The sequence below is a fragment of the Manihot esculenta genome, chromosome 2 (assembly GCF_001659605.2).
Source record: "Manihot esculenta cultivar AM560-2 chromosome 2, M.esculenta_v8, whole genome shotgun sequence".
Classification (NCBI taxonomy): Eukaryota; Viridiplantae; Streptophyta; class Magnoliopsida; order Malpighiales; family Euphorbiaceae; genus Manihot; species Manihot esculenta.
In genome coordinates, this window is record NC_035162.2 from 21879686 (window position 1) to 21951774 (window position 72089).

Genomic DNA, 72089 nt, shown 5'->3' on the forward strand with positions numbered 1-72089 from the left:
ATTATTTTGAAATTTTTATATATACAAATTAAAATTTAATTAGTAATTTATTTTTAAAACTAAATGAAACTCATTGTATTAACTACATAGCATGCAATCTTATATTATACTTAAGATTTATATTATTTTTAATTTTTAACTCTATGAATCTTTTTACAAGAATATAGTTCAATAAAAATCTTATAATTTGATTTTTTATATTATTATATGTAATTACCGAATATATGAAATTCGGTTATTTGGATAGGAATTCTTTTAGTGCTGGTTTTTTAATTAATTTTATAATATTTTAATTTTTTTAATTTTTTTTATTGATTTGATTAATTCTCAGTTGACAATTAACTATAAATTTATTGATAATATTTTATTTTATATATATAGTATTTAATTAATAAAACATATATTTTAATTTTATTATATTCTCATAATTTTAGTTTAATTTATGAAACATTTTAAAATTGGTTGAAAATTCGATTAGTAAAATTTATTTTATTAAAAAATATCTATTTCCACCCCTGACATGGATGAGTTGAGGTGGAAACAAAAGCTTTGGGTAGAAGAGATGGGGTGGACATCGAGGACGCAATTGACATACCCTAGCAAATTATAACCAATGAGGAGCGAGTGCAAATTTGCCATGGTTTGGGAACTTATTGCTCGGATTATGCCTTGATACATGAAACATATATAAAAAGCAAAAGTCAATAGATGTTTTTCCTTTTAATGATATTTTGATTTTTAAATTTTAACATAATTAATAGATCGATACTTATATTTTTAAAACTAAATACTTAAATCTATATATAATCAATTCATTCAAATTAGAGGTCCTCCATCCATTTTTTCCATTAAAAATGTAGAAATGTTTTTATTACCCTTTTTAAATGGATAAACTACACTTGAGTTTTTGAATTTTAACATAATTAATTGTAATAAAATAAAAATAATTAGGCAATTTTAATATATATCATCTATTAAAATAACTGTGTATATATATAGATTATAAGTACTTGTTAAAGCAACTCTTAAGAATCCTCTATCAATTAATTAACCTATGATTATGTAATCTCCTATGATTATATACAGATTATGTTCACACTCTAATACTCCCCTCAAGTAGGAGCATATATGTTTATCATGCCTAACTTATTAGAAATATATTTTATTCGAGATCCATTTAAAACTTTGGTGAGTAGATCATCCAGTTGCTCTCCTGTTTTTACATAACTGATGGAGATTAAATTTTCTTGAATCTTCTCATTGATAAAATGAAAATCAACTTCAATATGCTTAGTTCGTTCATGGTATATTGGGTTAGAAGTAATGAGAAGAGCAGCCTGATTATCACACCAAAGTTTCGCGGGTGACGCAACATCCATACCAACTTTCTTCAGCATATGATTTATCCATAGAATCTCACAAGTGAATTGAGCCATGGCCCTATATTCTGACTCGGCACTGGATCTAGATACCACATTTTACTTTTTACTTTTCCAAGACACTAGATTTCCTCCAACAAATACACAGTAGCTTGTAGTCGACCTTCTATAACTTTTAGATCCCGCCCAGTCAGCATCAGAAAAAAAACTCAAGTGCAGTATGCCCATGATCACTATAGAGTATACCGAGTTCAGGAGTCCCTTTTAGATAATATAGAATTTGTTCTAAAGCAGTCCAATGTTTTATCATAGGTGCAGACATGAACTGACTTACAACGCTTACTGCAAAAGCAATATCTGGCCGAGTCATCACCATAAGGGAGTTCAATTTTTCAACCAACCTTTTATACCTTTCTGAATCATCATAAGGGTCTTTGTCATCCTTTGTGAGACATATATTAGGAATCATTGGTGTGCTACATGGTTTAGCATCCATCTTTCCAGTTTCTGCAAGTAAGTCAATGATATACTTCCTTTGAGACAGGAAAATTTCCCTTTTACTCCTCAAGACTTCAACTCCTAAGAAATACTTAAGCTGACCCAAGTTTTTGGTATGAAAACTCTCATGCAAGTAATTTTTGAGAGAAGAGATTCCTGTACTATCATTTCCTATAATGACAATATCATCAACATACACAATAAGGAGAATAATACCAGTATCTCAATTTTTATAGAAGACTGAATGGTCACACTTGCTTTTTTTCAATCCAAATTTTTGAACAACTTCACTGTACTTGCCAAACATTTCTTCAAACAGCAGACTTTCCCATACTCTCCCTAAGCTACAAACCCTGATGGTTGCTCCATATACACCTCCTTCTGGAGGTCACCATGTAAAAATACATTCTTGATATCTAACTGGTGTAAAGGCCAATGCTGAGAAGCAGTTAGAAAGATGAACAAGCGTACTGAGGTCATTTTTGCCACAGGAGAAAAAGTGTCAGAATAGTCAACGCCATAGGTTTGGGCATAACCTTTGGTGACAAGACGGGCCTTAAGTGTAATACCCGGCTAGACTCCGGTATCGGAATCCCTACCGTCCGGTGGGACCTCGGATGTCGGAAACCTCTAGAAGGGTAGAAACATGTTTTCGTAAAATGTTTTAAGGTATTTCATGATTTTAAGTATGAAAATTAAATGAGTTTTTGCATGAAAACACTTTGGAGGAAAACCCAGGTTCGGCCGCCGAAAGTCAAGTTCGGCCGCCAAACATGCATGCGTTTTGGAGGCACGTTAGGCCCCCGAAAACATGAGTGAGGGAAGTCCAGGTTCGGCTGCCGAAACCCAAGTTCGGCCGCCGAACCTTGCATGCATGCGGAGGCACTTTCGGCCCCCGAACGTGGCCTGGCCAGCCACCTATAAAAGGGGCACTTAGCCGAAATGGGAGAGTTTTCTCCCATTTTCAGCCACAGCAAGCTTCCGACCTCCCTCTCCCAAATCTTGTGTTTTTCCTTCAATCCCCACCATTTTCTTTGAGTTTTAAGGTTCCACAAAAGTTTTTGAGTGTTGTTAAGCAAGTTTGGAGCTTGGAAGTCTTGGAGCTAAATCCCTCCATTTTCCGAGCTAGGGTCGTTCTTCCTCTCGATCTTCAAGAGGTAAGCTTCGATCTATGCTTCTTTTATGTTTTATGAAAGTTTTATGCAAGTTGATGGGGTAGAATGCATGTTTAGGCTTGTTGTTAGGTTTATGGGTTTATGTTGTGATTTGAACAATGTATGTTGGAAATGTGTTGTTTGAAGTGTTGTAGTTGGGGTATATTATAGTTTGAGACCCCTAGGTGTGATGTATGATGTGTATGCATGTGTAGAAACAAGTTTATGCATGTTTTGAGGCGTTTTGGAGGCTGAGGACACAAGGGAGCCAAGTTTCTGCCCTTTGGCAGAAACTCAGGTTCGGCCGCCGAAGTGACTTTCGGCCGCTGAACCCCCTTGTGGAGGCAGTTTCGGCTGCCGAAGCCTGCCCCCGAAACTCAAGTTTCGTCTCTGTCTGGGAGGTTCGGCCGCCGAAAGTGCCGCCGAACCTGCATGACTTTCGGCTGCAGAGGGACTTTCGGCCGCCGAACCTGCCGCCGAAAGTGCCCTGTTCAGCAATTTCTTGCATGTTTTCATGTGATGTTTTCAGGATGTTTTAGGGGGTTTTTGGGGAGTATTTTAGAGTCATATTCATGTATGTTTGGTCCCTCATTTGAGTCCACCTGTGTAGGTTCGGACCCGAGGAACCGAGACCCCCAGCAGTGAGCCAGCTGCTTCAGAGTCTCTTCAGAGCTAGCCAGAGGTGAGTGGAATAAACTTTAAGTTTTAAAGCAAATTAATGAAATGTTTTAGCATGATTCACGCATCATGAATGCCATGAGATATATTAGGTTGTTTGCATTAGAATTCACGAATATGTTGCATTGCATACTTTGTTGTTGATGTGGATGAACGTTGAATGATCCATTAGCCCTTGTATGTCATGATAGCCTATGTGAGTCCAGGTGTGCCTGCTACGGCTCTACGCCCCTGGCACTATGACAGATTATGGAAGTCCGGGTGTGCCTGCTACGGCTCTACGCCCCCGGCATGTATAAGTAAGAAAGATAGGGGCTAAATGGTGACAAGTTCATCCTTGTTGTGAAATGTTTGTGTTATGGCGCATACATGAAAGCATGATTTAAATTGATGTTTTATTATTCTGCTCACTGGGCTCTAGTAGCTCACCCCACTCCCTTTATCCCCAGAGTTGCAGGTACAGGATAGATCAGGAAGTCGGCTAGAGTGAAGTTAAGTCATGTATGTTGTAATAGATAGTAGTGGACATGAACATGATGTAATGAGTATTTATGACCATGTAATGTAATGAATGATTTGATGATGTATTGAGGATTATAATAGTGCTTGACCTAGAGGTGTGTGAATCCCCATTATGTACAGAGTGTTTAATGAGTAATGATGTTAATGACCATGATTATCCAAGCTGATATGTATGATGATAATACCCCATTGGAGTATTTGATGAGGACTCCAGTGTGGGGTTTATGTATGATTTTGTGCATGCACAGGTTTTGCTTGGATAAGAGAAAAGAAAAATTTTTACAGATCATGTATATGTTGTTATGTATGGGATTCCACAGGTTTATAGGAGGTATGTAGGCTTGCTACGGGTCCCGGCGGCCTTAAGCCGATCTGGATCCTAGCGCCGGTAACGGGTCGGATTTCCGGGTCGTTACAGAGTGGTATCAGAGCCCTAGGTTCATATGGTCGGACCTAGTGTGTCGGGCTCATAGATGTTCTAGAAGGTCAAGCACACTAGGAAAATCATGTCCACTAGGATAGGATGTAGAGTCCTGTTTATATGATGATATGATATGCCATGATGATATGCATGTGCATAAATGCTATGATATGATGCTATGTATGTGATGAGGGTTCATGTGTTTCCACATGAACCATATGATGCTAATGATTGCTTATACTATGTGTTGTTTTTCAGAAGATAGAATGAGAGGAACTCGTCGATCTGCACGATTGACTGGAGTGCCACCTCAGGACGAGGGCGCTGATGCCCGTCCTCCAGCATTGCCTAGGGCAATGTCCAGTAGGTCCAACAGAGACAGAGTAGCTAGAGACCCTAGAAGGTCTTTGGATCTGGGTAGAAGCAGATCAGTAAGGGGAACAGTGCAGGGAGGAATGTCTGAGGATATGGAAGTAGATCAGAGGAGGGATGGCAGTCTCGGTGTGAGCATGCCGGAAGAGGGCATGGGAGAATCAGAAGGAGGCACTCAGGCCTCAAGTTATGTCCAGCCACATCACTACCCACCCTATTCACACCATCCAGGGTATTCGATGGGAGGTACATCGGATTACCCCAGTTTTAGCCCTTATCCTCCACATATGCCATACCCACCTTACTACCCACCATACTCTCAGTACCCCATGTACCCACCTCCACCTCCCTATACCAGTACAGCAAACCCTACCCCAGGGGATGTTGCACCTCCACCACCACCAGTACCTACTGTCCCGGAAACACAAGTACCCAAACCTACCTCATCTGGAGGAAGCAAGGTCAAGATGACCGATTACATGAAGTTGGGCGCTCCTCAGTACAGAGCAGGCGATGACCCATTTGAGTATCTGAGCAGGGTCAAGACTATTACAGATGAGATAGGGGCTGATGACAGTAGAGCCATTCGGATGGCTGGGTTCACACTGGAGTGCAAGAAGGCACGTGGTTGGTTTAAGAACTATGTGGACCCGAGAGTGGACAGTATGTCCTGGGAGGAGTTCGCAAATGAGTTTGCAGGATGGGCTTTCCCTGAGAGCTCTAGAGAGCAGAAGATGATAGAATTCGAACAGTTGAGGCAGACTGAACAGATGAGTGTGGAGGAGTACACAGACAGGTTCCTGGAGTTGTTGCCATATGCTGGGCAGAACTTGGACACAGATCAAAAGAAGTCAAGGAGATATATTATGAGGCTGTACTCCAGGTATTCCTCTTTGATACAGTCAGCAGAGAGGGAGAGTTTCCATGCCATAGTGGATATGGCTAGGAGAATGGAGGCTAGTGCTATCGTTGAGGGGAAGGTAAAACAGTCAGTGGCACAGTCTTCTGGTTCCAAGACCCCAGGTGGGGAAAGGTTAGACTCTTCTTCTCTGAGTGCAGCAGTTGCAGGCAGTAAGAAGTGGGACAGAGGCCACAGAAAATCTAAGAAGAATAAGTTCTGGAACAAGATCAAGTTAGGTCTGGGTTTAGGCAGTGGCTCAAGCTCTGGCGCAGAGGTCACAGCATGTATGAGATGTGGGAGACCACACAAGGGAGTATGTCTGGCAGGGACAAACACATGTTTCAGATGCGGACAGGCGGGTCATTTGGCTCGAGATTGTCCTAGAGCAGCCTTTGCAGCACCGTCTCAACAGACAGCTTCCGGCAGTGTGGTGCAGCCAGTAGCTCCAGCCGCAACACAGGCCAGTGGCAGAGGCAGAGGGAGAGGGTCAGCCTCTTCATCAGCAGGATACAGAGGTGAAGGTCCATCAGCTCCGGCACGGATCTTCACTATGACTCAGCAGGAGGCCAACACATCCAACACTGTGGTGGCAGGTAATCTCATCATTGGTTGTTCTGATGTGTATGCCTTAATGGACCCGGGTGCATCTCATTCTTTTATTGCTCCGAGAGTCGTGGAGAGGGTAGGATTGATGGTCTCTGGGTTAGAGTGTCCCCTATGGGTCAGTGGACCCAAGTGTGACCCGTCAGTGGCAGAGGCAGTCTGCCAATGTAGTCCAGTTTTCATAGAGGGAAGATGCCTTTCCGCCGACCTCGTGGTTCTAGATTTGACAGATTTTGACGTCATTCTAGGGATGGATTGGTTATCGACCCATGGTGCTACCTTGGACTGTAGAGACAAGGTAGTCAGATTCAGAGATCAGGATGGGTCAGAGGTCGTCTTCAGAGGAGACAAGAGGGGTACACCTAGAGGTCTGATCTCAGCTCTTCAGGCTCGTAGGTTGCTTAAGAGGGGATGTCAGGGGTTTCTAGCTCATGTGAGGGAGTTAGATAGTCATGTCAGAGAGCCCGCCTCAGTGCCTGTGGTGAGTGAGTTCTTAGATGTTTTCCCAGACGAGCTGCCAGGGTTACCACCTGCTAGGGAGATAGAGTTCGAGATTGAGTTAATGCCTGGTACCAGACCGATCTCTATCCCTCCCTACAGGATGGCACCAGCTGAATTGAAAGAACTGAAGGAACAGTTGCAAGAGCTGGTAGATAAGGGTTTCATCCGACCGAGTACTTCACCTTGGGGTGCTCCGGTTTTGTTTGTGAGGAAGAAGGATGGATCCCTCAGACTTTGTATCGACTACAGACAGTTGAACAAGGTCACTACCAAGAACAAGTACCCTTTGCCGAGGATCGACGATCTATTCGACCAGCTAGCAGGAGCAGGTTGTTTCTCCAAAATAGATCTGAGATCAGGGTACCATCAGTTGAGGATAAGGAATGAAGATGTACCGAAGACGGCTTTCAGGACCAGGTATGGGCACTATGAGTTCCTTGTGATGCCGTTTGGGTTGACCAACGCCCCTGCAGCATTCATGGACCTCATGAACAGAGTATTCAGTCAGTATCTGGATCACTTCGTTATTGTCTTCATAGATGATATCTTAGTGTATTCCAGAACTGCAGAGGAGCATGCCCATCACCTGAGGACAGTTTTGCAGACCTTGAGAGGGCATGGCTTGTATGCCAAGTTCTCCAAATGTGAGTTTTGGCTTAGGAGCATTTCATTCTTGGGGCACATTGTATCAGAACAGGGTATTGAAGTAGACCCCAAGAAGGTAGAGGCTGTAGCTAACTGGCCTAGACCCACCACAGTGACCGAGATCAAGAGTTTTCTGGGTTTAGCAGGTTACTACAGGAGGTTCGTTCAGGACTTCTCAAAGATTGCTGCTCCTATGACCAAGTTGACAAAGAAGAATCAGAAGTTCATATGGACCGATCAGCGTGAGGAAAGCTTTGAGGAGCTTAAGAGGAGGTTGACTTCAGCACCGGTGTTAGCTCTGCTAAAAAGTGATGATGACTTCTCAGTATATTGTGATGCGTCCCGTGTGGGACTGGGTTGTGTGCTAATGCAAAATGAGAGGGTGATCGCTTATGCTTCTAGGCAGCTGAAGAAGCATGAGCTGAATTACCCCACACATGACCTAGAAATGGCAGCAGTGATCTTTGCACTCAAGATGTGGAGGCATTACCTTTATGGGGTAAAGTGTGAGATCTTCACAGATCATAAGAGCCTGCAGTACATCCTGAGTCAGAGAGAACTGAACTTGAGGCAGAGGAGATGGGTAGAGCTGTTGAGTGACTATGATTGCAAGATTCAGTACCATCCGGGTAAGGCGAATGTTGTGGCAGACGCCCTAAGCCGGAAATCACTCGGCAGTCTATCCCACATTTCAGCAGAGAGGAGGCCGGTGGTGAAGGAGTTCCACAGACTTATGAGTGAGGGATTACAGTTGGAGTTGTCTGGCACAGGTGCCTTAGTGGCTCAGATGAGAGTAACACCCGTGTTTCTGGAGCAGGTAGCTCAGAAACAGCATGAGGACCCAGAGTTGGTCAGGATAGCCAGAACGGTTCAGTCAGGCCAGAGTAATGAGTTCAAGTTTGATGATAAGGGGATCCTCCGCTACGGGAACAGATTATGTGTGCCAGGTGACATTGGTCTGAAGGGAGATATTATGGGGGAAGCCCATAATACCAGGTATAGTGTTCACCCTGGAGCCACCAAGATGTATCAGGATCTGAAGAGAGTGTATTGGTGGCCAGCTATGAAGAAGGACGTGGCACTGTTCGTGTCAGCCTGCGATGTGTGTCAGAGGGTGAAACTAGAGCATCAGAAGCCGGCTGGAATGTTGAATCCACTACCGATTCCAGAGTGGAAATGGGAGAATATAACTATGGACTTCGTAGTGGGGTTACCGGCGACGTCCAACAGATTGGACTCCATATGGGTGATTGTGGACAGACTCACCAAATCTGCTCACTTCATCCCTGTCAGGAGTGGTTACTCTGTGGACAAGTTGGCGCAGGTGTACGTAGATGAGATTGTCAGACTGCATGGGGTCCCGGTATCTATAGTGTCAGATAGAGGGCCCCAGTTCACCTCCAGGTTTTGGCGGAGTCTGCAGAACGCTATGGGTACCAGATTAGACTTCAGTACTGCCTTCCACCCACAGACAGACGGACAGTCAGAGAGGACCATCCAGACAATAGAGGATATGCTCAGAATGTGTGTGCTAGATTTTGGCGGTTCTTGGAGGCAGCATCTACCTTTGGTGGAGTTTGCCTACAATAACAGCTATCATGCTAGCATAGGGATGGCTCCATATGAAGCTTTGTATGGGAGGAAGTGCAGATCACCTATCTGCTGGGAGGAAGTAGGAGAGAGGACTCTTGTGGGTCCGGAGTTAGTAGAGCTTACCAGCAGGGTGGTACCCATAATCAGAGAGAGGATCAAGACTGCTGCTAGTCGGCAGAAGAGTTATGCAGATATCCGCAGAAGACAGCTAGAGTTTCAGGAGGGGGATTTGGTTTTGCTCAAGGTGTCTCCTATGAAAGGAGTGGTTCGGTTCGGGAAGAAGGGTAAGTTAGCTCCACGGTACATCGGTCCTTTCGAGGTGCTTCAGAGGGTCGGTAATGTGTCGTACAAGCTAGATTTGCCTGCTTCGATGGAGAGAATCCATCCGGTTTTCCATGTTTCTCTGTTACGGAAGTTCGTGTCGGATCCTGGAAAGGTTCTTAGTGAGCCTGATATGGAGATCCATGAGGATCTCACCTATGTAGAACAGCCAGTGCGGATCCTAGACACTCAGATCAGAAAGCTGAGGAACAAGGAAATCCCGATGGTGAAAGTCCTTTGGAACCACCACAATATTGAAGAATGCACCTGGGAGACACGGGAGTCCATGCTCCAGCAATACCCCCATCTGTTTTGAGGTGAGTGTTAGTTGTTCTATGTGTTGCATGTATGATATATTGTATGCTATGTTGTATGTTATGATTGATGCCATGCTTTGTATGTTAGTTGAGGAACATTCGGGGACGAATGTTCTTAAGGGGGGGAGAATGTAATACCCGGCTAGACTCCGGTATCGGAATCCCTACCGTCCGGTGGGACCTCGGATGTCGGAAACCTCTAGAAGGGTAAAACTATGATTTTATGAAATGTTTTCATGTATTTCATGTTTTTAAGTAAGAAATTAAATGAGTTTTTGCATGAAAAATCTTTGGAGGAAAACCCAGGTTCGGCCGCCGAACTCCGAAGTTCGGCCGCCGAACATGCATGCTTTCGGAGGGACTTTAGGCGCCCGAAAATTTTGAGTGAGGGAAATGCAGGTTCGGCCGCCGAACTCCAAGTTCGGCCGCCGAACCTTGCATGCATGCGGAGGCACTTTCGGCCCCCGAACGTGGCCTGGCCAGCCACCTATAAAAGGGGCACTTAGCCGAAATGGGAGAGTTTTCTCCCATTTTCAGCCACAGCAAGCTTCCGACCTCCCTCTCCCAAATCTTGTGTTTTTCCTTCAATCCCCACCATTTTCTTTGAGTTTTAAGGTTCCACAAAAGTTTTTGAGTGTTGTTAAGCAAGTTTGGAGCTTGGAAGTCTTGGAGCTAAATCCCTCCATTTTCCGAGCTAGGGTCGTTCTTCCTCTCGATCTTCAAGAGGTAAGCTTCGATCTATGCTTCTTTTATGTTTTATGAAAGTTTTATGCAAGTTGATGGGGTAGAATGCATGTTTAGGCTTGTTGTTAGGTTTATGGGTTTATGTTGTGATTTGAACAATGTATGTTGGAAATGTGTTGTTTGAAGTGTTGTAGTTGGGGTATATTATAGTTTGAGACCCCTAGGTGTGATGTATGATGTGTATGCATGTGTAGAAACAAGTTTATGCATGTTTTGAGGCGTTTTGGAGGCTGAGGACACAAGGGAGCCAAGTTTCTGCCCTTTGGCAGAAACTCAGGTTCGGCCGCCGAAGTGACTTTCGGCCGCCGAACCCCCTTGTGGAGGCAGTTTCGGCTGCCGAAGCCTGCCCCCGAAACTCAAGTTTCGTCTCTGTCTGGGAGGTTCGGCCGCCGAAAGTGCCGCCGAACCTGCATGACTTTCGGCTGCAGAGGGACTTTCGGCCGTCGAACCTGCTGCCGAAAGTGCCCTGTTCAGCCATTTCTTGCATGTTTTCATGTGATGTTTTCAGGATGTTTTAGGGGGTTTTTGGGGAGTATTTTAGAGTCATATTCATGTATGTTTGGTCCCTCATTTGAGTCCACCTGTGTAGGTTCGGACCCGAGGAACCGAGACCCCCAGCAGTGAGCCAGCTGCTTCAGAGTCTCTTCAGAGCTAGCCAGAGGTGAGTGGAATAAACTTTAAGTTTTAAAGCAAATTAATGAAATGTTTTAGTATGATTCACGCATCATGAATGCCATGAGATATATTAGGTTGTTTGCATTAGAATTCACGAATATGTTGCATTGCATACTTTGTTGTTGATGTGGATGAACGTTGAATGATCCATTAGCCCTTGTATGTCATGATAGCCTATGTGAGTCCAGGTGTGCCTGCTACGGCTCTACGCCCCTGGCACTATGACAGATTATGGAAGTCCGGGTGTGCCTGCTACGGCTCTACGCCCCCGGCATGTATAAGTAAGAAAGATAGGGGCTAAATGGTGACAAGTTCATCCTTGTTGTGAAATGTTTGTGTTATGGCGCATACATGAAAGCATGATTTAAATTGATGTTTTATTATTCTGCTCACTGGGCTCTAGTAGCTCACCCCACTCCCTTTATCCCCAGAGTTGCAGGTACAGGATAGATCAGGAAGTCGGCTAGAGTGAAGTTAAGTCATGTATGTTGTAATAGATAGTAGTGGACATGAACATGATGTAATGAGTATTTATGACCATGTAATGTAATGAATGATTTGATGATGTATTGAGGATTATAGTAGTGCTTGACCTAGAGGTGTGTGAATCCCCATTATGTACAGAGTGTTTAATGAGTAATGATGTTAATGACCATGATTATCCAAGCTGATATGTATGATGATAATACCCCATTGGAGTATTTGATGAGGACTCCAGTGTGGGGTTTATGTATGATTTTGTGCATGCACAGGTTTTGCTTGGATAAGAGAAAAGAAAAATTTTTACAGATCATGTATATGTTGTTATGTATGGGATTCCACAGGTTTACAGGAGGTATGTAGGCTTGCTACGGGTCCCGGCGGCCTTAAGCCGATCTGGATCCTAGTGCCGGTAACGGGTCGGATTTCCGGGTCATTACATTAAGCCTTGCGACGGGACCATCTGGATTGACTTTGATGGCAAAAGTCCATTTACAGACCATAGCCTTTTTGCCAAAGGGTAAATCAACTAGTTTCCAAGTATGATTTTCATCTAGAGCCTTGATCTCCTCAAACATTGCATCACGCCATCCAGAATGGGTCAGTGCCTCTTTAACTAACTTAGACAAAGAAATGGAATCTAGATAGACAATTTAAGGAGGTAGAAGAAGGAGACAGGTGATTATAAGACAAAAAGTTAGCAACAGAATAAACAGATTTACACTGTCGTTTACCTTGGTAGTGGATCCAATGGCGAAGAAGATTATGGTGCAGGATATATATCATCAGGTACTGGTCTCTGAGAGTAAACTTGAATAATTAACGGTTTAATAGGAGGCTGAGTACTAGAAGGAATGTTACCATCAGATTGTACAGTAGAAGACATACTCGAAGAGGTCCCACCATCAGATATGATTCTATAGATGAGCCACTCATCATCCTCCTCTTGATTAGAAGAGATTTGTGTAATAGGATAAAAAGGAATTTTTTTGAAAAAGGCTACATCTGTTGAGACCAGATATTTGTTGAGGTCTAGAGAGTAACATCGATACCCCTTCTAAAGGCAAAAATATCCCAAAAAACACACTTCAAAGCTTTAGGATCAAATTTAGTCACATGAGGTCTGACATTCCGAATATAGCAAGTGCTGCCAAAAAAGTCGTGGTTCTAGAGGAAATAATAGTTTCTTAGGAAAGAGGACATTATAAGGAGTATTACCATTTAGTGTTGTGGAGGGCATGCGATTAATGAGAAAGCATGCAATAGAGACAGCATTGGCCCAAAATTGCTTAGGAACTTGCATTTGAAACAACAGAGCTCGAGCAGTCTCAAGGAGATATCGATTCCTCCTTTCAGCTATCCCATTTTGAGCGGGTGTATCAATACATGACGATTAATGAAGAATACCATGTTGAATCATATAAGCCTAGACTGATTCTGACATATATTCTTTAGTATTGTCGCTTCGCAAAATTTGCACAGAAACATTAAATTAAGTCTTGATTTCAACAAAAAAGGCAGAAAAATGAGAAAATACTTCCGAACGATGTTTCATAGAATAAATCCAAGTCATTATAGAGTTATCATTCACAAAAGTGATAAAATATCTGAACCCAGTCTTAGATCCAACCGGACATGGGCCCTAAATATCTAAATGAACTAATTCAAAAGCAAACTCAGCTCGTTTATTGACTCTAGGACTTAAAAAGTTTCGATGATGTTTTGCAAAATGACATGATTCATATTCCAATGAAGATACCTCATGAAATTAAGGGCATGACTTCTTCAAAATCGGCAAAGAAGGATGTCCCAATCGACAATATGCTTCAAATGGAGACACGACAATGGAGCAAGCAACAGACCGAGGCACCCATGCATCCAAAATGTAGAGATCCCAGATACATGTCCTTTGCTAATAATCTACTTCATCACAAGATCCTAAATGAGACAATGATCAGGAAAAAAAGAAATACAACAATTTAGGTCTTTGGTAAGTTTACTCACAAAAATTAAATTAAAGGCAAGATTAGGTAAACTTAGCATAGATGATAGAGTAATAGAAGGAGTGAGTTTAACAGTCCCAGAACCCTCAACATTATAGGTTGGCCCTTTAGCTATAATAATAGGAGAAGGTACTTTATGAGATCGAAAGCTAGTAAAAATATGAGGATTATCTGTCATGTGATCTGTGGCACCAGAATCAATGCCCCATTTATACGAAGAGGAAATAAGACAAGTTTTACCTGTTTTAGTCGCTACTGAAGGCATTAGGATAATTTTAACAATATGAGTCTTATTATCAAAAACCATTTCAACCAAAACTCTATACTCTTATACTAGAATGCGATCCAAACCAAAAATACCTCCACTCAACACTCAAACGGTAAATGGACCATAGATCTGATAAGGGGACTTCGAGGTGAGTGAAAAATAAATAACCCTATATTTGTAACCTAAAAGAATAGGAGCCCTAATTCTCCAAATATAACAGAAAAGGAAAAATTCAAATCTCTACGGGAGAGACTCTGATACCATATAATAAAATAAGAAATAATTGGGCAATTTTAGTGTATATTCTAATTGAAGTAAGTGTGTATATATACAGATTACAAGGCCTTAATAATCCAACTCTTAAGAATTCTCTATCAATTAATTAACCTATGATTATATAATCTCCTATTATTATATATAGATTATGTTCACACTCTAACATTAATGAATCGGTCCTTGTATTTTAAAAATCGTACTCTTAAATCCCTTTATGGTCAGTCTATCCTCATTTATTATAATTTATACATTTTGATCCTTCATTTTTTATTTGAAAGAATACTTAAGTTTTTATTAACTTTTATCTATAATATCTCATTCAACTAATTTTTAATACTTTTTTATCTTCAATTTCCATTCATTAAAATACTTCAATACTTATAATTTTATAATTTTTATAAAATACTTACAATTTCAGTTATTTTTACGTGTTACCAACTTTTAAGTAAATTATAAATTTTTATAAAGAGTATTTTAGGAAAAAATTGTACTTTCTGGAAAAATTTGATCATACACTAGCTTTGAACTAATGCTTATAATGGATAAAATAACTGTAATTTTAAATTAATTAAATATAGAGGGATTTAAAGATTTAGTTTTAAAAATATAAAGAGTAATCTATCAATTATGCTAAAATTTAAGGATCAAAGTATAATTTATATAATATAAAATTCTCACTTATATTGAAAAGGATTTAAGTGTTTATGATGATATTTTAGTTATTTGAAATGTTTATTATCTTTTGAACATTTGACTAATGGAATTATGGAGAGAAAGTTCTCCAATTTAAACGGAATAATTATATAGGGATTTAAATATTTGATTTTAAGAATACAGAAATCAATTTATTAATTATGTTAAAATTTAGAGATTAAAATATAATTTACTTTTTTTATTCATAAACAGTAAAAATATTATCAGAATAGAAATTTAAAAATATAAAAAAACCGAACCAAACAATTTCACGCACTCTACAACTAACAACCACAAAATAATAAAATAAGACAAAGAAGTCACCTTACTGATGATAGACAATCCATATGAACTATGGATAAAGTTGTCTATCGTCCCATTGAAAAACTAAGGAAAAGAACTAAACATAGCATGACAATAACATGAACAAATCTTTCATATGTCTTTAATAACAGTAAAGTTATTTAACACCTGCCTTAGAATTTTAAGACTCATGAAATTTTGTTGATGAGAAATCATGAGAGAAGGAAATTGTTTATTTTTTTCAACTTCAAGACTCGAGAAAAAAAAAATCCTAAATATTCTATCTTCATTGAACACCTTGATCCCAATGCTATTCTCCATTAAAAGCAGCTTCATCACTTTCCTCTTCACGACTCAAACTCAGCTTCTCCTTCTTCCTGAAATTTGAAATAATCAAAATCACCATTGTCAGTGGCATCAAGTTCTTGTGTAACAAATAAATTATTTATCATATTTAATTATTTATAAGATATTCTTGAGATTATGCAAGTGTGGGTTATTCACCAATCAAAACTAAATTCACAATTTCAAAAGACATATGATAACTAAAGAAAAGCAATGCTTAATTTTTAATTCAAAATCAATTCTCACAAAAATTTTAAAAAATTCTTATATTCTTAATTTTTCTAAACACAAAAATTTAAAAAAAAAATTAATTCACTTGAATTCTCTAAAAATTTACCATTCTAAATAAAGGCATTAGGAAATGAATCATACCTCTTATTGATTCATCTTTAACAACTCACTCATTTTTGCATTAAGGTTTGGATCAGATCCCATTAATTGATGCAACCTTCTATTTATCATAACCTTCTCTAGCTTTGGCATGCTTAATGATCCATAGAAGAATGTCTCCATCCTTTTCCAGTTCAAAAACTTCAATGTTTCTAGAAATGGCAATTCAAGAGCATAAATCCTATTGCAGAAACTGTTGAGGTTGGGTAAATCCTCAAGTGTCAGAGACCTTAGTTGAGGGAACACAATTTTTTGCGTGCTAATTTCTTCATCCTCTTTTCCAATAATTTCCTCCATCCTGTTGCACCTTCTAATCTCTATTGATTGTAGATTTCCTACAAGTTTGGCCGAGCAAATTGAGAAAAGGTTTATTAAATTATCACAATCTATTACAATCAACTCTCGCAGGTTTTGGAAGGCTGTGACTTCTGGTGGAATCTTGAACCAAACGTGCTTCAAATTTGGTAAATTAACTAAGCATATCTCTTCCACTGAATTGAGCACTCCATTAATCAGCCCTTCAAATGAAAATATTACTTCCACTGAATCGCTGCCCTCAATCATAACCCTCTCTAGCTTTGGCATGCTTAATGATCCATAGGAGAATGTCTCCATCCTTTTACATTTCCGAAACTCCAATCTTTCTAGAAATGGAAATTCAAGAGCATAAATCCTATTGCAGAAACTGTTGAGGTTGGGTAAATCCTCAAATGTCAGAGACCTTAGTTGAGGGAACTCAATTTTTTGCGTGCTAATTTCTTCATCCTCTTTTCCAATAATTTCCTCCATCCTCTTGCACCTTCTAATCTCTATTGATTGTAGCTTTCGTAAAAGTTTGGCCGAGCAAATTGAGAAAAGGTTTATTAAATTATCACAATCTTGTATAATCAACTTTCGCAGGTTTTGGAAGGCTGTGATTTCTGGTGGAATCTTGAACCAAACGTGCTTCAAATTTGGTAAACTAACTAACCGTATGTCTTCCACTGAATTGAGCCCTCCATTAATCAGCCCTTCAAATGAAAATATTACTTCCACTGAATCAATACCCTCAATCTTAAGGTCTTTCACATTTTGCAACTGTTGAATCAATTTGGATGGAAATGCACAACTTTCATCAATATTGCTAACAGATGGATCCCCCTGATTCTTTATTAATGAAACCTGTCAAATTGTGGAGCAGAACCGAAATCTCTCAGATTTACTATGTACTTAATATCAGGTTAAATCTCTGAACAACATGTATATTTTATAGAAATACAAAACATTATTTAATAATACTATTCACTTTTATAAATCAGAAATGAGATTGATAAATTTTCTTTATAAAACAACATAAACACATATTTTTTTTAATAATAAAACTAAAATTTTAATATTAGTTACAGTTTTAACTAATAAACTAATTGAATTTAAAAAAATTAACGATAACTTATATTATAAAATTAAAATATGGACATTTGAAATAAATATTTTTATTTTGATAATATCATTTTTTGTCATTATTAAAGTCAATTGTGTACTTTTTCATCAATTATAATATTTTTCTCTTCAATAATTAAAACATTATAGAAAATAAGTTTTAAATTGAATTCCACACATTTTAAATTTTTATTAACTAATGCTAAAATAACAAAATAATATATTTAAAAAATTTTATTATTTTTTTTAATTCTTAAAAGTTACATGCATGATTTTCAATATTATTGAGTATCAATAAGTTAATCTATCAAAAGTTGTATTCAATATTTGTGCTCATATTCCATGCTTAATAATATTAAAAATTATGTACATAAGTTTTAAAAATTAAAAATAAAATACTGTTAAAATTAATTTAAAAACATCATTTTGTTATTTTAATATATGTTAATAAAAATTAAAATACATTAATTTGATTTGAAGTTATTTTTCACAAATTTTTAATTATTAAGAAGGAAAAATAATAAACTAATAAAAAATATGAATGAATTTAATAGACATGATTAAATAAAAATATTTATGTTCAGTACTAAATCTTAATATTTTACCTTTATTTTAAAAAAATATATATAAATATAAATTTGTGTAAATATTTTTATATCCAATATAGCAGAAAAATAATCATACTGATAGATATTGAATAAATTTTTATAAAATATAAATTTTGAAAATATATCATGTGTCGCATAAAATAGTTATAATATCATAGTATTCAGAAAATGTGATTTTTTTTATTTAACTATAAAAATATGAAATTTTTAAATAAAAATAAAATATATAACTAATTTGAAAATTTTAATAAATGAAAATTAAGAAATTAAATAAATACTAAATTTAAATTGACATTTATCCATTTCAAATAATTATAATTTATCTTAAAAGGCATACCTCTTTGCTGAAATTATTATCTTGCTTTTTCCTTTTTCGTGGTATCAATGTGGCACAAAAGGTAGTATTAAGGTGATCAACCTCAGCACTCGTACTCAACTTTGATGATTTTGGAACTGAAACGCAAAATATCTTCATTTTCTGACATCCAAAAATCGTTAATTGTTCTAACAAAGACCACTCAAGAGAAACATTATTATCTTTGCAAAAACCCATCAAATTTGGCAGATATGAAAGGTCAAGATAAGTTAGGCTAGGAAACAATACTATTTTGCTTCTTCCCTTATCTTTTGCAACAATGTATTCCATCTTCTCACATGACAAAATGGTTAAGTCTTTAAGCTGCACCAATTGTTGAGCTACAGAGAGAGGAAAGGCTGCTTCTTGAAAATCACAGTGACAGATATGAAGCTCTCGCAAATTTAATAATGGTGAACTTGGTAGAAAAAATAATGTAGAAATCATTTCCATTGGTCCACTTTTCATTTGAGATGTGCTTGGCTGCTCCATCTCCATATCCTGCCAAATTTATTAGGGAGATCATCTAATTCATTCATTGCTATTGTAGGTGTAATGCTTCTAACTCCCAAACCCTAAGGTAAATTTCAACAATTTCAATGGCATTACGTTATGAAATTCAATGAGTACATACCTTTTTCTTGGAAACATCTTTTGGCTTTCCTCTTCTTAGTAAGCGTTGAGCAATTGAGCTTGTTGGGAACATGACTTTGAGCTCACTTTGATCGTAACTTTTGTTCAAAGTTGATGAGTCTGGAGTTTCACAATAATGTGTCTTCAGTTTAGGACAAGACCATATATTCAAATCTACTAATGAGTACAACTCAAAAGAAAAATCATTGTCTGCAAAGAAAGCCACCAGCTCTGGTAGATCATTAAGACCAAGCTCAGTTAGATTAGGAAATGCTATTTTGTTTATGCCCTTGTTTTTTTCTTCTTCTTTTGCTTCTGCAACTATATATTCCATCTTACAACATGCTGAGATATTTAATTCTTTAAGCTGCACAAATTGCTGGGCAACAGAAGAAGGAAACAGTGCTTTTACTAAACCACAATTATACAAGGTAAGCTTTTGCAACTTTGATAGTCTTACCCAAAGAGAAGAAAATAATATAGAAATCTTTTCCATTGGTTCAGTCTTAGATTGAACAATTTGTATCCTATTGTTCATTTCAGATGCACTCGACTCTTCTATATCCTGTCAAACACGAATATATATATATATATATATATATATATATATTAGCCATTGGAACAAAAATTAAAACTCAATTTCTTCTGTATAAAATGAAAACAATTAGCAAACATAGAAGGTATGGATGAAAATAATTATAGAAAAATAACATATATCAGCAATGGGCAGATAATTTTGGGTATATTTTATTTTATTTTTTTTTTGAAATGGAAATTTAGAAATTGGAGAAGTATAACTTAAAATATTTCAGATTTATTCAGATACATTTACTATCAAACTAAGTTTGTGAGTGCAATTTTGAGTAAATTTATAAGGTGTCACTTGAGTTTTATGAAATAATAATAAGGTAAATTATGTATTTTTCATGTAGATGGAGACATATATACTGATTCGATTTAAATTTGAAATTAAGGTTTTATTTATATGTAAAAAATAATTTGTATTTAAAAAATATTTTTTATGAAAAATGTTTTTTTAAATTTTTTTAATGAAATACTTTTTTTTTGAAATAGATTAATGAAATACTTATTTTTGTTATTTAATTTTAATTTAAAAAATAAAATTTATTAATAAATTTATATATAAATGCCTTGATAAATATTTTAAGATGTGAAAAATGATTTTATTTTTTCAAAAGTAAAAATTATTTTCTTGGTTTATTTTTTTTATTAGAAAAATATTTTTTTAACTAAATTTTTTTAAAAAATGAAAAATATTGTTTTAAAAATTATTTTTTAAAACAAATAGAGCTTTTAAAAAATTTAAAAAAATGAAGGGATTAATGGCTTCACAAGAAAAACTTTCCTCATTAATTTGTCGCCACGTCATATTAGTGATAAAAACAAATTATAAATATACGATGTTTTCTTCAAAGGATTACTCATAGATATTTCAAATAATGAAATATTTTTTTAAGTAATAAAAATAATTACTAAAATTTTAAAAACAAGTAAAATTATAAAATGGTCTTCATATTTAAACTAAAATTTTCTTTAATTATAAAAAATATAAAAGCTTACCTTGTAGATAAATCCAATGAAGTTTGGAAGGTTATTCAAGCAGAGAGTTGTAAGTGGCGACTCAATTTCATCATTCACTTTGTTTCTGTAGAAAATTCCCTCCATCTTTTCGCACGACACTACAATCATGCTGTGAATTTGCCTCAACTCTCTAGCCATGGATAGTGGAATAAAGTACTTCAACTCTTCACATCCATATATTTCTACTTTTCTTAAATTGCTCAAGTATGGGAGGGGACTTTTTGGAGACTCTGGAATTCTCACTAGTGCACCAACACATTCATCCCGCTTCAAATCCGCATAACTATTATCTTCTATCTCATTCAGAATTTTCTTCAAATTTTTCACTTCTTCCAAATACAAGACTTCAACTTTCCTCAACAAAACACATATCCCACTCCCTTTAATATCACTCGCATCTCCTTTAAGATGCAACACATTCTCTGAATCTTTGTGAACAATATGAACCTCTGAGTCGCCTACAAAAATGTGGAATCTTATTAAGTTTCTAAAGACTGAATCTTTAGGTGAAATGTAGGCATTTACTACAGTAATATGCAATGCAGTTATATGATGAGTCTCTAGCTCGCTGAGGCTTGCATTGGTTTTCTCTTCGTCTTCCTTCCATTCCCATTTCATCATATATCTATGTGGCAGATACAACTCTTCTAGTTTGGACAACCCTACTAATACATCTGGTGGAATGTATCTAAGGTTCTCGACCCAGCGCAGGTTTAGCAACCTTAGATTTTTCAGATTTCCTATTTCTGCTGGCAGCTCTTCTAAACGATAACTACGAACTTCAAGTATTTCCAGTTTCACGAGATCTCCAATTGTATGCATCTCGTTTAGCCTATCATTCCAAAGGCATAAGGTTTGAAGATTCTTCAAGACATCAATTGATTGTGGCAGTGATGGGATACGGGAGGCTATAGATAGAACTTTGAGTCCTTTCATCCTTTCTAACACGTTGATTGGAAGGCTTTGTAACTGACAATCATTCTGACAATCATTCCAAAGCTGTAAGAGTTCAAGGTTCGAACACTTTAAATGATCTTTAAGTTTTTTGATGTCTTCACACAGAAGTGAAATTGCAGTGCTATTATTGTACCCATCACCATATTGCCACTCATTTATTCTAGCTTGACTTTGTAATGTGTGCCACTGCTTATTTCTGGAGGCAAGTGATATGGCTACATCACGGACAAGGTCATGCATTTTGACAGACTCTTTCCATTTGTCATCACCTTCAAGCAACAAATTTGACCCTTTGAGCATATCAATAAGCTTATAGATCCTATCTCTTCCTTCATGCACATATTCAACACGTTTAAACAGCCTTAGGCCCATTCCAAATTCAAGCAAATCTTCAACCAGAATATTGAAATCTTCAGGGAACAAGCTACAAAGCAAAAAGCATGACTTGGCCTCTTCATCTTCCAAATAATTGTAACTTAATTCAATTGCAGAAAACACCTTTGTCTTCATTCCTGAGATATCTTCCAGCTTAGAATTCTTTAATTGTCGAAGCACATCATTCCAAATGTGTTTGCTTTTGTTTTTTAATGCCTTGGAAAGAGTTACAATGGCAATTGGTAAGCCTTCACATTCATTTACAATTTCCTTCACCGTGTCGAGTAAACCATGGCCAATTGAGTCGCCTGTTGTCTCTTTGAAAAGAACGAGAGCTTCTTCATCATTCAGAACTTTCATTAGGAAATTTCTTTGACTTCCCAAACTAGAGCACACAAATTCATTTCGTGAAGTCAACACAATTTTGCATCCATTGCTCCTGCAACCTAGAGGAACTCCAATTTCTCCTAAACCATCCTCCTTCCAAACATCATCCAATATTAGAAGGATCCTCTTATCACAGTTGGTAAGCCTCTGATGCAGTTTGCTTGCTCTTACCACCTCACTTTCATCATTCTTGAGTTCCAATCCCAAGCAAGATGCAATTTCATCTTGGATCTTTCTGAAGTCAGGAGTATCAGACACGGCTACCATTGCAAACTCGTCAAACAATTTCTTTGTTTCCATGTTTTTCATAAGCTGCTTTACCATAGTGGTTTTACCGATACCACTCATTCCGCAAATCCCAATCACACGAAGATCGTCATTCTTTAAGGCCATCAAGATGTCATTTAGAATTGATTCCCTTGATTTAAAATTCTTGATGCGTTCATCACTGAACCATAATTCTATCTTTTGACAAGGATCAGGATAGGCTATTTCACCAAAATTCCTCGCTTCTTCGAGCAAAGCAAGCATATTTTCTGTCATCTTCTTAGCTTTTCTACTCAAGGAAGAACGGTTCAAACACTTGTTCACGTTCATTTCATTTTGAAGAAATTCTTTACTCCTCCTATCAATGCCATCTGCTTTCTCTTGCCAACGAATTACAGAACCAACAACCACCTGCAAGTTGCTTTTGGCGTTATTCACACGTAGCCCCACCTCAGTTCTCTTGTCATCCAGTTTCTGAAGCTCCTCTTTCAAATTCTCGATGTTATGTTTGTAGTAAATCAGATAATAAATGGGTCGCCAAATAGGAGCCACCAAGTTTTTAGCAATTTCACCAGCAATGGGAAGGAGAATCTCCATTTCTCTTGTTATATTTCTACAATAACCAAGTCCTAGAATTAATATAATTGCACGACAAGAAAAGTAAAACACAGTTTAAATTAAACAATAGGTATATTAAAATCTTACAAAATCCAAGGATGGATTGCTAATAGATTTGCAAAGAGAAGTATGCGTACACTAATCTGCAAAAAAAATGAGCCAATCGTTTAAAAACATTTTATTTTCATTGAATTTGAACATTAAAAGCAACAAATAACCAATAAAATAAACACTAGTTAAATAATAGCAAATATCAAGAATATCATTGATCTCCAAATTAATAATTACCAGCGACTGAAATTAATTTTTAAAAAAGAGTTAATGAGAAGAAAGCCAACTTTTTTTATATTTTCTTATCCCTATTCCCTTTAAATTTCAGCACTTTTATAGTTTAATGTATCTTGTGTTGAAATTTATTACTTGAGATAGTTTTGAATTAAATTGAAGAATCAACTCCTTAATTTTCCTAATTTAAATTGTGATATCTTACTTACTGGTAATTGAGTTGAAGATTAATCGCGTATTTGCTAGGTTGGTTGCTTACATATTGCATATTTAGTTGTGCATAAACCACAAATATGCCCTAATTGTAGTTCGATTTGGTTTAGGACTGAGCACTTCTCAGTACTAAATTGAAAAATCAAATCGAACTAAATCAGTTAAATTTAATTCTATAATTAAATTAGTGTGGTTCAATTAGTATCTCATAGAATTTTAAATTTTCAGTTTAATATTTTTTTTAGTTAAAAATCGAAAAATAAAACCAAAATGAAATTAGTAAAATACATGTAGTATATATATGTAATATTTCTTTAAAACTTGCGTTTTATTTTGTTGAAAAATTCTTGATGAAAAATTCAAAATCTATGATCCTAAAGCATGTGATATGCACTATATATTTTGCATTTTTAATTATTACTTGGAATTGGATTGTTTGATTTTTATTGTTTCTTTGATAAATTCAAATGATATCGAGGTTGTAATTTGTATCTCAATTTGATTGAGAATTGAACATAAATTCACAAACTATATATATACATATGAGTAAATCTGAGAGATCTCAGATTTTACTTAATCTCCATTTCAACGACGAAAAAAAATTATCTAAATTTTTTTTCGTTTATTTAAACCCCTAATAAATTTTTTATCTATTAAAGTCCCTAACTTATCGATAATGAACAATTAATTCAAAACATCTATTTTTGTTATACCCTGTTACTCATCTTTACTCATTACATATTCGCCTTTCTGTATAACATAATTCCATTCTTAATCAATCTCCATTTCCTCTTTCCCATGGCAAAACTCTTCCTCTCTAAACCATAGTTATCAAGTAATAGATTTCTCTCTAAACATCATTTCCATTCTCAATCAAATATTCATTTCCTTTAAAAATCTCAATTTCCTCTACAAATGCCAATTCTCTCATTACTTTCACCAATAACCGATCAGTTGTCATCCTCAATCTCAATAACCATCGAGATTTTTATTTATGGTCCATAATTGTCAAGTCACCATTGCTCATTGCTCCCCTAACCGCAAATGTGTCATTTTTGCTAATGTCTTTAATACTGTCAAAATTTGAAAGTTTATAATTATCATGTCTTAAAGAAGAAATTTAAGGTTTTATCTAATTAGATTGATTGTCTTTAATAGTTGCTTGATGGATTTCGTCTATTTGGTAATGCTTTATTTCTTTCACCTTTTCAATCATAATATATTTTCTTTTTCTCAATTCTTTCTCCGCAGTTTTTTTTTTTTTCTTCATAAAAATTGATAAACAACTTTTTTGCTAAAGAAAAACACTTTAAGTTCTCAAAAAGTATAACAACGAAAGCATAACAACTAACATGTAAAGAGAGTTTAAACTAGAAGAGAGAGGTCCCTTTTAACATGGGTTAGCAAATGTAAAGATTACATATTTTATTTCTGCTTAATTTGATCTCCTTTAATTATAATTAAGTGTTAATTATTTTTTATCGATAACTTAATGTCTTCCATAAATCAAAAAATATTATTAAGATTTTAAGTAAACAATTAAAAATTTATCAAAAACCTTTAACTTATATCGTTGTTTCTTTGGTAAGCTTAAATATTGAAATAGAGTCTGTCATCGTAATTTGATTTTTATTTAAAATTATGATATTGTCTTGCAGTAATTTTACTATTGGAAATCTTGATTGCATATGATTGCAAATTTCACTTTTTATCAAACCGAACCGAATCATTATTTATTAGTTTGATTTGATTCGATTATGATTCAGTAATTTAAGATGATTCAATTTTTTAGTCTTTTAAATTTTGTTTGATATGGATCCAAACCGATCGAATACTCTCTCTTAATTTGGACTACGAAATAGACAAGAACCAGACTAGTCAAATTCGAAACCAGAGTAAAGCCAATCCCTTTTTTGAATTAAAATCAAAATCAAACTAGAATCGATTAGTTTAAACTAGCAATTCCGATTATATTCGGTTTGATTTTTAAATTTTTAAAATAAAGCATACATAAATAAATTAATTATCAAATAATTAATTTAAGTTCATTCTTTTTTATTTGTGAAAAATATTATTTTTCTAATTTTATTTGTTAAGTATTCACGTCCAAATTTATTTATATAAATAATTATTTTAATATAAATATATATTTTAATATAATTTAGAATTTTTCTTTTATATATTTTTATTTAAAAATAGATTATAATTTTTTTGAAATATAACTTTTTTTTAAAAAATTATTAATTAAAAATATTTTTTATATAATTTATTAATTAAAATATATAAAATAAAATAAATTCAAATATTAAAAATATTAATTGAGTTCGACATGATAATTTTTATAAGTAATCTACCTGTTGGCGTCCCTACTTTTTAACTTCGATGATAAGTTAGAAGTATATGTTTATAAAAATATTAAATTATTTAAAAAATTAATTTGATTAATATTTATTTATCTTATAAATATTAAATTAATAATAAAATTATATAGAAAATATATTAATTATTGATATAATTAAATTTATATCTTTATATAAAATGTAAGAGTTATAAATTCAATTTTTATAACAAATATTTTTTTTCCTATTTTCATATATTTGTAATTTTTTTATTTAAGGTAAATTATTAATAGCTCCTTATTTTGTTAAAACTAACTATATAGTTCTTATTTATAAATCACACGATTAAAATATTTATATATTTTATAAAATTAAATTTTTTAATCTTTAGCTAATATAAAATTTAGTCATTAATTAAAATTTTAAATTATAACAATTAAATACTAAATTAATAACTATTAAAAAATAATATATTTTTTAAAAAATAAAAATATTTTAAGAATAAAAAATAAAAATATATAAAAAATTAAAACGAGTAAAAAAATGTGTTGCACGTAAATAAAATTAGTATATATAAAAGAGGGAAGAGGAGTTGTCGTCCCAAAACAAGTATCCAAAAGGGAACAAATAGAATATAAGGCCAATTTTTTAATTTTTACTTTAAATTTTATGAAAAATTATAGTTGAGCAAAATTAATAGTTTATTAAAATTAAAATTAGATAAAAAAAAATGAATATGACTTTCCTCGCTCTCCCAATTGAAAGGACCTAGATGATTCCAATCCTTACTCTAATCGCGCCACAAAAAAGGTGAAGCATAGGGATCACATCCCTTTTGTGGAATTTGATGTGTCTTTCAAAAACAAAGTTATAGGAATTGCATATATGGATCATGGATCGTTTGCATATATGGATCATGAATCGTTGAAAGGTGGACTTCAAAGCCCTTGAGACAGGTCTCAAGAAGCTTTGGAATATGATGAAGTTCAATCTCCTTGATATAGGCAACGACTTCTTTTCTAGCCAACTATTCTGATGATGAGGGGTACTGCAGAGCCCTTGTAAAGGGACCTTGGGTGATGCTAGGAAGCTACTTATAGATTCAATCATGGCATCCCTCCTTTGATGCTTCATCCAATGTTATGGAATCTGCAGTGGTTTGGATCAGATTATCTGTCTTACCCTGCATCTTTATAATGAGAAAATGATCCACAGAATTAGTTTGTCAGTTGGTAAGCTTGTTAAAATCGACGAAACTACCTTTGTGGCTTTAAAAGGAAATTATGGGAGAATGGCTGTGTCGATGAATCTCACCAAGCTGCTTTTCTCTAAAGTGGATATTAGGGGTAGGGTTCAGTTGATTGGGTATGAAAACCTACCTCAGATCTGTTTCCAATGTTAATGGATAGGACATTCTATACCTACTTGTGCTTTCAAAGAAGGTTGCTCTAAGAAACCTAAAAGCTCAAATGCAAAAGAGTAGACTCCTCTGATCCTGAAAATCGCCTCTGGGGAATGGATTGTTGTGACTAGCAGTGGAAGGAAAGTGCAAACTAGAAAGTTTCGAAGAGCATCAATCAAGCTGGCAATGGATCTCGATTTGATTCCTTAAGAGAAGATGTTGAGATGAAAACTCTGGCTTATGAGAATCAATCAGTTGACGCCCTATTTGTGGCTAGTATTAAGCCTATCCCTACAATGGATACCCGCGAAAAAAGAAAGGTCAAATCTGCTAAATAGGCAGACATACCTCGGGTAGGGGCACAATCGAAGCAAAAAGGATAAGGTGGAGATCCCAGGAAAAGATATGCTCCTTCAAACCAACACACTGGCAGATTCCCCACGTACAACAAATCCCATGTAGAATCCGCATGCAAATATCTCTTACATGAAGACTTCCTTAGACCCTAGGAATCATTCTGTCATTATTATTGAGCCCTCGATGAAAACTGTAAATAAAGAGGCCCTTACCCAAAGCCATAAGAGTAGGACATCGATTAAAAATAAGAACATTATTGCACACAACAGACCGCCAGACGCAGGCCTTAGCTCCTATTCGATTCCTTTTTCCTCCATGCCAAGCTTGCTCTCTAGTGATGGGCTCTTATGTAGGAAGCTTTTCCATCCATCTCCACTAAGCTAGCCATGGATGAGGAAATGGGAGAAGACCAAAATGGTGACAACGAATATATGGATCTGGTCAACATTTGTAGTGATTTTGAGAAGGAGCCATTAATGGATCTTCACCTACGGGACTGAGGTTTGGTTTCATTGGTTTTCGTTCTCTCTTCGCTTACATCTTTAATATGTCCATATTTATATGGAACTGCCAAGGAGCAGGAAACTCTCCTTTCTTTAATGCTTTCAGATTATTTATGGAGAAATATTGGTCGGATCTAGTCGTGTTGCTGGAACCATGAATCAGTGGCGATAAAGCAAATACGTTTATAGAAAAAACGGGTTTCCCTTATTCCCACAGAGTTGAAGCTTAGGGTTTCTCTGGGGGTATATGGCTGTTGTGGATAGGAAATTGGGATATTCAGATTATTCTCAATAACGGAAATTTTGTGTATATGATTATTTTTTAGAACAATACATTTCTCATGTATCTAATAGCTGTGTATTGGAGTCTAGTGGCTCATTCAAGGAAGCTTCTTTGGACAAATCTACAGTCACTTCTCTTGCTTATGAATGGGCCTTGGCTTTTAGCCAGTGATTTCAAATCTCTTCTAAAGTCTAAAGAAAGAAGGGGTGGCTCATCCCACAGGATAAGGATTTCTTGAGATTTTGCTAACTGGTGTTACAACTCTCATCTTATTGATTTGGGTTATAGGAGTCCCACGTTTACTTAGCAAAAAGGTACTCTGCTGCAATGGTAGGACAGAGCTATTTGTAATGAACAATGGCAGTTAAGGTACCCAGAAGCCTGTGTTTTTCACCTCCCCTGAATTCAAAGTGATCGTAGACCTCTTCTCATTAAGTTTCAAAGTTTTTTGCCTGCTTTAGGTACTAAACGACGTTTGGATTTCAGGTTATCTAAATGACTCATAATGATTTCCACTCCCTACTGAAAAATAATTGGATCCCTAATGAGTCGGTTATGAATAATCTCGGCAATCTCATTGCTACGTTGAAATATTGGAACATGAGTACCTTTAGGAATGTGTTTCGACAAAAAGGCCTGCTCTTTGCCAGCATTAATGGAATCCAACATACACAAGAAGTGAGATTCTCTGATGCCCTTCAAAAACTTGAGCTTCATCTTTGGCGAGAGTTAGATATCATCATGCTTCGAGAGGAGATCATCTGGTACCAAAAATCTAAAGCGGATTGGATTCAATGAAGGGATAAAAATAAGACGCTCTTTCACACCAAAACTTTGATGAAAGTAAGCTTGTTTGCACCATTTTCTGTTAAGCACGTACTCGCGTGTTCTATTTTCTGTTTTATTGATAAAGCACGTATCCACGTGTTTCTACATGTTTTTCAATTTGTTAAGAGTCTGTTGCCCATGTGTTCTGTAATTCGAATCTTACGGGATGTGGCTTCAAGATCGGAGTAAGTTTCATTTTCAGTTTGTAATGGTTGATTTGATTCAGTATAAATAAGAATAAAAAGCTGAAACAATGTGATCAGCTAATTGTAAAAGAAGGAGGTTACACTTTGCACAGAAAAATTTTGCACATGCTCGTAAGTTTGTTTTGAGAGAATTGCTGGAGCTCGGCAGTCCGGCTATTGTGTTTGCACAAGAGAAGAAGAGTGCTCACACTCGTTAAAGATGATCTGCTGCAGAATTACAGCAGGTCAGAGAGCTCGGCAAGGTCTGCTGCAGAACTACAGCAGGTCGAAACTCAGCAAGGTCTGCTGCAGAATTACAGTAGGTCGGAACTCGTCTGATTTGTTGCAGAGTCACAGGAGGTCGGAGCTCGGCTCCTGTGTTCACTTGCTTTCGGGAGAGCAGACTAAGAGGTTACAGGAGATCAACCTCTCAGCCTACACTTGGTATCAGAGCCTAGGACCTTATTTATGCCCAAATACATGCCTCGGCACGAATCATCATCGTCCAGTACTGTCCGTAGTGGCAATGGCGGCAATGGTGGTCAGACAGCAGAAACTGGTCAGACGGTAGAAACCGTGGTGAGAGCGCCCGTAAGAGAAGGGGGTGTCTCTCTACAATATCCGCTCCTAACAAAGACAAATTATGTGGCTTGGGAAATCAAGATGTAAGTCTATATGCAAGCTCAAGGTGTATGGGATGTCGTTGAGTCGGAAGATCCTGTTGATCCTCGTTCAGACCGGATTGCATTAGCGGCAATCTTTCAAGGTATCACCGAAGATACCCTGTTACAATTGGGGGTAAAGAAATCAGCTAAAGAGGCATGGGATGCTCTCAAGGTTATGAACCTCGGTGCAGAGAGGGTCAAAGAAGTACGAGCATAAGCTCTTAGATGGGAGCTCGAAAGCATGAGAATGGAAAATGATGAGTCTGTCGATGATTTCACAGGAAAAATCTCAACTGTTGTCAACAAGCTCCGAGCACTTGGAGAAGTGGTTAATGAAACTTATGTAGTAAAGAAAATGTTGCGATCAGTGTCCCCTAAGTATCTTCAGATTGCCTCAACCATAGAAGAATTCAGGAATATGTCTGTAAAGACGATTGAAGAAGTAACCGGTTCTCTCAAAGCTCACGAGGAGAGGTTGCAGAGCTACAACTCCAGAATAGACGAACACGTGCTACTCACTAAAGGAGAGTGGAAATCACGAGCTAAGTCCTTAAAAACTAATGAGAAGCGTCCCCAGGACATAAGTAGAGGTCGAGGACGCGGAAGTGGGCGTGGTAGAGGACGCGGCAGAGGTAGAGGAGGTGGTCGCGGCAGGGGTCGTGGCCCTCCTGGAACAGGTTGAGGTCAGGATGACGAAGGACAACACCGTCAGAAGTTCGACATTAAAAAAGTTAGGTGTTACAATTGGAATGAATATGGCCATTTTCAATCTGATTGCAAAGCTGAAAGAAAGGAAAAAAATGAGGCACATTTAGTGGAGCAATTCGAAGAGGAGTCGACGTTGTTGATGCTAGAAACCAGTGAGCTGATTCACATTGGTGAAGAGAAAGGAAAAGTGCTAATGCTGAATGAAGAACAGATGCATGACTTTGAAGGTGTAGAAACAAAAGGAACCATGTGGTACTATGATACGGGGGCAAGCAACCATATGACCGGCAACAAGCAGGCCTTAACCGAACTCGATGAAACAATCAAAGGGAATGTCAAGTTTGGTGATGGTTCCGTCGTCAAGGTAGAAGGTCGAGGCACTTTAGTGTTTCAGTGCAAGAATGGAGATCATTTTAAACTAACAAATGTGTACTACATTCCTTGATTAAGATCTAATATTATAAGCCTTCGTCAACTCGATGAATCAGGAGCAAAAGTGGTGGTGAATGGAGGAATTCTCAGAGTATATGATGCAAAGGATAGATTGATAGCCAAGGTGCAGAGATCTGAAAATCATCTGTATACAATGAAGATGATACAAGCTAAATCGGAGTGCCACTTGACAAAGTTGTCAGAAAATTCTTGCTTATGGCATGCACGCTTTGGGCACTTGAACTATCAAGCTTTACGCAAGCTTGCACAAGAAAGCTTGGTGAAAGGTTTACCGGAGATAGAAACAGTGAAGTACGTTTGTGAATCTTGTGTGATCAGCAAGCAGCATCGCACAAGTTTCCCGAAAGCAGGAGAGTATCAAGCAACTAAACCTCTGGGACTCATGCATGGTGATCTGTGTGGGCTGATATCACCTACCACATGCGGAGGAAACAGGTATTTTCTTTTGCTTGTGGATGACTACAGTTGTTATATGTGGATTGAAATGCTTAGAAGTAAAGATGAAGCTTTTAATGCTTTCAAGAAAGTGAAAGCTCAGATCGAAGTCCAGTCCGAATGTAAGCTCAAAATGTTTAGAACAGACAGAGGAGGTGAGTTTGCATCGAATGAGTTCGAAGAGTACTGCAAGTTACATGGCATCAAACGCCAGCTCACTGCACCTTACTCCCCACAGCAAAATGGTGTAGTAGAGCGGAGAAACCAAATCGTAGTGGAAATGATGAGGTGTCTATTAAATAGCTTCGGGGTGCCAACTACATACTGGGGAGAAGCTGCACATACTGCAGTATACATATTGAACAGATCACCCACAAAAAGTGTCCAAGGCATGACTCCGTATCAAGCGTGGCATGGAAGACTCCCAAGTGTTCATCATATGCGTGTTTTTTGTTGCATTGCATATGCCAAGAACACAGCTCCTCACTTGAGAAAATTAGATGATAGGAGCATGAAGCTGGTCTTATTGGGATATGAGCCAGGGTCCAAAGCATATCGATTATTGAATCCAAATTCTAACCGAATTGTGGTAAGTCGGGATGTTGTGTTTCAGGAAGAAGAGAAGTGGAAATGGCGAGGCCAGACGACATCAAACTCCTCAACAGAAGGACCATTTGTCATCACATACAAGGAAGCACAAATACAAGAAGACAAAAACTTTCGAAGTCAGGAACTGACGCCGGTTTCCTTATCACCTATAGTTGGGTCAAGTCTAGATTATTCAGAGACAGGAGAAAGCAGCTCGGAGGGACCAAGGAGGTTCAGGACTCTTCAAGAAATTTATGACAACACAGTGGAGGTCGACCAAGACTACGGTCTTTACCTCATGTCAATTGAAGAACCAACATCTTATCATGAAGCTGCCTGCAGTGAACATTGGCGACAAGCAATGATAGAAGAAATGGAGGCTATCCGGAGAAACGGAACATGGGAACTAGCAGAACTCCTAAAGGACCAGAGAGCTATTGGTCTGAAATAGATTTTCAAAATAAAGAAGAATCCGGAAGGGGAGATCATTAAGTATAAAGCAAGACTAGTTGCAAAGGGGTATGTGCAGAAACAAGGCATAGACTTTGAAGAAGTCTTTGCTCCCGTAGCCAGACTGGAGACTGTGAGAGTCTTACTTGCTGTAGCCGCTCAAAAAGGCTGGATAGTGCATCATATGGATGTCAAATCTGCATTCTTGAATGGTGAGATAGAAGAAGAGGTTTACATGACACAACCCGACGGATTCATTGAACAAGGGAAAGAGAAAAAGGTTCTGAAGCTACGGAAGGCCCTGTATGGTCTTAAACAGGTGCCTCGTGCATGGAATATAAAGCTAGACAAATGTCTCCGTGAACTAGGGCTTCAAAGATGTGTGATCGAACATGCAGTCTACAAGAAACACAAAGGAGATGAAGTGCAGATTGTGGGAGTGTACGTAGATAATCTGATAATCATGGGTTCAAAGCTGAGAGCAATGGAGGATTTCAAAGCCAAGATGAGAGAGAACTTCGAGATGAGTGATCTGGGAAAGCTAAGCTATTATCTGGGAATAGAAGTCAAGCATAGGCCATATAGTATCACCCTTAACCAGACAGGGTATGCAGAGAAGATACTCGAGAAGCTTGGCATGGCTGAGTGTAAGCCGTGTTGGGTTCCAATGGATACACGGGTAAAATTGAGCAAATCAGACGGAAGTCCTCTAGTAGATGCAACACTTTACAGAAGTGCAATCGAAAGTTTAAGGTACTTGGTGAACACCCGTCCCGATCTCGCATACTCAGTTGGGATGGTAAGTCGCTTCATGGAAGCCCCAACAACGAAACATCTAGCAGCTGTAAAACAGATATTACGCTATGTAAAAGGCACTTTGCATCATGGTTGCAATTACAATAAAGTTGAAGAGGAGTTCAAGCTGGTAGGCTATAGTGATAGTAACTTAGCCGGAGACGTAGATGATTGGAAAAGTACGACAGGGGTAATCTATTTTCTCGGCCAAAGCCCAGTCACCTGGATGTCACAGAAGCAGAAAGTCGTAGCCTTATCTTCATGTGAAGCCGAGTATATTGCTGCAATAACAGGGACTTGTCAAGGCACTTGGATTAGTAGACTATTACATGAGCTGATCGGTTGGAAGACAAACAAGTTCGTGTTAAGAGTAGACAATAAATCTGCAATCGCGCTCACAAAGAATCCCGTTTATCATAACAGAAGTAAGCATATAGACATTAAGTTTCATTTTATTCGGAATTGTGTTCAAAGAGGAGAAGTCGAAGTCGAATATGTCAAGACTGAAGAACAACTGGCTGACATTTTGACAAAGCCATTGTCTCGGGACAAGATCGACGAGCTGAGCATGATGATCGGGATCGAAGATGTGAAGAACAAGCTTACGGGGGAGAAATGATGAAAGTAAGCTTGTTCGCACCATTTTCTGTTATGCACGTACTCGCGTGTTCTGTTTTCTGTTTTATTGATAAAGCACCTATGATAAGTGGTTGTCGAAGCCGTTAAAAATAAACCTATTAAACAATAAACAATAAACTTGTAGATAGTGGTAATAGGGTCGAACCACAGAGAATTGACACCAAAAATTCTCCTAATAATGACTAGGTAAATAAATAGCAAAAATAAAAAAGGGGGTTTTGTTTTGAAGATGTACTAAAGCTAATTAACAATAGAAAGCAAATAATTTAAAGATGAGTAAATCAATAAGAGAAAAGTTTCTAGTTGAAGTATAGATCTATTTCAGATTGTTTAGAATTGATCATTGATTCTTTAACACTTCTATTTATCTCAATAAATTAGTTTAGGATGTGGAAGATGCTTCTCACAATCCAAATTCCTCCTTAGTTCTAGTTTGATTAGAAAACGTTCGCTAATCAAACACTAGTTAACAAGTTGCCAAGGAACGTCTTTGGGGCTTTTAGTATCGAACAACTGTTAACTGCATTAAGACTTAGAGAAACCTAATTCTAACCTTGCCAACCGCGTGGTCAAGTTTAGATTATGCAACTTGATTGAATGTGTGTTTAAATAATGATTCTCTCTTATTTTACATTATTATTATTATTATTATTATTATTATTATTATTATTATTATTATTATTATTATTATTTTTATTTTTATAAAGATCATACAATATATGACAATTATCAATATAATGGTAAATAAAAATAATAAATTTAATTAATAAAAAAATAAGAAAATAAGTTATTTTACATGGTATGCTGTTTCTTAATATATTGTATATATTTATATAATTTATTGTAATAGTCTTTTAAATTCATAATTTCTGAAAGTGTTATTAACTGCTTTTGTAAAAGATATATATATTTTGAAATAATGATAGTGTGAGGTCACTCATATTTTTAATTTGAATAAAATATTAATATAATTTTTAATTAAATTAAAAATTTTAAATGAAAATAAATTTATAATCATAATATAAAGTAGGGGTATTTTTGATAAACTTAATATTCCCCTCTTTCCTACATTTAAATGTAGATATAAATTATAGATGAATAATTATTTTTTATTTAAATAATTTTTTAAATACCTCTAAAAACAAGTAGTGCAGGACAAGAATCAATAAAAAAACTATAAAATATTTTGGTTATTTCTTTTAGGATAAGGGGATTATTTTAATTTAATTTGATTATATATATTTTTCAAATAAGATTTTTAGTAAATTCTAAATTTTATAAGTATTATAATAAATATGATAAAGTATTATTAATTGCACATTAAAAATATATAGTATCTCATCTTTGTTATGGTATATTATTTATATAAAATAAAAATTTTAATTAAGAAATGTTAATTAAAATTTAAATTATCAAACAGAAAAATTTGAAAAAAAAATAAAGAAAAGCACATATATATCTGCATGAATTACCTAGAAAAAAAAATCATGCAAAGACATCCAAATTCATCCTATAATACAAAAAAAATATCAATTGAGTGAGACTATATCAATGGAAGTAAACAAAAATGATAAATTATTTGGAGCGAGAAAGTAATTTTACCAGAAAATGTACTGAAATGACAATGAGAATCTCAATTTTCTCACTTTGTTACTGGAATAACCAAGAGCTGGAACACAAATAATTAAGCCAAAAAAACATAAAAAACGAGTTAAAATTAAAAAAAAAAAAAAGAAAGAAAGAAGAAATAAAAGGAGGGCAAGTAAATAAAAAATAATTAAAAATTAACTTATAACTAATAAAATTAAAAATAATAATAATAATGAACCTAGATCTGAAGAACAAACCAAGATCTGCAACATGTAGAGTCCTTTGGAGCGGTGATTTTGATGAGAATGATCAGCAGGCATGGGATGAGTAGCTAGCTAGCAAGCAGGAACTCTTCCATCTCTTTACACACAGCAACAGCAACGGCAACGGCAACGGCAAAAGGATCAGCCAGTGCAGAAAGCTCAACCACAGGGAGGTATCCAATGATAAAAAATAGTGATTAGGTTAGAAATAATACTGGTCATGTACATTCCACGTCATTGCGGTTGCTTGATACACGTTTTTCCAAGTCAACCTTGGGTCTGACTATTTTAAAATTATTAGTGTTTTGCTAATAAACTCCTAATAATTAGAAGTTAAGTAGATAGAGTTAGTTTTAAATTAGTCCGTAACAAACACCATTGAATTATAAGTGGTTGTTACTAATAATCTTATCATGTAAATGATATAAAAGTCTGATGTTGCTTAATAAATAAAAGATTTTTTTTCAGATATGTGTGTGTATGATTAAGAGTCTTTCAAATTTGGTATCAAAGCCATAAAGATGCCTGTAGTGCTCAAACACTGCGAGTGTAGGTGAGTGTGTGACAATGACTGAAACTAACAGCTTTGCACGAGCATGCATTCCCAAGTTTAACGGGATTATGGTCATTGGAATTTGATCATGGAAAATCTCCTTAGATCAAATAAGTACTAGAGTGTCGTCCAAAAATATTACACAGAACCAGCCGATGAAAAAGTACTAACACGAGTTCAGAAGAAGACCTTAGAAGAAACGAGGTTAAAGGATTTGGAGGCCAAGAATTATCTCTTCAGTTCCATTGACAAGACCATTCTGAAGACAATTTTTCATATAGGTTAATGGTAGATAAGTAATTTATTATATTCTTTCAAAATTTTTAATTAAAATAATAATATTATATTTACTGGAAGCATTAAATATTTCTTTTTAGATAACCATCTCAATAATTTATTAATTTCATAAATCAATATAAAATGTGATATATTATTCATTCAAAATTTCTTAATTACCATTACGTGACTAAACTTTAATTATGATTTTATTTACTTTTTTTTTAAAAATACAATAAATATATTAATGAAATATATTTAAAAATATTTTCATATTAAAATTTAACATTTCCATTTTAAAAAATAATTAAATAATAATTTACTTTATGAATGAATCTAAAATATTATTAGTATAAAAAATAAGTTTGAGACATCAAATGGGGTCTCATATTTATTCAAAATTTCCAAATTACCATTCAGTGGCCAAACTTCATAATCAACTTCAATTTAAATGGCCCATCCAATTACATATTAGAAAATTCAGACATCTCTGCATCCAAATCTTAATCTAAACGAGGTTAATTATGTTCCATAAGATATGGAATAACTATAAAATATATGAGTATAAAAAAAATACTAATTATTAGTGAGATTGAAGCATTTTATAAATTTCTCATCTCACAATTTTTTTTTCTTGTTAATTACTAGTTGTAAAACTCATAAACTTATTATTTTTTAATTTATTAGGACTTCTAAAATTAGAATATATAAAATTGAAAAACAAAAGTAAAACCTAATGATTTTTTATTTTCAAAGTTTTTCTATGCTTAATTTTATTTTTAAAATTTACAATAAAATAAAATTAATTTTTAAAAAATTATATTTATTAATGGAAACTTAATATCTCTTTTCAGATTCTTTATAATAATTCTTTTTTTAAAAAAATGGAAGGAATCAATAAAAAAAATTTAAAACTATATTTTTAAAAGAAAAAATAGTTTATCTAATGAAGGACTTTTAAGAGGAAAAAAATATTTAAAAATTAAATTAATATAATTTCATATGAAAAGTCATAAAAAACATAAGAAGTTAAGAACGTAAAAGAAAATGGACTTTGGAAAACGAAAATAGAAGAGACAGAGATGGAAAGGAGTGCAATTTGGTGTGATATATGGACCACAGGCACTTCCATTTTGGAATTCCGGATTTGAAATGATTTAGACTTTGTCATCAAATTGATTCATCCACTACTTTTTATTGAGTTAGGTAAAATCTTCGACTTCGCATACAGTTTATCGAATTACTTTGTGATTGGTCGCCTTTTACATTTTATGGTTTTATTAGATTTATAATTTTTTTGAACCACTGTCTCTAATTTTCCTTAATTTTCCTTATCGATCGTGGATAAATTTAATTTACGTTAGGGTTTTTATATGACTCCAAAGAAAGTTTGATTTGCTTGAACTCATGTTTCGGTATATTATTATTTAGCTGAGCTCTGAATGCCTCCCTTTTATAGTAGTACTTAAATGATCAATACTCTTATTTTATTTTCGTTTATAAAATTTTAAAAATAATTAAATAACAATTTATTTTATGAATAAATTTAAAATATTATTCTGGAACCATATTGTTGCTAATATTTTTAATGATATGTTATATTCCTCTTAAATTTTCATCAAGACAACTATATATCAAAAAAATTTTGAGAATTTTATTCTACTCAAACTTATTGACCGGGATATTTAAGTCTTGCACAATAATTTCAATGAATTATTAATATTTAACAACTATAGTCAATGATAGATGAGTGATTTATTGTATTTTCTCAAAATTTTTAATTAAATTGATAATATTATTAAAATTTTAAGAATTTTATTCTATCTAAACGTATTGATTGGATCATCAAAATTTTCTTTTCAGATAACTATCTCAATAATTTATTAATTTCTTAAATCAATATCAAATATAGTATCGTATGCATTCAAAATTTCTTAATTACCATTCTATGACTTATATTCTCTCAAAATTTTTAATTAAAACAATAATATTATAAAATTTTAAGAATTTTAGTCTATCCAAAAGTATTGACCGGAATCATTAAATATTTCTTTTTAAATAACTCAATAATTTATTAATTTCATAAATCAGTATCAAATGTGGTCTATTATTCATTCAAAATTTTTTAATTACTATTATGCGATCAAACTTTAATTATGATTTTATTTACTTTTTTAAAAAGTACAACAAATATATTAATGAAATATATTTAAAAATATTTTCATATTAAAATTAACATTTCCATTTTAAAAAAATAATTAAATAATAATTTACTTTATGAATAAATCTAAAATATTATTAGTATTGAAAGCAAGTTTGAGACATCAAATGCGGTCTATATTTATTCAAAATTTCCTAATTACCATTTACCATTCAGTGGCCCACCTAATTACATATGAGGAAATTTAGTCCATCTATGCATTCAAATCTTAATCTAAATAAGGTTAATTATGTTTCATAATACATAGAATAACGGTAAGTATAAAAAATATTAATTTTTTAAAATGAAAATTGGGGATTGGAAAGTAGAATCTGAGACCTCTCAGATTTACTCAGATGCACTTACCATTAAGTTAAATATGTAAGTACAATATAAAAAAATATTAATTATTAGTGAGATTGAAGCATTTTATAAATTTCTCGTCTCATAATTATTTTCTTTTTTTTTTTAATTACTAGTCGTAAAACTCGTAACCTTATTATTTTTAATTTATTAGGACTTCTAAAATTAGAATATATAAAATTGAAAAACAAAAGTAAAACCTAATGAATTTTTATTTTCAAAATTTATCAATGCTTAATTTTATTTTTAAAATTTACAATAAAATAAAATTAATTTTTTAAAAATTAAATTTATTAATGGAAATTTAATATCTCTTTACAAATTCTTTACAATAATTCTTTTTAAAAAAACGGAAGGAATCAATAAAAAAAATATAAAACTATATTTTTTAAGAGAAAAAATAGTTTATCTAATGAAGGACTTTTAAGAGGAAAAAATATTTAAAAATTAAATTAATATAATTTCATATGAAAAGTCATAAAGAAAAACATAAGAAGTTAAGAAAGTAAAAGAAAATGGACTTGGAAAACGAAAATAGAAAAGACAGAGATGGAAAGGAGTGCAATTTGGTGTGATATATGGACCACAGGCACTTCTATTTTGGAATTCCGGATTTGAAATGATTTACACTTTGTAAAATGACTTGATTTATCGACTACTTTTTATTTACTTTTTCTATTTTATTTTTTTATTTTGATATTGAATTATCATTAGCATTCAAGAGTTTAGTAAGTTTTCGACTTCACATACAGTTTGCCGAATTATTTTGTGATCGGTGATTTTTTATATTTTATTGTTTTAGTGGATTTATAATTTTTTTTAACCCCTATTTTTAATTTATCTTGCCGATTGTGGACTGCTTTTATTTTGCATGTTCTAGTCTTTTCCAATGAGGGATTTGCTCGATAAATTTAATTTACGTGACGATTTTTATATGACTCCAAAGAGGGTTTGATTTTAATAACATTGGACTCTTGAGACCGTGCTATCATGTTCGACGATCTCTACTTCGGTATATCATTATTTAGCTGAGCTCTGAACACCTCCCTTTTATAGTAGTGCTTAAATGATCAATGCTTTTATTTTATTTCTGTTTATAAAACTTTAAAAATAATTAAATAACAATTTATTTTATGAATAAATTTAAAATATTATTTTAGGACCATGTTGTTGCCAATATTTTTAATGATGTGTCATATTCCTCTTAAATTTTCTATCAAGACAACTATATATCAGAAAATTTTTGAGAATTTTATTCTACTCAAACTTATTAACCGGGATATTTAAGACTTGCATAATAATTTCAATGAATCATTAATGTTTATCAACTATCATTGATGATAGATGAGTGATTTATTGTATTTTTTCAAAATTTTCAATTAAATTGATAATATTATTAAAATTTCAAGAATTTTATTTTATCTAAATGTATTGATTGGATCATCAAAATTTTCTTTTCAGATAACCATCCTAATAATTTATTAATTTCTTAAATCAATATCATATACCAAATTTTAATTGGTACCACTGTTTATTTGGAGTTGATATTTACTTTTTTTTTTAAAAAAAAATGCAACAAGAAATATTTAAAATTATTTTCATATTAAAATTTAACATTTCCATTTAAAAAATAATTTACTTTTTAGTAATATCATCAAAATTTCAAAAAGCAAAATTCTAATTATCCAAACTTCATAATCATTTTAATTTAAATGGCCCACCCAATTCTCTATGAGAAAATTCAGACCATCTCTATATGCAAATCTTAATCTAAAATGAGATTAATTATGTTTCATAATGTATGGAATAACTGTAAAATATATTTTCATTTATTATACTTTTAAAATTAAAATTTATAAAATAGAAAAACAAAAGTAAAATTTTTGTTTTATTTTTAAAATTTACAATAAATAAAATTAATTTTTTAAAAATATTAAATTTATTAATGGAAACTTAATATCACTTTAAAAAAATTTTACAATAATATTTTTTAAAACAATTTCGAATCAATATCCAATGAAGGAATTTTTTTCCCCAAATGACAAAGGATGTGAAAAATCCATTTAAGGGATATTTGATTTAATGTGGCCAAGTCATAATTTAATTTTCAATGCAATAATAGGGTTTGAAAAAATTATTATTCAGTTTTTATGATATAAAGAAATTTATTAATTAATTTTTTTATTTTAAAAAATATATTAAAATATTCTGAACGTTTAAAAAAATTTACTAATTAATTCTTTTATTTATTTATTTTTATTTTGATATTGTCCAAATTATCATTACTCGTCAGGATTGAATTCGGTAAGATTTTCGACTTCGTATGCAATTTATAGAATTACTTTGTGATTGGTGATTTTTTATATTTTGTGGTTTTATTAGATTTATAGTTTTTTTTTGAATCTCTATCTCTAATTTTCCTTGCTGATTGTGGACGGCTTCTATTTTGCATGTTTTAGCCTTTTTTAACGAGGAATTTGCTCAATAAATTTAATTTAACATTTCCGTTTTAAAAAATAATTAAATAATAATTTACTTTATGAATAAATCTAAAATATTATTATTATTGTAGAAAGCATATTGAAACACATATACATGCAAGTTTCAAAAAAGTTTAATCTGTTCAAGTTAAAACCTATTTCACTTGATTTCCAAGTCTCAAATTCGACATAATAAAAAAATTAAGATATATATATATATATATATATATGTATAAAAAGTTACCAAAATTAAGATGAGTTCAAGTTTGGCTAGAAATTCAAATTAATAAAAATTTAATTAATTTTTATTTTTAAAATTAAATTTTTTTTTCGAAATCAATAAAAAAATTTAAATATATTTATAAAAAAGAAGTTTATTCAATGAAGGGATTTTTTTTTCCCAAATAAGAGAGGAAAAACATGATAAAGGACATTCAAACGTGATAAAGGACGTTCAAACATGATAAAGAAGTTTATTCATTCCTCTTAAATTTTCCATCAAAACAACTATATATTAAAAGAATTATGAGAATTTTATTCTATTCAAACTTATTGACTGGGATATTTAAGTCTTGCACAATAATTTCAATGAATTATTAATGTTTAACAACTATAGTCAATGATAGATGAGTGATTTATTGTATTTTCTCAAAATTTTCAATTAAATTGATAATGTTATTAAAACTTCAAAAATTTTATTCTATCTAAACGTATTGATTAGATCATCAAAATTTTCTTTTCAGATAACCATCCCAATAATTTATTAATTTTTTAAATTAATATCAATTATGGTCCTCTATGCATTCAAAATTTCCTAATTACCATTTTATGATTAAATTTTAATTGATACCACTATTTATTTGGCATTGATATTTACTTTTTTTTTTAAAAAAATGCAACAATATATTAATGAAATATATTTTAAAACATTTTCATATTAAAATTTAACATTTCCATTTAAAAAATAATTTACTTTTTGGTAATATCATCAAAATTTCTAAAAACAAAATCCTAATTACCATTCAATGGCCAAACTTCATAATCACTTTAATTTTAGTGGCCCACCCAATTCTCTATGAGAAAATTTAGACTATCTCTATATGAAAGTCTTAATCTAAAATGAGATTAATTATGTTCCATAATACATGGAATAACTATAAAATATATGAGTATAACAAAATATCTTAGATGGGTTACCAAATTACCTAAAAAAATACAAGAAGTTGAGAATGCTGAAAAAAGAAAAATTATTAATCCGTCTTTCACCGTCATTTTCATCCGTCTCTCCATGTCTTTATCTCTCTAAATATTATAATTATAAATTATTTCATATATTATTATTAATACTTATTTCAGTAATTTAGATTTTATTTGTTTATAAAAAATAATTTATATTTAAACAATATTAATCAAAAAATATTTTATAACAAAATAATTTATTTTTTATTAATAAATTTTAATTTAAAATATAAAATATATTAATAATTTTATATATTGATATTTTAATTAAATTGATAATATTATCAAATTTTAAAAAATTTTATTATATCCAAACGTAATGACTGAGATCATCAATATCATATTTTCATGTATTGTGATTGAGTTGCAAATGACACGCTCCTATTCACAACAATTGCTGATTGGATCATCAATCCACGAAGGAAGAAGATGGTCTGGGTCGAACCCATTTGATCCAACAAATGCCTTCGAAATCTAAGAGAGCCAATCTATCTTCTTCAAAGCAACCTTTGTTTCCATGAAATCTAAGAGAGCCAATATTATATTTTTTTCTTTTAACAAAAAGGCAACCTTTAAAATCTAGATCAATAAATAAATTAATAAGACATTTAATTTTTTGATGTATAATTAATAAAACTGATGATCTGAGATCCAATAGAATAGGGTTTTACAAGAGTTTTTGTATTAGAGAATAAAGCTTAAACTTTCTGAGGAGGGGACTCCCCTTTTATCCATTTCGTCTTGCTTGCTGGTGACGTGTAAAGGCCTCTCCAGGATTGGGCCACGCGTCTCTGCCATACAGATTCGGGCGTACGAGGGTATCAGGCGCCTGCCCCATGCGTAACGGCCTCTGATTCTCCTTGTGCGTACGTTCGAGCGGATCTGCCAGGCTGTCTGGTGAGTATCATTCTGGATCCTAGGTTGGGCCGAGAGTTGGGCCAGAGAGGAAAGGGCCTGCTTTGTGCGGACTGGGTCGATCTGAGTGAGGAAGCTTGGTCGAGCCCGGCCTTGAAAGTTGGATGAGCCGGGCCTGCCTTGAGTACCAAGTACGTGGGCCTTTACTTTGTGGGCTTTAGGTTGTGGTCGAGGCCCTGGACCGGGGTGAAGAAATCTAGCGGTCATCAAAAACTATTAAATTTTAAAAAAATATCAAATAAATTTTAAAAAATAAATCAAATAAACCTTTAAAGCAAAACATTTTCTCTTTTCTATAATTTTTATTCACTTTTTCACATTTATTAAAAAATATAATTTTTTATTATCTTTTCAATTATACACTCTAAAATACATTAAATTTTATTAAATTTTATTTCATACATATTAAAAACTTATGTTTTGAAAATGCGATCCTACCATCCATCACTCTTTTTTTTTATATAACTTTTACTTTTTAGAATTTCCAGTTGAAAGCCTATCAAATTCTAAAGATTACATTGCCAATTTCAATATTTTTTAATAAAAATTTGAGAGGAAGTGTTTAGAACGGCCATCTTAGATATTTTCATTCTTAAATTTGAGTTAAAAATTATTAATTGATTTCCATCTCGAGCTTAATTGAGCTAATGGTCTAATTTCAAATATAACTGTACTTGGACGGAAATATTTTCAATCCTAAATTTGAGTTAAAAATTATTAATCGATTTTCATCTCGAGCTTAACTGAGTTAATGATCTAATTTCAAACATAACCGTATCTTGAACGGAATTTGAAAATGAAAATAGAAGAAAACGAAATGAAAAGGAGTACAATTTGGTATAGTATGTGAGACCACAATCACTTTCACTTTGAAATTCCGGGTTTGGAATAATTTATACTTTGTCATCAAAATGACTTAATTCATTGATTTCTTTTTATTTATTTTTTATTTTGATATTGTGCAAATTATCGTTAGTCATTAGGCTTGTGTTTAATAGGGTTAAATCATTTACTTTTTTTAATTTATTTTTTTTATTTTGATATTATGCAAATTATTATTAGTCAATAGGCTTAAATTTTGATAGAGTTTTCGACTTCGCCTACGGTTTACCAAGTTACTTTGTGGTTGGTGACTTTTTGTATTTTGTGGTTTTATTAGATTTATAGTTATTTTTTTAATTTCTACCTTTAATTTTCCTTGTGGATTGTAGGCGGCTTCTCTGGCGAGAGATTTGCTCGATAAACTTTGTTTGCTTGAGGGTTTCTATATGATTTCGAAAAGGGTTTGATTTCAATAACAGTGGACTCTCGAGACTGCGCTGTTACGTTCGGTGATCCTCGCTGTAATACCCGGCTAGACTCCGGTATCGGAATTCCTACCGTCCGGTGGAATTTCGGATGTCGAAAACCTCTAGAAGGGGTAAAATCATGTTTTTATAAAATGTTTTAATGTATTTTATGGTTTTAAACAAAAAGAAAATTGAGTTTTAAGTGAAAAAGACCAAGGAGACATTTCCAGGTTCGGCCGCCGAACGTGGGATGGTTTGGGGGGGCAAGTTAGGCTTCCGAAAGTCTCAAAGGTTCGGCCGCCGAACTTGCATGAGAAGTGGGGGCACGTTCGGCTGCCGAAAGGTGGTCTGCCAGCCCCTATATAAGAGCTCCATGGCCGAAACGGGCGAGTTTTCTTCCCATTTTTGGCCACGGTGAGTTCATGCTCTCCTATGGTTGTTTTTAACGTTTTTTCGTTCCGATCTTTCATGTTTTAACAAGCTTTATGTTGACTTGAAGAGATTTGAACAAAAAGAGCAAGTTTTGGAAACTTGGAGACCAAAGAGCGGATCTCTCCCATCTCCGAGTTGGATCGTCTCTCCTCTCGTTCTACAAGAGGTAAGAGTAGATCCATAGTTCCTTTCATGTTTTAAGTAAGTTTTATGAGGTTTTATAGGGTAGAAATGCATTGATAGATTTATGTTGAGTTTATGGGTTTACTATGCGTTTATGAACAATGTATGTTGGATATGCATGTTTGATGTGTTGTAGAAGGGGTTTAGGATAGTTTGAAGCCCCTAGGAGCTTGTGTGCTTGAGTATGCATGTTGTAGAATAGGAAAATGCATGATTGAATAAGTTGGGAGGCGTTTATGCATGTTGAGCTGAGTTTCTGCCCTTTTGGGAGAAACCAGGTTCGGCAGCCGAAAAGACTTTCGGCCACCGAACCTGTCTGTGAGGCAAGCCTTTCGGCTGCCGAACCCTGCCCTCGAAAGTGGACTTTTGGCTCTAGAAGGGAGTTTCGGCCGCTGAAGGTACCGCCAAACATGCATGAGTTTCGTCTCTGGAGGGAACCTTCGACTGCCGAAAGTGCCGCCGAAGGTGCATGACTTTCGGCTCTGGAGGGACTTTCGGCCGCCGAACCTGCCGCCAAAAGTGCCCTGTTCAGCCCTCCTTTGCATGATTTCTATGGGTGTTCTAAGGTGTTTTGGGGGAGTATTTTAGAGTCATGTTCATGTATGTTTGGTCCCTCATTTGAGTCCACCTGTGTAGGTTCAGACCCGAGGAACCGAGGACCCCAGCAGTGAGTCAGCTGCTTTAGAGTCTTTAGAGCTTCAGCCAGAGGTGAGTAGAATAAACCTTATGTTTCAAATTAATGAAAGTTTTAGCATGAATCATGCATCACGAATGCTATGTGATATAATAGGTTGTTGCATTAGAGTCCACGAATATGTTGCACTGCATTCTTTGTTGTGGATGTGGGTGAATGCTGTATGATCCAATTAGTCCCTGAGGAAAGACCAGGACCCCATTCTACAACCTGGTACGGTATGAAAGACCAGGACCCCATTCTACGGCCTGGCAAGGTATGTAACGCGAAGACCAGGTGCCAGATGAGGCCCTGGGGCAATGGTAAGTAATGTTATGATATGACAGGAAGACCAGGACCCCATTCTACGGCCTGGCACAGATATGATGCTGGGACTATTTGGTGACAGGTTCACCCTTGATGTGAATTGTCTGTGATATGACGCATTTCATGATGGCATATATTTTAGATGTTTTATTATTCTGCTCACTGGGCTCTAGTAGCTCACCCCTCTCCCTTAACCCCCAGGTTTGCAAGTACGGGATAGACCGGGAAGTCAGCTAGAGTAAAGTCATGGTCATGTAATAGCTAGAGGTGGACATGATAAATGTTGAAATGTAATGTTTAGTACAGTAATGTTATGTAATGGTATTATTGAGGATAGAATTGTGCTTGACCCTAGTATGTTGTTAATCCCTTTGAGTGCATGATTTTGATGATGTTCATGTAAACCAAACTCGATTCATGTGATGTCACCCCATGGAGCATTGATGAGACTCCAAAGAGGGGCTAATGTTATGTTTATGATTATGTCTATGTATAGTGCATGCACAGGTTGAGTTTGGTGAATGAAAGAAAGAAGAAAAGTTCAAAATTTTTATGTATGTGTTGATCATGTATGGGATTAAACAGGTTCTCAGGAAGTATATTTGGCTTGCTACGGGTCCCGGCGGCCTTAAGCAGATCTGGATCCTAGCGCCGGTGGCGGTCCGATTTTCGGGTCGTTACAAAGTGGTATCAGAGCCTTAGGTTCACATGGTTGGACCTAGAGTGTCGGGCTCATAGATATTATAGAAGGTCAAGCACAATAGGAAAGATCATGTCCACTATGATAGGATGTAGAGTCCTGTCTTGAATGATGATGTGAAATGCCATGATTATATGCATGTGCATTAATGTTATGCTATGATATGTGATGTATGTGATGCGGGTTAATGTGTTTGCTCCTGAACCATTTAATGCTAATGTTTATGTGATGTGTACTTTTTTTCAGAAAACAGGATGAGAGGAACTCGTCGATCTGCAAGATTGACTGGAGTACCACCCCAGGACGAGGGCACGGATGCCCGTCCTCCTGCATTGCCTAGGGCAATGTCAAGTAGGTCCAGCAGAGAAAGAGCAGTAAGAGACCCTAGAAGGTCTTTGGATCTGGGTAGAAGCAGATCAGTGAGGGGAACAGTGCAAGGTGCAATGTCAGAGGATGTGGGGGATCAAATGGATGTGGATCAGAGGAGGGATGGCAGTCTCGAAGTAAGTATGTCGGAAGAGGGAGTGGGAGAATCCCAAGGAGGCACTCAAGCCTCGGGATTTGTGCAGCCACCTTACTACCCACCTTTTTTACAAAATCCCGGGTATTCGATGGGAGGTACATCGGATTACCCTAGCTTTAATCCTTATCCTACACACATGCCATACCCACCTTACTACCCACCATACCCACAGTACCCTATGTATCCACCCCCACCCTACCATCCAAATCCAGCAAACCCTACCCCAGGGGATGCTGCACCTCCTCAACCACCAGCAGCACCTACTGTCCCAAAAACCCAGATGCCTAAACCTAGCTCATCTGGAGGGAGCAAGGTCAAGGTGACCGACTACATGAAGCTAGGTGCTCCCCAGTTTGAAACCGGTGATGACCCGTTTGTGTACCTGGAGAGGGTCAAGATGATAACAGATGAGATAGGGGCTGATGACAGTAGAGCCATTCAGATGGCTGGGTTCACACTGAAATGTAAGAAGGCCCGTGAGTGGTTTAAAAACTATGTGAACCCGAGGGTGGATAGCATGACATGGGAGGAGTTTGCAAACGAGTTTGCAGGATGGGCTTTCCCTGACAGTTCAAGGGAATTGAAGATGATTGAATTTGAGCAGTTGAGGCAGACGGAAGGAATGAGTGTAGACGAGTACACTGACAGGTTTTTGGAGTTATTGTCGTTTGCTGGGCAAAATCTGGATTCAGATTCGAGAAAGTCAAGGAGGTATATCATGAAGCTCCATTCCAGGTATTCCTCCTTGATTCAGTCAGCAGAGAGGGAGAGCTTCCATGCCATTGTAGATATGGCTCAGAGGATGGAGGCTAGTGCAATCATTGAAGGGAAAGTCAAGCAGTCTGTGGCACAGCCTTCTGGTTCCAAAACCCCAGGAGGGGGGAGATTAGACCCTTCTTCTCTGAGTTCAGGTAGTAAAAAATAGGGAAAAGCCAATTCAAAGAAGAACAAATTCTGGAGCAAGATCAAGTCAAGTATGGGATTAGGAACTGGCTCAAGATCAAATGCAAACAATGTAGCATGTGTGAAGTGTGGTAAGCCACACAAGGGAGTGTGCCTTTATGGGTCCAAAGCCTGCTTCAGATGTGGGCAAGAGGGACATATGGCTCGGGAATGTCCTAGAGCAGCTGTTATGGCACAGTCCCAGCAGACAGGTTCAGGCAGCATAGCTCAGCCAGTAGCTCCAGCAGCAACTCAGGCCAGTGGCAAAGGTAGAGGGAGAGGAGCAGCCTCTTCTTCAGCGGGTTTCAGAGGTGAAGGTCCATCTGCTCCAGCACGGATTTTCACTATGACACAGCAGGAGGCTAATACATCCAACACCGTGGTGTCAGGTAATCTCATCATTGGTTGTTCTGATGTTTATGCCTTAATGGACCCTGGTGCATTGCATTCTTTCATTGCTCCGAGAGCCGTCGAGAGATTGGGGTTGATGGTCTCCAGGTTAGAGTGTCCCCTATGGGTCAGTGGACCCAGGTGTGACCCGTCTGTGGCAGAGTCAGTCTGCCAGTGTAGTCCAGTGTTTGTTGAGGTGTAATACCCGGCTAGACTCCGGTATCGGAATTCCAACCGTCCGGTGGAATCTCGGATGTCGAAAACCTCTAGAAGGGAAAAACCAGGTTTTTATAAAATGTTTTCATGTTTTTAATGGTTTTAAGTATGAAATTAAATGAGTTTTTGCATGAAAAGTCTTAGGAGGAAAACCCAGGTTCGGCCGCCGAAAGCCAAGTTCGGCCGCCGAACATGCATGCGTTTTGGAGGCACGTTAGGCCCCCGAAAGCATGAGTTAGGGAAGTCCAGGTTCGGCCGCCGAAAGTCAAGTTCGGCCGCCGAACATTGCATGGATGCGGAGGCACATTCGGCCCCCGAACGTGGCCTGGCCAGCCACCTATAAAAGGGGCACTTAGCCGAAATGGGCGAGCTTTCTCCCATTTTCGGCCACAGTGAGCTTCCGACCTTCCCTTCGCAAATCTTGTGTTCTTTCTCCAAATCTCTTTCATTTTTCTTGAGTTTTAAACTCACAATGCAAGTTTTGAGCATTTTAAACCAAGTTTTGGAGCTTTGGAAACTCAGGAGCCCATTTGCTTGGATCTCCGAGTTTAGATCGTCTCTCTCTCGATCTTCAAGAGGTAAGAGCCGATCTTAAGCTCATTGTATGTTTTAAACAAGCATTAAGTAGATCTATGGGTAAAGATGCATGTTTAGGCTTATTGATGAGTTTATGGGTTTTGATGCTTTGATGAACAATGTAGCTTGTTTATGTGTTGTGGGAAGTGTTGTAGATGGGGTATATGATAGTTTGAGACCCCTAGGTGTAATGTATGTGAAGTATGCATGTTGTAGAGCAAGATTATGCATGATTAGAGGTTTTGGGAGGCAAGAGGTTCGTTTGAACCAAGTTTCTGCCCTTTGGCAGAAACCAGGTTCGGCAGCCGAAGGGAGTTTCGGCCGCCGAACCCCCTTTGTGGAGGCAGCATTCGGCTGCCGAAGTTGCCCCCGAAAAGAGACTTTCGTCTTTGTCTGGGACTTTCGGCCGCCGAAGGTGCCGCCGAAAGTGCCTGACTTTCGGATCTGTCCAGGACTTTCGGCCGCCGAAGGTGCCGCCGAAAGTGCCCTGTTCAGCCATTTCATGCATATTTCTATGTGATGTTTTCCTGATGTTTTAGGGGGTTTTTGGGGAGTTTATTAGAGTTATGTTTATGTATGATTGGTCCCTCATTGGAGTCCACCTGTGTAGGTTCGGACCCGAGGAACCGAGGACCTCAGCAGTGAGATAGCTGCTTCAGAGTCTGTAGAGCTTCAGCCAGAGGTGAGTGGAATGAACCTTAAGTTTTTAAATAAATGAAATATAACTTTTTGGAGCATGTTCATGCATCATATATACCATGTGATATTTTAGGTTGTTTGCATTAGTATTCACGAATATGTTGCATTGCATAATATGTTGTGGATGCGGATTGGCTATTGGATGATCCTCTAGTCCTCCTATGGTATGATATGATGATGATACGGTATGGATTGCCAGTGAGGCCCATTCTACGCCCCTGGACTATGTTAAGAGAAAGACCAGTGAGGCCCATTCTACGCCCCTGGCATATTGGAATGTTATGTTATGTTATGTATGTAAGAGAAAGACCAGTGAGGCCCATTCTACGCCCCTGGCACGATTGGACTATGTTGAGGACTATAGGTGACAATACCATCCTTATGTGATATGTTTGTGATGTGTTGCATTTCATGGAAGCATGAAATATTTAATATATGTTTTTTCTCTATTCTGCTCACTGGGCTTTATAGCTCACCCCTCTCCCCTAACCCCAGATGTGCAGGTGCAGGGTAGATCAGGAGGTTAGCCAGAGTATGGAAGATATGTTTATGTAATAGTTAGATTGTGGACATGACAATTGTATTATGATGTAATGTAAAAGTGTTTTCAGTTATGTTATGTAATTTGAATATTGAGGATAGAGTTGTGCTTGACCAACACAGATTGTTAATCCCACTTGTATGTACATGGTCTTTATGATATGAGATATGAGGTTATGATTCAGCCAAGCTTATGTATGATGAGATACCCCATTGGAGCATTTTGATGAGGGCTCCAGTGGAGGTTTATGTTATGTTTATGTTTATGTACAGGTTGAGCTTGGTTGTTATATGAGAATGTTTACAGGTTTATGAGTATTGTTGATCATGTATGGGATTAAACAGGATTACAGGCTATGTCAGGCTTGCTACGGTTCTCGGCGGCCTTATGCCGATCTGGATCCTAGCGCCGGTAGCGGTCCGGATTTTCGGGCTGTTACAGAGTGGTATCAGAGCCCTAGGTTCATATGGTCGGACCTAGAGTGTCGGGCTCATAGATGTTCTAGAAGGTCAAGCACAATAGGAAGATCATGTCCACTAGGATAGGATGTTGAGTCCTGTCTTGTATGATGATGTGAAATGCCATGATTATATACATGTGCATTGATGCTAGGATATGAATGATGTATATGTGATGAGGGTTCATGTGTGCCCACATGAACCATATGATGCTAATGTTTGTGTTATGTGTACTGTTTTTCAGATATAGGATGAGAGGAACTCGTCGATCTACAAGATTGACTGGAGTGCCACCTGAGGATGAGGGCATGAGCGCCCGTCCTCCAGCATTGCCTAGGGCAATGTCTAGCAGGTCCAACCGAGAAAGAGCAATGAGAGACCCTAGAAGGTCTCTGGATCTGGGTAGAAGCAGGTCAGTACGAGGAACAGTTCAGGGAGGAATGTCAGAAGATGTGGGAGATGACATGGATGTGGACCAGAGGAGGGATGGCAGTTTGGGGATGAGTATGTCAGAGGAAGGCATGGGAGAGTCCCAAGGAGGCACTCAGGCCTCGGGTTTTGTTCAGCCACCTCATTACCCACCTTTCTCACAGAATCCCGGGTATTCGATGGGAGGTACATCGGATTACCCTAGTTTTAGCCCTTACCCCACACAGATGCCATACCCACCATACTACCCACCATACCCACAGTATCCTATGTATCCACCACCACCCTACCATCCAAATCCAGCAAACCCTACCACAGAAAATGTTGCACCTCCTCCACCACCAGCAGCACCTACTGTCCCAGAAGCCCAAATACCTCAACCTAGCTCATCTGGAGGGAGCAAGGTCAGAATGACTGATTATATGAAGTTGGGTGCTCCCCAGTTTGAAACCGGTGATGACCCATTTGTGTACCTTGAGAGGGTCAAGGCGATAACAGATGAGATAGGGGCGGATGACAGTAGAGCCATTCAGATGGCTGGGTTCACACTAAAATGCAAGAAGGCCCGTGAGTGGTTCAAGAGCTATGTGAAACCGAGGGTGGACAGCCTATCATGGGAGGAGTTTGCTAATGAGTTTGCAGGATGGGCTTTCCCTGATAGTTCAAGGGAATTGAAGATGATAGAATTCGAGCAGTTGAGGCAAACTGATGACATGAGTGTAGACGAATATACTGACAGGTTTATGGAGTTACTGCCATTTGCTGGGCAGGACCTTAATACAGACCAGAAGAAGTCAAGGAGGTATATCATGAAGCTCCATTCCAGGTATTCCTCCTTGATACAGTCAGCAGATAGAGAGAGTTTTCATGCCATAGTAGACATGGCTAGGAGGATGGAGGCTAGTGCTATCATCGAGGGAAAAGTCAAACAGTCAGCAGCACAACCTTCTGGTTCCAAGACCCCAGGAGGGGGAAAAGTGGACCCTTCTTCCTTAAGCTCAGGTAGTAAGAGGTGGGGCAGTACCACCAAGAAGTTTAAGAAGAACAAGTTCTGGAACAAGATCAAGTCAGGTCTGGGATTAGGAAGTGGCTCGAGCTCAGGTGCAGATAATGCAGTATGTAAGAAATGTGGGAGACCGCACAGAGGAGTATGTCTGGTTGGGACGTCAGCCTGCTTCAGATGTGGGCAGGAGGGACACATGGCACGAGAGTGTCCTAGAGCAGCTTTTGTGACACAGTCTCAGCAGACAGCTTCTAGTAGTGTGGCACAGCCAGTAGCTCCAGCCATGACACAGGCCAGTGGTAGAGGTAGAGGGAGAGGGTCAGCCTCTTCTTCAGCAGGGTTCAGAGGTGAGGGTCCGTCAGCTCCAGCAAGGATCTTCACCATGACACAGCAGGAGGCAGATGCATCTAACACCGTGGTGGCAGGTAATTTAGTCATTGGGTGTTCTGATGTGTATGCATTAATGGACCCTGGTGCATCTCATTCTTTTATTGCTCCGAGGGCCGTAGAGAGGTTGGGATTAATGGTCTCTGGGTTAGAGTGTCCTCTCTGGGTCAGTGGACCCAAGTGTGATCCATCAGTGGCAGAGTCAGTCTGTCAGTGTAGTCCAGTTTTTGTTGAGGGGAGATGCATGTCCGCTGACCTTGTGGTTCTAGAGTTGACAGATTTTGACGTCATTCTAGGGATGGACTGGTTATCTACCCATGGCGCTACCTTGGACTGAAGGGACAAGGTAGTCAGGTTCAGAGGTCAGGATGGATCAAAGGTCGTCTTCAGAGGAGACAGGAGGGGTACACCTAGAGGTTTGATCTCATCTCTTCAGGCTCGTAGGTTGCTTAGGAGGGGATGTCAGGGGTATTTGGCTCATGTGAGAGAGCTAGACAGTCAGATTAGAGAGCCCGCCTCAGTGCCAGTGGTCAATGAGTTTTTAGATGTGTTCCCAGACGAGTTGCCAGGTTTACCACCTGTTAGGGAGATAGAGTTCGAGATTGAATTGATGCCTGGAACTAGACCGATCTCTATCCCTCCCTACAGGATGGCCCCAGCCGAGTTAAAGGAATTGAAAGAACAGTTGCAAGAATTGGTAGACAAGGGCTTCATCCGACCGAGTACCTCACCTTGGGGTGCTCCAGTGCTGTTTGTGAGAAAGAAGGATGGATCCCTTAGACTTTGTATCGACTACAGGCAGTTGAACAAAGTCACTACCAAGAATAAGTACCCATTGCCAAGGATCGACGATCTATTCGACCAGCTAGCAGGAGCGGGTTGTTTCTCCAAAATAGATCTGAGATCTGGGTATCATCAGTTAAGGATCAGAGAAGAGGATGTGCCAAAGACAGCTTTCAGGACCAGATATGGGCACTATGAGTTCCTTGTGATGCCGTTCGGGCTGACCAACGCCCCTGCAGCATTCATGGACCTCATGAACAGAGTGTTTAGACAGTACCTGGATCACTTTGTTATTGTCTTCATAGATGATATCTTAGTGTATTCCAGGAATGCAGAGGAGCATGCCCGTCATCTGAGGTTGGTTCTACAGACCTTGAGGGAACATGGCTTGTATGCCAATTTCTCCAAGTGTGAGTTCTGGCTGAGGAGCATTTCGTTCTTGGGGCATGTAGTGTCAGAGAATGGGATTGAGGTAGACCCCAAGAAGACAGAGACTGTGGCTAACTGGCCTAGACCCACTTCAGTGACAGAGATTAGAAGTTTCTTGGGTTTGGCAGGTTACTACAGAAGGTTCGTACAAGATTTCTCTAAAATAGCAGCTCCTCTGACCAGACCAACCAGGAAGAACCAGAGGTTCGTATGGACCGATCAGTGTGAAGAAAGTTTTGAGGAGCTCAAGAAGAGGTTAACTTCAGCACCAGTGTTAGCTCTGCCGACTAGTAATGAGGACTTCACAGTGTTCTGTGATGCATCCAGAGTAGGCTTGGGTTGTGTGTTGATGCAGAATGGCAGGGTGATCGCTTACGCCTCTAGACAACTGAAGAGGCATGAGTTGAATTACCCCACACACGATCTTGAGATGGCAGCAGTCATCTTTGCACTCAAGATGTGGAGGCACTACCTCTATGGGGTGAAATGTGAGATCTTTACAGATCATAAGAGCCTGCAACACATCTTGAGTCAGAGAGATTTGAATTTGAGACAGAGGAGGTGGGTAGAACTGTTGAGTGACTACGATTGTAAGATCCAGTACCATCCGGGTAAGGCTAATGTAGTAGCGGACGCCTTGAGCCGGAAATCACTTGGCAGTTTATCCCACATCACGGCAGAGAGGAGACCAGTGGTGAAGGAGTTTTACAAGCTCATGAATGAAGGTCTACAGTTAGAGTTGTCTGGTACAGGCGCTTTGATTGCACAGATGAGAGTGACACCCGTGTTTCTGGAGCAGGTGGCTCAGAAACAGCATGAGGACCCAGAGTTAGTAAAGATTGCCAGGACTGTTCAGTCAGGCAAAGATAGTGAGTTCAGATTTGACAGTAAGGGGATCCTCCGCTATGGGAACAGATTATGTGTACCAGATGACATAGGGCTTAAGGGAGACATTATGAGAGAGGCTCATAATGCAAGATACAGCGTTCACCCTGGAGCCACCAAGATGTATCAGGATCTGAAGAAGGTTTATTGGTGGCCAGCGATGAAGAGAGAAGTGGCACAGTTTGTGTCAGCCTGCGAAGTATGTCAGAGGGTGAAACTGGAACATCAGAAGCCGGCTGGAATGCTTAACCCGCTACCTATTCCAGAGTGGAAATTGGAAAATATAGCTATGGATTTCGTAGTGGGGCTACCGGCGGCGTCCAACAGATTAGACTCCATATGGGTGATTATGGACAGACTTACTAAATCTGCTCACTTCATTCCAGTTAGGAGCAACTACTCTGTGGATAAGTTAGCGCAGGTGTATGTTGATGAGATTGTCAGACTGCATGGGGTCCCGGTGTCTATAGTGTCAGATAGAGGGCCCCAGTTCACCTCCAGGTTTTGGCGGAGTCTGCAGAGTGCTATGGGTACTAGATTGGATTTCAGCACTGCCTTCCACCCACAGACAGACGGACAGTCAGAGAGGACCATCCAGACCATAGAAGATATGCTAAGGATGTGTGTGCTGGATTTTGGCGGTTCTTGGAGGCAGCATCTACCTTTGGTGGAGTTTGCCTACAATAACAGCCATCATGCTAGCATCGGGATGGCTCCATATGAAGCTTTATACGGAAGGAAGTGCAGGTCACCTGTTTGCTGGGAGGAGGTTGGAGAGAAGGCCTTGGCAGGGCCTGAGTTAGTAGAGATTACCAGTAGGGTGGTACCCATAATTAGAGAGAGAATCAAAACTGCTACAAGCAGGCAGAAGAGTTATGCAGACCTCCGCAGGAAACAGGTAGACTTTCAAGAGGGGGATCTAGTATTGCTCAAGGTGTCTCCAATGAAAGGAGTGGTTCGGTTTGGTAAAAAGGGTAAGCTAGCTCCACGGTACATCGGACCCTTTGAAGTCTTGCAAAAGGTTGGGAGTGTATCGTACAAGCTGGACTTGCCTGCATCTATGGAAAGAATCCATCCGGTTTTCCATGTTTCCATGTTAAGGAAGTATGTGTCAGATCCGAGCAAGGTTCTTAGTGAGCCTGATATAGAGATCCAAGAGGATCTCACCTATGTAGAGCAGCCAGTGCGGATTCTTGACACTCAGATCAGAAAGTTGAGGAACAAGGAAATCCCAATGGTGAAAGTCCTTTGGAACCACCACAATATAGAAGAATGTACCTGGGAGACACGGGAGTCCATGCTCCAGCAATATCCCCACCTCTTTTAAGGTTAGTTCCTATGTGTTTTATATGTATGTTATGTTGTTTTACTATGCATGTACTAGTTGAGGAACATTCGGGGACGAATGTTCTTAAGGGGGGGAGAATGTAATACCCGGCTAGACTCCGGTATCGGAATTCCAACCGTCCGGTGGAATCTCGGATGTCGGAAACCTCTAGAAGGGAAAAACCAGGTTTTTATAAAATGTTTTCATGTTTTTAATGGTTTTAAGTATGAAATTAAATGAGTTTTTGCATGAAAAGTCTTAGGAGGAAAACCCAGGTTCGGCCGCCGAAAGCCAAGTTCGGCCGCCGAACATGCATGCGTTTTAGAGGCACGTTAGGCCCCCGAAAGCATGAGTTAGGGAAGTCCAGGTTCGGCCGCCGAAAGTCAAGTTCGGCCGCCGAACATTGCATGGATGCGGAGGCACATTCGGCCCCTGAACGTGGCCTGGCCAGCCACCTATAAAAGGGGCACTTAGCCGAAATGGGCGAGCTTTCTCCCATTTTCGGCCACAGTGAGCTTCCGACCTTCCCTTCGCAAATCTTGTGTTCTTTCTCCAAATCTCTTCCATTTTTCTTGAGTTTTAAACTCACAATGCAAGTTTTGAGCATTTTAAACCAAGTTTTGGAGTTTTGGAAACTCAGGAGCCCATTTGCTTGGATCTCCGAGTTTAGATCGTCTCTCTCTCGATCTTCAAGAGGTAAGAGCCGATCTTAAGCTCATTGTATGTTTTAAACAAGCATTAAGTAGATCTATGGGTAAAGATGCATGTTTAGGCTTATTGATGAGTTTATGGGTTTTGATGCTTTGATGAACAATGTAGCTTGTTTATGTGTTGTGGGAAGTGTTGTAGATGGGGTATATGATAGTTTGAGACCCCTAGGTGTAATGTATGTGAAGTATGCATGTTGTAGAGCAAGATTATGCATGATTAGAGGTTTTGGGAGGCAAGAGGTTCGTTTGAACCAAGTTTCTGCCCTTTGGCAGAAACCAGGTTCGGCAGCCGAAGGGAGTTTCGGCCGCCGAACCCCCTTTGTGGAGGCAGCATTCGGCTGCCGAAGTTGCCCCCGAAAAGAGACTTTCGTCTCTGTCTGGGACTTTCGGCCGCCGAAGGTGCCGCCGAAAGTGCCTGACTTTCGGATCTGTCCAGGACTTTCGGCCGCCGAAGGTGCCGCCGAAAGTGCCCTGTTCAGCCATTTCATGCATATTTCTATGTGATGTTTTCCTGATGTTTTAGGGGGTTTTTGGGGAGTTTATTAGAGTTATGTTTATGTATGATTGGTCCCTCATTGGAGTCCACCTGTGTAGGTTCGGACCCGAGGAACCGAGGACCTCAGCAGTGAGATAGCTGCTTCAGAGTCTGTAGAGCTTCAGCCAGAGGTGAGTGGAATGAACCTTAAGTTTTTAAATAAATGAAATATAACTTTTTGGAGCATGTTCATGCATCATATATACCATGTGATATTTTAGGTTGTTTGCATTAGTATTCACGAATATGTTGCATTGCATAATATGTTGTGGATGCGGATTGGCTATTGGATGATCCTCTAGTCCTCCTATGGTATGATATGATGATGATACGGTATGGATTGCCAGTGAGGCCCATTCTACGCCCCTGGACTATGTTAAGAGAAAGACCAGTGAGGCCCATTCTACGCCCCTGGCATATTGGAATGTTATGTTATGTTATGTATGTAAGAGAAAGACCAGTGAGGTCCATTCTACGCCCCTGGCACGATTGGACTATGTTGAGGACTATAGGTGACAATACCATCCTTATGTGATATGTTTGTGATGTGTTGCATTTCATGGAAGCATGAAATATTTAATATATGTTTTTTCTCTATTCTGCTCACTGGGCTTTATAGCTCACCCCTCTCCCCTAACCCCAGATGTGCAGGTGCAGGGTAGATCAGGAGGTTAGCCAGAGTATGGAAGATATGTTTATGTAATAGTTAGATTGTGGACATGACAATTGTATTATGATGTAATGTAAAAGTGTTTTCAGTTATGTTATGTAATTTGAATATTGAGGATAGAGTTGTGCTTGACCAACACAGATTGTTAATCCCACTTGTATGTACATGGTCTTTATGATATGAGATATGAGGTTATGATTCAGCCAAGCTTATGTATGATGAGATACCCCATTGGAGCATTTTGATGAGGGCTCCAGTGGAGGTTTATGTTATGTTTATGTTTATGTATAGGTTGAGCTTGGTTGTTATATGAGAATGTTTACAGGTTTATGAGTATTGTTGATCATGTATGGGATTAAACAGGATTACAGGCTATGTCAGGCTTGCTACGGTTCCCGGCAGCCTTATGCCGATCTGGATCCTAGCGCCGGTAGCGGTCCGGATTTCCGGGCTGTTACATGAGGGAAGATGCTTGTCCGCCGACCTTGTGGTTCTAGATTTGACAGATTTTGATGTCATTCTAGGGATGGATTGGCTATCTACCCATGGTGCACCTTGGATTGCAGAAACAAGGTAGTCAGGTTCAGATGTCAGGATGGGTCAGAGGTTGTCTTCAGAGGAGACAGGAGGGGTACACCTAAAGGGTTGATATCAGCCCTACAGGCTCATAGGCTTCTCAGGAGGGGTTGTCAGGGTTTCCTAGCTCATGTGAGAGAGCTGGGCAGTCATGTCAGAGAGCCCACCTCAGTACCTGTGGTCAGTGAGTTTCTTGATGTATTCCCAGACGAATTGCCAGGTTTACCACCTGCTAGGGAGATAGAGTTCGAGATAGAATTGATGCCTGGAACCAGACCGATCTCTATCCCTCCCTACAGGATGGCACCAGCTGAATTGAAAGAGTTGAAAGATCAGTTGCAAGAACTAGTAGATAAGGGCTTCATTCGACCGAGTACCTCACCTTAGAGTGCTCCAGTGCTGTTTGTGAAAAAGAAAGATGGATCCCTTAGACTTTGTATCGACTATAGGCAATTGAACAAAGTCACTACCAAGAATAAGTACCCGTTGCCGAAGATCGACGATCTATTCGACCAGCTAGCAGGAGCAGGTTGTTTCTCCAAGATAGATCTGAGATCGGGGTACCATCAGCTGAGGATAAGAGAAGAGGATGTACCAAAGACAGCATTCAGGACCAGATATGGGCACTATGAGTTCCTTGTGATGCAGTTCGGGTTAACCAATGCCCCTACAGCATTCATGGATCTCATGAACAGAGTATTCAGCCAATACCTGGATCACTTTGTTATTGTCTTCATAGATGATATCTTGGTGTATTCCAGGAATGCAGAGGAGCATACCCATCATCTGAGGTTAGTTCTACAGACTTTGAGGGAACATGGCTTGTATGCCAAGTTCTCCAAGTGTGAATTCTGGCTGAGGAGCATTTCCTTCTTGGGGCATGTGGTGTCAGAAAATGGAATAGAGGTGGACCCCAAGAAAGTGGAAGCTGTAGCTAACTGGTCGAGACCCACCACAGTGACTGAGATCAAGAGCTTCTTGGGTTTGGCAGGTTACTACAGGAGGTTCGTTTAGGACTTCTCTAAGATTGCAGCTCCCATGACCAGATTAACTAAGAAGAACCAGAGATTCGTGTGGACCGACCAGTGTGAAGAAAGCTTTGAAGAGCTCAAGAAGAGGTTGACTTCAGCACCAGTGTTAGCTCTGCCAACTAGTAACGAGGACTTCAAAGTCTATTGCGATGCGTCTCGTGTGGGACTGGGTTGTGTGCTGATGCAGAATGGAAGGGTAATTGCTTATGCTTCTAGGCAGCTGAAGAAGCATGAGTTGAATTACCCCACACATGATCTAGAAATGGCAGCAGTGATCTTTGCACTCAAGATGTGGAGGCATTACCTTTATGGGGTAAAATGTGAGATCTTCACCGATCATAAGAGCCTGCAGTACATCCTGAGTCAGAGAGAGCTAAATCTGAGACAGAGAAGATGGGTAGAGCTGCTTAGTGACTATGATTGCAAGATTCAGTACCATCTGGGTAAGGCGAATGTTGTGGTGGACGCCTTAAGCCGGAAATCACTTGGCAGTTTGTCCCATGTTTCAGCAGAGAGAAGGCCAGTGGTGAGGTAGTTCTTCGAGCTCATCAATGAAGGTCTACAGTTGGAGTTGTCTGGTACAGGTGCTTTGCTGGCTCAGATGAGAGTGACACCCGTGTTTCTGGAGCAGGTGGCTCAGAAACAACATGAGGACCCAGAGTTAGTGAAGATTGCCAGGACTGTTCAGTCAGGCAAGGATAGTGAGTTCAGATTCGACAGCAAGGGGATCCTCCGCTATGGGAGTAGATTGTGTGTACCAGATGACGTAGGATTGAAGGGAGACATTATGAGAGAGGCTCATAATGCCAGGTACAGTGTTCACCCTAGAGCCACCAAAATGTACCAGGATCTAAAAAGAGTTTATTGGTGGCCAGCTATGAAGAGAGAAGTGGCACAGTTTGTGTCAGCATGCGAAGTATGTCAGAGGGTGAAGCTGAAACATCAGAAGCCGGCTGGAATGTTGAACCCACTGCCGATTCCAGAATGGAAATGGGAGAATATAGCTATGGACTTCGTAGTGGGGTTACCGGCAGCGTCCAACAGATTAGACTCCATATGGGTGATTGTGGACAGACTCACCAAATCTGCTCACTTCATTCCTGTTAGGAGCAACTACTCTGTGGACAAATTGGCGCAGGTGTATGTAGATGAAGTTGTCAAGCTGCATGGGGTTCCAGTGTCTATAGTGTCAGATAGAGGGCCCCAGTTCACCTTCAGGTTCTGGCAGAGTCTGCAGAGTGCTATGGGTACCAGGTTGGATTTCAGTACTGCCTTCCATCCCCAGACTGACGGACAGTCAGAAAGGACCATCCAGACAATAGAGGATATGCTTAGAATGTGTGTGCTAGATTTTGGAGGTTCTTGGAGGCAGCATCTACCCTTGGTGGAGTTTGCCTACAATAACAGCTATCATGCTAGCATAGGGATGGCCCCTTATGAAGCTTTGTATGGAAGGAAGTGCAGGTCACCAGTTTGCTGGGAAGAAGTTGGAGAGAGGGCCTTGGCAGGGCCTGAGCTAGTAGAGATCACCAGCAGGGTGGTGCCCATAATCAGAGAAAGGATCAAGACTGCTTCGAGCAGACAGAAGAGTTATGCAGATGTCCGCAAAAGGCAAGTGGAGTTTCAGGAGGGGGATTTGGTATTGCTCAAGGTGTCTCCAATAAAAGGGGTGATTCGGTTCGGGAAGAAGGGTAAGCTAGCTCCACGGTACATCGGACCCTTTGAGATCTTGCAAAAGATCGGGAATGTGTCGTACAAGCTGGACTTTCCTGCTTCAATGGAGAGAATCCATCCGGTTTTCCATGTTTCTATGTTAAGAAAATTCGTGTCAGATCCGGGCAAGGTTCTTAGTGAGCCTGATGTGGAGATCCAAGAGGATCTCACCTATGTTGAGCAGCCAGTACGGATTCTAGACACCAAGATCAGAAAGCTAAGGAACAAGGAAATCCCGACGGTGAAAGTCCTTTGGAATCACCATAACATCGAAGAGTGTACCTGGGAGACACGGGAGTCCATGCTCCAGCAATACCCTCATCTCTTCTAGGGTGAGTGTTTTGCTTTCCTATGTGTATAATTATGTGTATGATATGTATGTTATGTTGTATGCTTTACATGTGCTGGTTGAGGAACATTCGGGGACGAATGTTCTTAGGGGGGAGAATGTAATACCCGGCTAGACTCCGGTATCGGAATTCCTACCGTCCGATGGAATTTCGGATGACGAAAACCTCTAGAAGGGGTAAAATCATGTTTTTATAAAATATTTTAATGTATTTTATGGTTTTAAGCAAAAAGGAAATTGAGTTTTAAGTGAAAAAGACCAAGGAGACATTTCCAGGTTTGGCCGCCGAACCTCAAGTTCGGCCACCGAACGTGGGATGGTTTGGAGGGCAAGTTAGGCTTCCGAAAGTCTCAAAGGTTCGGCTGCCGAACCTCATGTTCGGCTGCCGAACTTGCATGAGATGTGGGGGCACGTTCGGCTGCCGAAAGGTGGTCTGCCAGCCCCTATATAAGAGCTCCATGGCCGAAACGGGCGAGTTTTCTCCCCATTTTTGGCCACGGTGAGTTCATGCTCTCCTATGGTTATTTTTAACGTTTTTCCTTCCGATCTTTCATGTTTTAACAAGCTTTATGTTGATTTGAAGAGATTTGAACAAAAAGAGCAAGTTTTGGAAACTTGGAGACCAAAGAGCGGATCTCTCCCATCTCCGAGTTGGATCGTCTCTCCTCTCGTTCTACAAGAGGTAAGAGTAGATCCATAGTTCCTTTCATTTTTAAAGTAAGTTTTATGAGATTTTATGGGGTAGAAATGCATTGATAGATTTATGTTGAGTTTATGGGTTTACTGTGCGTTTATGAACAATATATGTTGGATATGCATGTTTGATGTGTTGTAGAAGGGGTTTAGGATAGTTTAAAGCCCCTAGGAGCTTGTGTGCTTGAGTATGCATGTTTTAGAATAGGAAAATGCATGATTGAATAAGTTGGGAGGCGTTTATGCATGTTGAGCTGAGTTTCTGCCCTTTTGGGAGAAACCAGGTTCGGCAGCCGAAAAGACTTTCGGCCGCCGAACCTGTCTGTGAGGCAAGCCTTTCGGCTGCTGAACCCTGCCCCCGAAAGTGGACTTTCGGCTCTGGAAGGGAGTTTCGGCCGCCGAAGGTGCCGCAGAACATGCATGAGTTTCGTCTCTGGAGGGAACCTTCGGCCGCCGAAAGTGCCGCTGAAGGTGCATGACTTTCGGCTCTGGAGGGACTTTCGGCCGCCGAACCTGCCACCGAAAGTGCCCTGTTCAGCCCTCCTTTGCATGATTTCTATGGATGTTCTAAGGTGTTTTGGGGGAGTATTTTAGAGTCATGTTCATGTATGTTTGGTCCCTCATTTGAGTCCACCTGTATAGGTTCGGACCCGAGAAACCGAGGACCCCAGCAGTGAGTCAGCTGCTTCAGAGTCTTTAGAGTTTCAGCCAGAGGTGAGTAGAATAAACCTTATGTTTCAAATTAATGAAAGTTTTAGCATGAATCATGCATCACGAATGCCATGTGATATAATAGGTTGTTGCATTAGAGTCCACGAATATGTTGCACTGCATTCTTTGTTGTGGATGTGGGTGAATGTTGTATGATCCAATTAGTCCCTGAGGAAAGACCAGGACCCCATTCTACGGCCTGGCACGGTATGGAACGCGAAGACTAGGTGCCAGATGAGGCCCTGGGGCAATGGTAAGTAATGTTATGATATGACAGGAAGACCAGGACCCCATTCTACGGCCTGGCACAGATATGATGCTGGGACTATTTGGTGACAGGTTCACCCTTGATGTGAATTGTCTGTGATATGACGCATTTCATGATGGCATATGTTTTAGATGTTTTATTATTCTGCTCACTGGGCTCTAGTAGCTCACCCCTCTCCCTTAACCCCCAGGTTTGCAGGTACGGGATAGACCAGGAAGTCAGCTAGAGTAAAGTCATGGTCATGTAATAGCTAGAGGTGGACATGATAAATGTTGAAATGTAATGTTTAGTACAGTAATGTTATGTAATGGTATTATTGAGGATAGAATTGTGCTTGACCCTAGTATGTTGTTAATCCCTTTGAGTGCATGATTTTGATGATGTTCATGTAAACCAAACTCGATTCATGTGATGTCACCCCATGGAGCATTGATGAGACTCCAAAGAGGGGTTAATGTTATGTTTATGATTATGTCTATGTATAGTGCATGCACAGGTTGAGTTTGGTGAATGAAAGAAAGAAGAAAAGTTCAAAATTTTTATGTATGTGTTGATCATGTATGGGATTAAATAGGTTCTCAGGAAGTATATTTGGCTTGCTATGGGTCCCGGCGGCCTTAAGCCGATCTGGATCCTAGCGCCGGTAGCAGTCCGATTTTCGGGTCGTTACACCCGCTCCTGCATGTCATTGTTTAGTTGAGCTCTGAATGTCTCCCCTTTATAGTAGTGCTTGGATGATTAACGCTCTTGCATTAATTAAGATTATTATTTGCTTTGCATTGATATTTTACTTTTTCTTTTTTAAAAATAAAATTTATGTTTATAAAAATTTAAAGATAATTAAAAATAATTTACTTTATGAATAAATTTACAATATTACTCTGAAAATCATATTATTACCAATATTTAATTTATTATTAACTGTATTTAAAATTTTATTGATTAAATTTTAAATTTTTATAAAATAATAAAATAATAATAAATTTATAATAATTCATAGCATAGCAAAATTTAAAATACGGTTAGTATTATGTGATCAATTTTTACTTTTTTAATAAATTATTAATATTATAATTAATTATTTATAAAAAATAATATAATTAATTTGTATTTAATTAATATGATTTTTATAAATTTTAATGTTGAATAAATTAAAATTTTAATGCAGATTAATCACAATTAATATAAAATATAATTATATTTTAATTTATAACAAACTCAGACTTAAACTTGTCAAGTATTTGCTCATTGAAGAGTTTTATTGAGGGAGCACACTAGCCTAGTGGATCCTCAATTTTTTACTTTTGAATAATACAAGTAACAAAAACAAAAAACCAATGCATGAATTTGACTTAGTTTTCCTCTTGTATTATGCGACAAGTTGACATAACTAAATTGGAATTGTACCAGCCAAATAATTTTCTTTCAACAAAAAAACTTATAAATTGGGAAGTGAAGTTATTGAATCAAGAATCTTACCGGATAGATTATTGTCTCTAATGTCCAATGTTGTTAGTATTGAAGAGTTGTTAGTATTGAAGAGTTGACTATAGATTTTGGTAAAACCCTATGTATTTTGTATTTTGTAGTTTCAGGTAGGTAGGTATTAATCTTGTCAAATAGTTGTAAAAAAGTCTATAAGATTGGGTGAGAGAGTAATAAGCAAGTTCCTTGTTCATTATTCTTTTAATTAGACTATTCATAATTAAAAATTCTAATATAAATTAAATCACAATCAATTTTGCATATCCGATTTAAAATTAATTTGGTAATTAATACTCAAAATTATTATAAATACAATAATCGTAAATTCACATTACCAGTTCAAGCACTATTAGCTCCAGATGATCTAAGAACTAATTACATTAATTAATGATATGAAAATTAGACAAATAATTTCACTAAATTATCATACAAAAAGTAATAACACGAAAATAGATACTGTCTAGTATGATAGATCGATCTTTATTGCCAATAAGGATTGACATATAAAATGGTGATGGCAGACAAAAAAAACATTATAAAAGTTATTGAAAAACTTGCAAGGAAAATCTCGCGATCAATTTCATACCATTTCTCACTTGCTTCTTGTGGTGACTTTGGTGACTCCATTTGTGATGGAGATGGTTCATCATTATCATCATGGCATTTTCTTCTCACTTGAGTTCCACAAAGAAATGGATTCCCTTCATAACTTTTACTATTAAATGTACTGAACTGTCCTTTCATGTCTGAAATTCTATCTGATAAATTATTGTGGGCCACACTAAATACCTCTAGAAAGTTTAGATCAATCAACTCTACAGGAATTTGTCCGCTTAAAATGTTGTAAGAGAGATCCAAACTTTCTATTTGGGATAAATTTGAAAAAGATCTTGGGATAGATCCTGTCAATTGGTTGCGTGATAGGTTTAATGCATGAATATGAGATAGCGCTCCAAGTTCATATAGAATTTCACCCGTTAGGTTATTATCTGACAAATCCAATCCAGACATGTAGTTAAGGGCCTTATTCTAATATGTATGGGCTCTATATTTTGTAACAAACTCACTTTCTTCATCAACCTCAGCATCAAAAGAAGCTGTGTTATCTAAGAGAATTTTGCTGCTGCCCCAATATCCTATCCCCCATTCAACAAGTTTGTCACTGAATGGACCATAGAGAGGTCCTTCTCCTTCCCTTCCAAATGAGAGATTATATAAGCAGTGGGGTATAGACCCAGAAAAGGAGTTCCTTAAGAGATCCAATAAGCTAACAATATTCAGCTGACACAGCCAATTTGGAATGAAGCCACTGAAATGATTTCCTCGTAATAAAAGAACTCGTAAACCACTTAAATTCCCACCAGATTTATTAAGAATGGTGCCCGACAACTCATTGTCGCTTAAGTCTAATGAGTTCAATGTTGAGATAGATAAGAAAGTGAAAAAGAGATGTTTTTTTAAGAATATAATCTTCATTATTTTAACTTCACAGTACACACATGAGTTAAATAAGAGAATTGATAACTAAAGTTGCCTATTGAATAGGAGAGAATAATGGAAAAAATATCACCAGTAAGTGAACGAATCACCCTAATAATCCTAATCACAAGACTCATTCAATTGTACAATATTTACAAAATTAACCCTTATCACTCTAATACTCAAGCCTTAGCACAGCAGCCTTATTACTCCTGAGAGGTGGAACCATCCTTATGACTCCCTGAACTAATATCCCCCCTCAAACTGTGTCCAGGATGGAGACAAAATTTGCGTCGAAATTGTGCTAGGCGAGTTTTTGTCATTGACTTTGTAAATATATCAGCAACTTGATATGCTGAGGGAATGTATCTCGTGATCAGAACTCCTTGAGCAATGCGTTCTCTGACATAGTGATAATCAAGGGCAACATGTTTACTTCGTGTGTGTAAAACTGGATTGACTGTCAAGTGTAATGCACTTAGATTATCACCATATAAAATTGGCGGCTTGGTAGGATAAACTCGCAAGTCATCTAAGAGATAACCAAGCCAAGTGAGCTCTGCTGCTGTGTGAGCCATGGAACGATACTCGGCCTCGGTGCTAGAGCGAGCAACAGTGTATTATTTCTTTGCACACCAGGAGATGATATTAGCGCCGAGAAACGTACAATAGCCGGTAGTGGACCGCCGTGTGGTTGGACAACCCGCCCAATCTGCATCTGAAAAAGCAGTAAGAGCAAGTGATGTATCTGCCGTAAATGAAAGACCATAATGTATTGTTCCTTTTAAATATTGTAAAATACGACGAACATATTTCAAGTGAGACATTGTTGGATTGTGCATGAATTGTGAAACATAGTTGACACTATATGATAAATCGGGACGAGTAAGTGTTAAATATTGTAACGAGCCTACAAGGCCACGAAAGTGTGTAGGATCACCAACTGGTGTTGTATCAGAAGTAACATCCATTCGTTGTACAAGAGGAGTTGGCATTGGCTGGCAATCCACCATTTGAGCTCGTTCCAAGATAGAGTGAGCATATCGCGTCTGATTTAAATGTAAACCAAAATCCGTTGTCTGCACTTGGATCCCTAAAAAGTGATGCAGCGGACCTAGATCTTTCATGGAAAACTCCGAACTCAAAACCTGCAAGAAAGTCTGAACGAGAGCCATAGAAGACCCTGTTAACAACATATCGTCCACATAGATTAGTAGAACCAAGATACCTATCGATGTATGCATGACAAACAAGGAGAGATCAGCTAAACTACAAAAAAAACCATAATCTAGTAAGAAAGTACTCAACCGATTAAACCATGCTCTTGGAGCCTGTTTCAAACCATATAAAGCACGCTGGAGTTTGCAAACATGATTGGGGTAATTGGGATCTTTCATTCCGGGTGGCTGCTCCATATAAATGTCTTCGGTAATAAAACCATGGAGAAAAGCATTTTTTACATCCAATTGCCTTATTGGCCATTGTTTTACTAAAGCAACAGATATAACTAATCTAATGGTTCCTAGTTTTATTACAGGGGAAAAAGTTTCGGTGTAGTCAACACCATCTTTTTGGTGGAACCCCTTGGCCACTAACCTAGCTTTTAATCTATCTAATTTCCCATCAGAGTTGAGTTTAGCTTTGTACACCCATTTACATCATATTATATTTATATTTGCTGGTCTTGGAACTAATGTCCATGTGTGATTAGATTGTAAAGCTTGATATTCTTCAAACATTGCCTGGTTCCAACCTATGTGTGCAAGAGCGCTTTTAACAGTCTTGGGTTCGGGTGGAACATCAGAAGATATTGACACATGCAAAACATAACGGGGATTTGGTTTAACAATACCTGATTGTGACCTGGTGATCATCGAATGTTGAGGGTGCAGTGCCGCAATCGGATTCTGATCGTTTGAATTCTCTGCGGGAGATGTGGTATCTGAAGTAGACAAATTCTGATTGGAGGTTCCAACAGCTGAGGTCAACTGTCCTTGATCAGTATGAACTGCTGAGGGACTGATCGCCAAATCAACAGCAGCTGAAATTACTGGTGAGGAGTCACTGAAATTGGGAGTTGAAGATGGTGATTCGGAGTTCGCAATTTGATCAGTAAGAGAGGCTGCATCTGTTGGTGTATTGGCATCAGTATATGCTGTTGAATTTGATGGAATAGAAGTTGAAGATGTTGCAGGTTCTTGATCTGTCGTCATGGGTAGTTGCGGCAACAAGTCTGCGTAAAAATCATCCTGTTGTGGAGCGTTATTTGCTGGTGGAATAGCAGGTGTGGAATCTGTTGTTGTGGCTTGAACAGGTTCATGTGGCAGTTCAGGTACGAGGATAACATCCTGTTGTTCTGTTGATGTACTAGAGTCACTTCTCAGAATCATACTCTCATGCTCTGCTGTAATATTTTCTAGTAATGTAGAAGTACCTGCACCAGTAACAGAACTTATAGAAAAATTGTTATTCTTAGATGAGGGTAACCATGAATCTATAAGCTGGACAGCAAACAGTTTATTAGAGGATGCAGACTTGTAAGGAAAACTTGTTTCATCAAAACTCACGTGCCTAGATATTATTATCTTCTTAGTTTTAGGATTGTAACATTTGTACACTTTGTGTTTTTCACTATATCCTATAAAGACACACAAGCACGATTTAGGGTCGAACTTATGATTTCTTGTGTCCCATATATACGGAAAACACATAGATCCAAAAACTCGCAAAGAACTATAGTCAAAATGAGACCCATGCAATTTATAATATGGTGTGTCATGTCCTAACACAGAAGTGGGCAATCTATTTATTAAAAAAACTGCAGTTTGAAAAGCCTCAACCCACATTGACAACGGCACATGACTATGGTACATCATAGTTAAGCCTAATTCACGGATGACACGGTGTCGTCGTTCAACAACACCGATTTGCTCAGGTGTATAAGGACAAGACACTTGATGTTTAATTCCCTGTGCAAGAAAATGCGAGGATAAAGCAGTGTTTAAAAACTCACCTCCACCATCGGAGTGGAAAATTTTGATGTGCTTACCAAATTGGCGGAGCACATATTGTTCAAAAGCTTTATATGCAGCAAAAAACTCAGATTTTTTCCTCAGGGGTATTAGCCATGAATATTTAGAATAGTCATCAACCAAACAAGCATAATATTTAAATTTTGCAAAAGACAGAACATGGGCTGGTCCCCATAAATCACAATGAATTTTTTCAAACACAGAGGAACTATTATTTATGGACAAGGAAAATGGAAATTTACTCAACTTCCCTAACTGGCAACTATCACATAAAGATTTAGAATGCAAGGAACCTTTTACATCAATTAGGTTCTTATTAAATAAAACAAAAATTGCAGATGATTGAGGATGTCCTAATCGCTGGTGCCATATGGTCGCAGTACCAGTCTTAAATCGATTGGAAAAATACGCTTTGGGTGCACCAGTCAAAATATAAAGAGTATGTTTCCGTGGCCCTCGTAGCAGTACCTGTCCCGTTTGTCGATCCTTAACAGAAATAGAAACATTAGAAAATTCACAATTGATAGGATAATCATCAGTTAATTGTCCAATAGACAACAAATTCTGTTTTAGAGCAGGAACTGATAAAATATTTGAAATAGATAATTTATTTTTCTGTTCTATGGAAGCCTTCCCAACGCCATCGATAGATAGAGAAGTTCCATCTCCTATGGTTATGGAATCAGGTCCATAATAATCATGAAGCTTATGTAATAGCTTTTTGTTACCTGTCATATGTTTCGACGCACCGGAGTCTGCAACCCAGTCAGTGTCAATAACATCATTATCCAGTGTGAGGGCAGTAAGAGCTTGAGTAGGGCTGTCTGATTTATCTTATGGAATCCACCAGCAAATTTTGGCAATATGTCCATCCCTGTTGCAGTATTGACAAACTTCGTTCTTGTACAGTTCCCGTTCGGCTGGTGTCATTCTTCTACGCCCTGCGGGAGGAGGTCGCCGCTGAGGGAGGCTTGGTTCCTTGTTCTGTCTTTGTCCCTGTGTCTGCTGAGCTTGGAAGCCATGCCCTTAAGAGTTGAATCGAGGACGTCGATTTGAAGAAGAATTTGAAGAAGTCTATTGATTTCCATAGAAGGCCACGTGAGAAGCAATTTGGTCAAAACCTATTTCAGTTTGTGTGGAAAACCACATACGTCGCTGATCGAGATTCTTAAGTTGGGAGATTAGCTCATTATACGTTGGTCGCGGTGGCTTGAGCATCGTTGTGGTGAACGTTTCGTATTGGGGTCCCAGATTGGTAAGAAGACAAAATACTTTATCTTCATCGGGTACTGTTTTTCCAATTGCTGCTAAATTGTCACAGATCTCTTTAAACAA

General features: G+C 37.4%; 2 protein-coding genes across 6 annotated transcripts; both read right to left on the reverse strand.

Moving 5' to 3' along the window:
• Positions 1–15357: 15357 nt before the first annotated feature.
• LOC110608565 (probable disease resistance protein At4g27220) lies at positions 15358–36487 on the reverse strand. Of its 5 annotated transcripts, XM_043951004.1 has the most exons (9): positions 36260–36487; positions 36034–36100; positions 23391–23446; positions 20679–23298; positions 19099–19662; positions 18447–18965; positions 16650–17243; positions 16065–16157; positions 15358–15724 (listed from the first exon to the last, which is right to left on the reverse strand). In XM_043951004.1, the coding sequence occupies exons 4-8, from the start codon at positions 23280–23282 to the stop codon at positions 16068–16070; spliced, it is 4371 nt and encodes a 1456-aa protein (XP_043806939.1). In that variant the 5' UTR covers positions 23283–23298; positions 23391–23446; positions 36034–36100; positions 36260–36487; the 3' UTR covers positions 15358–15724; positions 16065–16067. The 5 variants fall into 5 exon arrangements, with proteins under 5 accessions (XP_043806939.1, XP_043806927.1, XP_043806938.1 ...); XM_043950992.1 differs by having other exon boundaries at positions 16065–17243; positions 36279–36487; XM_043951003.1 differs by having other exon boundaries at positions 16065–17243; positions 20679–23314; positions 36279–36487.
• A 30236-nt stretch (positions 36488–66723) lies between these two features.
• On the reverse strand, positions 66724–68300 carry LOC110608941 (receptor-like protein 9b). Its single transcript, XM_021748220.1, has 3 exons — positions 67949–68300; positions 67311–67649; positions 66724–67232 (listed from the first exon to the last, which is right to left on the reverse strand). Exons 1-3 carry the CDS (start codon positions 68298–68300, stop codon positions 66724–66726), a joined length of 1200 nt encoding a protein of 399 aa, XP_021603912.1.
• Between the last annotated feature and the right edge of the window lie 3789 nt (positions 68301–72089).

Excerpts from the sequence above, each read along its gene's own strand:
- LOC110608565 (XM_043950992.1), bottom strand. The coding sequence starts at position 23,282 with ATGGAGATTCTCCTTCCCATTGCTGGTGAAATTGCTAAAAACTTGGTG. Across the intron at positions 19,663-20,678 it reads TCATTGGATTTATCTACAAG|GATATAGAAGAGTCGAGTGC; the intron begins GTAAGCTTTTAT and ends CGTGTTTGACAG. Across the intron at positions 18,966-19,098 it reads AAGATGTTTCCAAGAAAAAG|GATATGGAGATGGAGCAGCC; the intron begins GTATGTACTCAT and ends TAAATTTGGCAG.
- LOC110608941 (XM_021748220.1), bottom strand. The coding sequence starts at position 68,300 with ATGGCTCACACAGCAGCAGAGCTCACTTGGCTTGGTTATCTCTTAGAT. Across the intron at positions 67,650-67,948 it reads TTCAGGGAGTCATAAGGATG|ACTTAAGCGACAATGAGTTG; the intron begins GTTCCACCTCTC and ends TGAACTCATTAG. Across the intron at positions 67,233-67,310 it reads TGCTGAGGTTGATGAAGAAA|ATAATAACCTAACGGGTGAA; the intron begins GTGAGTTTGTTA and ends TGGATTTGTCAG.